The 72089-nt window shown below is 40.3% G+C and overlaps 3 protein-coding genes across 6 annotated transcripts; 1 reads left to right on the top strand and 2 right to left on the bottom strand.

Moving 5' to 3' along the window:
- Positions 1–5752: 5752 nt before the first annotated feature.
- LOC133134843 (neuronal acetylcholine receptor subunit alpha-3) lies at positions 5753–13955 on the bottom strand. 4 transcript variants are annotated; one of them, XM_061251329.1, is made up of 7 exons: positions 13824–13955; positions 13053–13097; positions 9794–9903; positions 8167–8930; positions 8079–8098; positions 7856–8041; positions 5753–6109 (listed from the first exon to the last, which is right to left on the bottom strand). In XM_061251329.1, exons 2-7 carry the CDS (start codon positions 13077–13079, stop codon positions 5984–5986), a joined length of 1233 nt encoding a protein of 410 aa, XP_061107313.1. In that variant the 5' UTR covers positions 13080–13097; positions 13824–13955; the 3' UTR covers positions 5753–5983. The 4 variants fall into 4 exon arrangements, with proteins under 4 accessions (XP_061107313.1, XP_061107314.1, XP_061107312.1 ...); XM_061251330.1 differs by lacking the exon at positions 8079–8098 and having other exon boundaries at positions 7856–7924; positions 8171–8930; XM_061251328.1 differs by having other exon boundaries at positions 7856–8116; positions 8189–8930.
- A 24326-nt stretch (positions 13956–38281) lies between these two features.
- On the bottom strand, positions 38282–55201 carry LOC133134805 (neuronal acetylcholine receptor subunit beta-2-like). Its single transcript, XM_061251222.1, has 6 exons — positions 55150–55201; positions 45293–45438; positions 44225–44269; positions 43748–43857; positions 41036–42014; positions 38282–39602 (listed from the first exon to the last, which is right to left on the bottom strand). Exons 1-6 carry the CDS (start codon positions 55199–55201, stop codon positions 39456–39458), a joined length of 1479 nt encoding a protein of 492 aa, XP_061107206.1. The 3' UTR covers positions 38282–39455.
- Positions 55202–57942: 2741 nt separating this feature from the next.
- Positions 57943–63731, top strand: LOC133135689 (uncharacterized). The gene is made up of 3 exons (XM_061252885.1): positions 57943–58085; positions 60954–61265; positions 61849–63731. The coding sequence occupies exons 2-3, from the start codon at positions 60957–60959 to the stop codon at positions 63139–63141; spliced, it is 1602 nt and encodes a 533-aa protein (XP_061108869.1). The 5' UTR covers positions 57943–58085; positions 60954–60956; the 3' UTR covers positions 63142–63731.
- The last annotated feature ends 8358 nt before the right edge of the window (positions 63732–72089 follow it).

The raw sequence follows: 72089 nt of genomic DNA, 5'->3' as shown, positions 1-72089 counted from the left end.
GTCAGCTGGTAGTGAAATAAAAAGTCAGCAAATTGTGAAAAGGAATGTTCTGTATGCTAAGGTCATGATCATTTTGCATCATATAGAAACATGACAGACCATATTGGGACATACTGACCACATCGGCATATATGTTCATAACAACTAGTTTCACAACTGTTTATGCACTGTCTATGAGTATCGGAGTTAAATTCAACTAATACTCTACGGAGACTAGTTCTACGTGTATGTTTTTGCCATATAGATCAACAACTGTCAGGTTCCTTTCTAAGTGTTTCACTTTTTTCAGTGTAATTTGTCCCTGTTCCATTCCATAGTCCTGTCATCTTATTTGTTTCACCTGAGTCTCGTTACCTGTTCCCCGCTTTCACACCGTAATTTCAGTCATCACATCTGTGTATTTATACCTCCCTGTTTCCCATTGTTACCCGCCATAATGTTATGTGCCTTGTACCATTCTTTCCAGCATTTTCCTGCCTGTCTGCTCGGTTCAACCTTTTCTGTGTACCCCTACATCCGCCTCTTGCATTATCCATTCATATTTGACCCACTGTTACCGGACCCTGATTGGACTTTTGTTTCTTTGTTTCTCACCCCTGCCTGTTCTGATTGCCTTTCTGTGTGCAATTTTTTGCCTTTGATCTTGACTACTCTCTGGATTATCCCTGCCTGGGTATGAACTTTTGCCTGATCCTTTGACTATGAACATGTTGATCTCATGATCCCAACCAGTCCAGATTCAAGAGTGGCCACTCCACTGAGAGCGCCCTGCTCGTGGTCACCGAGGCACTCCACTCTGCTAGAGCAGAATCCCTCTCCTCTCTTCACATCTTCCTCGACCTGTCACCCATGAGATCCTGCTCTCATCGCTGACTGGGATGCGTGTCACAGGATCTGGACTCACATGGTTATCTTCCTATCTCTATGGTCATTCCTACCAGGTGACTTGGAGGGACTCAGTCTCTGACCCACACCCCGTACAAACTGGAGTCCCACAGGGCACAGTTCTTGGTCCTCTCCTCTATCCTCTATACACCATGCCTCTCGGTTCTGTTATCTCTTCCCATGGCTTTTCTTACCACTCTTATGCCGATGACACTCAACTATTTCTTTCCCTCCCCCCCAACACACAGGTCACCACACAGATCTAAAATATACCTTTCCCTTCTGATTTACCCCCCCCCTCCAAAATTCCTTTTGTGCACTCTATATTATTAAAAATGGATGTGATGCTTTTAACTTGTTGAAGAACCTTTACACTTGCAAGTCACTTTGGATTGAAAGCGTCTGCTAAATGTTTCATAAAGACCCTTGTTCAGTCTACTTCCTGGTTGCTATTGGTTCCTTGACAGACAACAGCAAACACATTCTTTTGAAATAATTTTTACAAAATTTTAAGAGACATCACAGCAAGAAGTAGCTTACACCTCAGTTGCGCCAACTTCATAAATCAAGATGACATGAAACTGCCTTTAGATGTGAATGATGTCATTTATATTGTGGATGTCGGCCTTTTAGCAGTCACATAATGTCATCAGTGGAGTCTGCTCAGTCTCTCTCAGATGAGACGCAGGTCTGTCAGAGCAAAAGGGCAGCCGTCTAGCATCGAGCCCGAGCCAGAGGGAAATCCAGGGGGGAAACGACCCTCGGCTTGCACGTCAGCGCATGCAGAAGAGGCTTAAAACTTTGATAACCTCCAACAAGGAGAGTACACACGTTTCAGAAAACGCTACCTTCTGAGGCCACGAGAGGTGCGATCAACATAGCGTTCACGGGAAGGGAAAGGCATTTAAAAATTCAGCATGGCTTTAAATAATGCAGTGCTGCTATTCATGTGCTGCCTCCATACAACCTTTTCTCGTTAACCCATGCCATTGCATTATGTGCCTTTGTGAAGTTTGCATAGCTTTCTCCACATTTTAATGAATCTCGGTGCGCTTACGGCACATGTTTGGTTGTGACCTATTGTGTTTCAGACTAGGGTGAAATAGGTACTTGTAATTGGATTTGGATTCCAAAATTACATATATGACCCAGGTCTGTTGTGTTTTTACATAATTTTGTGGTGTGATATTTTATGCCTTTCTTGGTACTGTGTTTGGGTAAGAATTTGCATTGACCCAGGAGTAAGGAAGGGGTGGAAACTGTAGGTGAAAACCGACAAGTCATGCTAAGTATCAACCAAAAAGGGGACTTCTTGTCACACTAACTTAATCTCTAATTTGCTCTCAAACCTCTGCACATACTCTCCAACATATCTCCTTTCCCTGACCTCCCCACGCTTCCTGCAAGTAAACAGTGATTTAAGTGGATCCTTTGTGACAAGAGCCATTTTGATTTTTAAAATAGGAGGGTCATGATTTCTTTCTCTCGCTCTCTCTCTTTCAACTCTGAGCTGTCTTCTGAATTTGGGATAGTGTTCCCAAGGACACAGGAAGGGGTGTGAGTGATGAAACGAAATCTAAAAATAACTACTCAGTTTAGCAACATTTGAACCAAATTACAGATGGAGATTTCATGTGGCACTGAGAATAAATGACATGTATCTTTCTGCATATTTCCATATTCATGAAAGTTTGTGTTGCTGTATGTTTATTTATGAGGTATTAATCCCTTATTTACATAAATGGCAATAATTGACATCTGTGTGTAAGGAGTGTAAGGAGGGCTGTGATGCCACAGCTGACTTAGAAGGAGTCTTTTTCAAAACCAAGTTTGTTTAGTATTAGGAGTGCTCTGGAAATATACAATTTAATGACATTAATCACAAAAATAAAATAAAATTAAAATGATATCAAGAATCTCAGTGTAAGCCATATAACCTTAGATATGACACTCTCGAGGGATCAGCCACGTGGCAGTTAACAACAGTATTTTTTCACCTTGTAACAGGCAAACATCACTTCTCAATGGTTCAGTGAAACAGCATAATGTACGTATTTAATGATGAGTCGTTTCATTGCACTGTACACAGTGGGGACATGGTAAGGCATCCCTGTTACTAACGTTACAGGCAACATGTTCATGGCAATATTTCAAACCCTGTTTTTATTTATATTACTTTGAAGACATACTATGTTGGGTATGATGTAAAATTCCCATACATGACCATGTGACCACATTTGTGTGATAGTATGTCCTGTGATTCATTCTTTCTCAAGTTTTTAGGTATTTCAAAGAAATACAAATAATTGTGCCAGACAATTGTGAACTGTGTCTATGAGGAACCTATCCCCTATAAATCATCTCTCAAGAGCAGGGGTGTCAAACTCTAGTACTGGAGGCCTGCAGTGTGTGCTGGTTTTTAGTATGTTTCACTAAAGTGATTAATTTAAATCAATGGTTGGCATTTATATACCGCTTTTCATCCATGCTTAGGAATGTACATTAGCTCAAGCGGTAAGAACAGTCTTCTGGCAGTCGGAGGGTTGCCGATTCGATCCCGCCCTGGATGTGTTGAAGTGTCCCTGAACAAGACACCTAACCCCCACATGTTCCTGACTTGGCGCCTTGCATGGGAGCGAACTGCCGTTTGTGTGTGTATGAATGGGTGAATGGAGAAGCACATCTTTTGTATATTTTATTTAGTTACCCAGAAAGGTATTGTACATGTACACTCCTCTTGAGAGATGGAAAGGGTCAACAGCCCAAAAAGAAGCCCATTGGGAGTCCACCAACTTGTTGCATATCATGACACACTGTATCAGCGATCATCAACTCTGGCCCTTGAATCAAAATCCAGCCATGGTTTTCTTTTCTCCCAACTAAGGCACTGATTGGCCAGACTGTCTTCACCCCTGACTCCCAGGTAAAGGGAGGGTGGACAACCAACAGTTCTCAAGACCGTGAGTGGATGATCCCTGGAGTATAAGTATGGGAAATAGGCTGCAATATAGTATCTTTCAATTTCTGTGGTGTTTGTTACTTTGAACAACAACATACGATAATGACTCATATGTGTGGTCTTTCCCATTGTCCATTGTGTGAGGTTCAGTGGCTAACACAATAGCTAATTGCTTCATTGGTCAGACTGTTTTGTCTGTGGATACAGATATGAGGACAGTATAACTGTTGGATAATGTGACAAAAAAAAAAAAAAAAAAAAAAAAAAAAAAGCATTTACCTGCTTCGCCAGGGTGGAAGAAACAGCAGTTAGAATGTGCCATTTCAGGACCTAATTCATGTGGCACATAATGTGGCTCCTATTTTGTATATTCCATACCCAGGTGGGGCACATTTCAGTACCACATTTCCTTAATTTGTTTCTATTTCACTGTAAGGAACAGTCAGTCTATTAAAGTGTTATGCTACATTATACAATGTGATATAATACAGGATTGTGGGTTGAATGTATCCAAATCAGAGGCATATTTTCAGTTCAGTCCCATGGACAGCTTCTAGTCAGTTCTGCTACAGCTTGAATGAGGCTTTCCCTGACATGTGCAGCTCAGTAGCAGATTACAGTCAGCGCTTCACTGTGTGTGTGTGCTTATGTGTGTGTGTGTGTGTGTGCAGTTCTATGTGCCCAGTTCTTTGACCACTTGTGCTATGAGGTTGTTCTGGGAAACCCAGGGTGCAATTTGCTTGATTGTAGTGGAGACAGAAGCTAATCTTAAAATGACTCACCATTGCAGGTCCACCTGCAAACCACATCTGGAATTGCTCACTCCCTCACACCCATATGCATCCTTCACAGCTAATGTTATCCAGAATCGCAGTAGCTATGGCAAAACAAATTGGTTGATGTGACCTCAGACCTCAACTGTATGCTTGAAACAAAGGCAAAGATGTTCCACCGTCACAGTAGAAATCACATTAAGTCAGCGCTGGGCCAATAGATATGGAAAATCCTAGAGCCAAATGTTTCATTTCACACTATTTGTAAACACTAACTACAGTCGTGCCGTGAGTTTTTCAGGTGTGACATTTAGCATGATTCTACAATATGATATACTAGGTGCTGCCACAGTTGATATTATGAGTATATTATATTCATAGGATAAAATTAGAAATGATACATCATTGGAATCCATATTGTTGACTTTAGGATATGACATATGAAGCACTACCTTTTTCTGGCTAATTAGAACAATGCATGTAAATGTACTCATATGTTACGTAGAAATTGACAAGTGATGAATGTGAATTGGACAATGGTGTAAATGTTGAGTCAACTGAAAAACATGCCAACATTGCAGAACCTGTAGACAGCTCCAGGCTATTTTTATCTAAAAAGAAGTGTAGGACTCTCGACAACCAGCTTGTTTACAGCCCTCCATGTAAAACTGTATCCAATTTGCCCATTGGTTTGCATTCACCCATGTTTACCACACCTTTCTCTTCAACATAATTTGAGTCTTCAATAGATAGTCTAGTACCAATGGAAAGTAATGCAATGGAATAGTATTAATGCTGAAATGTACTTTGTGAATTGTAGTGTGAGTGTGTGCATGTTTCTTCAAATATAGTTTAAAAAAATGTTCCTTTTAGAGAATATAATAATTCACATTTGCTGACAAATATGTTGACATAAACAAAGCATCAAAACACAAAAATAATCAGCAGAAAACAGTGCAGCATGAAATGTTACAACAAAAAAAATATTTAATTCAAAACAACTTAATGTATTGAAATGATACTCATGAAAATTCATGCAGCTACATGTTTAATATTACGCATCAATGGGTTGCAGCCTTTATATGAAAAGCCATTTATCGATCAATGGACTTGTGCAGTACACATGGTTGGAGATTCCAAAATTATCACCACTTGTTTTAACCTTTCTTAATTTTGCTGGAATCAACATTTGGAGGATACATCAATAATATACATTTAGTAATACAAGTATATAGTATAACATATAAAATATTTAGGAGTAGGAAATTATTGTCCGCTTGTGCCACTGTATTTTTGTTTTGTTTTATTTCTCCAGAGAGCGGGGTGGGGCATCAAATGCTGGGGGGTGTAGAAGTGGGAGGGCCCACTATGTGAAGAAGCCAATGAGTGGCTGGAGGAACAGGCCAAGTGTCCCGAGCACACAGACCAGCACGAATACCCAGAGGAAGATCCTGTCAATGACCATGGCCACATACTTCCAGTCATCCTCCACCTAAAAGGGCATATCACATGACCCATAGGTCAAGAGTCACAGCAAGAGATTGGGATGGAAAGAAGATACAAGAGAGAGAAAGAAGGAGGTATGGACAGGGGGAAGGAAAAAGTGGTATGTAACAAGGGAGGTAAATGAGTGAATTCCAATGTATTTTTAATGGATGGGAGACAGAGGGAAGAATAGAGAGGAAGGTCAGTCATTAATCCTTCTACTTCCTGTTTATATAATTTCTTTAGATAAGAACTTTTATTCAGGTGCTGGATGAAGAGGGTTCTTGAATTCTTGACTGAACAACATTCATAAAAACACTCATTATCTTCTTCAAAGCTAACCAATTTTCAAAATCTCAGTTGCTAACTGTTTGGAAGATGGAGAAGTGGAAAATCATTTTTCCCTCCATTTTCCATTCATATAATTCACAATACAAGCAACTCACTGGACATTTTCTGTGCGACCAGATGTTTATTTCTTTTGCCAAATGAAGTGGAACATTTTCTCTTGTAATTATCGAAAGTCAATTCGACACTGACATTTGTTGCACCACCTGGCCCAGTTAGAAAGCGGACAATGTCTGGAAGAAACAGTCATTTCAGAGTATCGACACTCAAAAATGAATAAAATACAATTATGTTCCAAGGGAGTTCAGGGATGATTCTGTAAAATATTGTACTGTCCTTTTTTTTACAAGCACTGCCCATTCTTTTAATTGACAGATCAAACTTTTTTCTTCTGTTTATGTTCGAGGCTCTTGTCGATATTTCTTCATTTTTTATTAGGAGTTTGGGACATACTCCCTATTTACTTGGGTATGCAGTAGTACAGCTGAACTAGAAAATCACATTTAAAACTGTCCACACAACTTTTCTTAAGGGATCTGTCCCTATAAAGTGCCTAATTTTGTTAGGCGTACACCCACTGAGATTTCAGGAAATAGAGTTTGTTTGGCTAAATTGAACAGAATATATTTGTATCTTTCTTGAACATAACATTAACTGATCATAAAAGTTAGAAGTGGCACAAGAGAGCACTTAACATTAAAACTACTGCTAATAGCTTTGGCATTTTATTTCTTAGAAGCAAGTAAGCCTCAGCATTTGTGGGAGACCGGCTGTTGTTGCAGACTGGTGTCATGAGCTTTTCTTGCTTATCAGTCACCTCATTCTACTAGTACCAGTGCTGGTACATAGACTGTGAGACAATATTTTCAGTTGGGTAATCAGTATATCATTTGTGTCTAAAATATACAACATCTGCCTACATGTTTTGTTTTGCACTTTTCTAAATACAGTATATGTTCTTTTTTTCCCCCTTCCATCTGGCACACACATTTTGGCCATATGCTTGCTGCTGCTTAACCTGTACTTTCCTCAGCCTAGCCTACTTGATACTTTCCTGGTTTTAATTTGACATCAGAATGCTTCAATGATACCATACTGGTGGTATTGACTGTAAACTGGTAATAGCTACAACATGTTTGCTGTGTTAGCATAGGAAATCAGCCAACTGCTTCAGTACCACAGTGATTCACTTTAATTTCCTGACTATTACTTTAGAGCAGCTTTTCAACTTTCATTTTTTATGATTTTGTTACCAGATTAAAATGGAACGGCTATTGTTAGAAACAATCAAAAAAACAAACTTTTCAAGCAATTTAAAGCAACTTCCATAGCAATGTAATATTTCATTTTCCACAGCCACTGGGAATAGAGAGAGCAATTGGGAAAAGGACAGCCATGACCATACCTCTTTGGCTTTGTTGCGGCTCCGCATGTTTTCGGCGATGTACTTGACACTCTCGATGGCCTGCTTGATCTCAGGCGACACCACGGAGAACGCCACCACCGTGTTTATGGGCTGCGACGTCAACTGCCGGCTAAGCTTGCTGGAGGCCGGGAGCTCGGGGGTCTCCTTGCCCTGTTGGCAGGGGCACTTCTTGAGGTCGGCGGCCATCTTGTTCTCCCCGTACTCCAGGCAGTTCACTCCGTCCTGTTGTCGGGCTGCGCTCTTCCAGTTTTTGCCTCCCTCCCCGCAACTCCGTCCCCCACATCCCCCACCCACGCAGTCCCCGGCCCCGGCCCTGCCCCCGCTCAAACGCTTGGGCGACTGCTGCTGGTCGATGGGCCGACGCATCAGCATTACTCTGGGCAAGACGCAGAGAAAGACAGAGCGCACCCAGGAGGGCATGGTGTGGGTGGTCGGCGTGCGGTAGTGGACGTTGAGCACGAAGACGGTGATGACGATGGAGAGCGTGACAAAGATCATGGTGAAGAGGAGGTACTCGCCGATGAGCGGGATTACCAGCGAGGTGGAGGGGATGGTCTCGGTGATGACAAGAAGGAACACGGTCAGGGAGAGAAGGACCGAGATGCAGAGGGTGACCTTCTCGCCACAGTCGGAGGGCAGGTAGAAGACCAGCACAGTCAGGAAGGAGATGAGCAGGCAGGGGATGATCAGGTTGATGGTGTAGAAGAGAGGGAGGCGGCGGATGTAGAAGGAGTAGGTGATGTCGGGGTAGATCTCCTCGCAGCAGTTGTATTTGATATCATGCTTGTAGCCGGGGGCATCGATAATTTCCCACTCGCCGCTCTCCCAGAAGTCTTTAAGGTTCACCTTTGACCCGATGAGCACGAGGTCGATCTTGGCCTTGTCGTAGGTCCAGGAGCCGAACTTCATGGAGCAGTTCTGGTAGTCGAAGGGGAAGTAGGTTATGTCCATTGGGCAAGAGCTTTTAAAGATAGCCGGAGGGACCCAGGTGATTGTACCATCAAACTTCAACAACGCCTTGGTTTTGTCTTCTACCAAGAAATCTCCCACAGCACTGACAGAGACAAAGACGGGAAGTCCTAGCATTAGCATGAACAGTGTTTCATCACCTAACTCAGGAAGAAATCACAATAAAACATTCTGACTGCTTGTCCAATCCTGGGCTCCGAGGTCATCCATTTGAAAAAGCAGGACAATGACTCCAAACATACATGAAGATCCACACAGAAATGGTTAAGTAAAAACAACAACCATGTTCTGCAATGGCCAACTCGGTCTCCAGACTTAAAACCCATCTACAACCCGTGGTCTTGAGTGAAGAGGAGGTATCCCAAGGATATAAATGTTTCTGTGAAGTTCTGCAATAGTCAAATATCCCTCCAAATGTGCTCTCTAACCTTATCATAAATTATAGGAAAAGACTCATGGCTGTCATATTTGCATGGGGTGTTTGCCAAAGTATTAAACTTTGAATCATTAATAAAGCCGACTACGCATGTTGGAAAGCTTATGTCAATAACTGTATTATCTTTTAGATTACAGGATTATTTGTGCATATTTATCAAGGGTGCCAATAATTCTGGAGCCCACTATACATGCATTTAAATGATTGCATATCTTGCTATCTTGAATATTTGGTATATCTTCAATTACCATGTAATGTGACATCACTGGAAGATATTTCAATGGGGAATTTTAATTCAGACAAACACAGTTTCAACAGATCATTGATTTACAGTCTTATGAGGTATATGTGCATCTTAAACAAATGTGAGACGATTGTCAACTTGTATAGTAAAGGAAAAAAGTTAGGATGGGGTCACATGAAACCATTCTATGAAGTCTGATGTATAGTATAGTACATCATTATTCCAATCATTATATGAACTATAATACTGTGGTTTTCTAAATACTTACTTGTTGTACAACACAATGTCAGGTCTCCATATTTTATTTGATGGCACACGTATAAATTCAATACCATCATATTCCTCTGGAGCCCATTTCAACTTGTAGTCATTCCAAATCTGGAACATAGAACAGAAAAGTATTTTCAATGTCCTCTAAACTAGTGTTCTTAATATCATGATTCTTTGTGTTTACAGTGGACTTCCATTATCCCAGTAAAATAACAATATTTAACAACTGTTTGTTTTGATTAATTTCTATTTTTCTCCACTGACATCTTATTATTCATGTGTGTCAGTAAGATCTTACCTGGGGCATGTTGTTATAAATTAATTTGAGATGGCAGGTACACAGGCTCATTTGGATCACTTACTTACTTTGAGCTCAACTTGAGGCAAAATGTATAATATGTAACTCTAAGAAAATATAAATTGTATTATACTTATACAGTCTCCTCCTGGAGCAGCAGGTCCAATTCCTTTGTTTTTGCAATACACAGAATACATTTGGGGTTGAGATGAAAAAAATGAACACAAGACAAGAGTTCAGAATTTCAGCATTTTTCAGCCTGGTATTTTATTTCCCTTCAATCTCCTTTTCAGGAGGGGAAATGCAAGCTCAATAAGATCTGGTGATTGACTTGGCCAGTCTAAAACCTTTCACTTTTTCTCCCTAATGAAGTCCTTTGTTGTGTTGGCAGTGTGTTTTGGGTCATTGTCTTGCAGCATGATGCTGCTACCATCATTAGTTACATCATCAATAAAGATTAGTGAGCCTACTCTAGAAGCAGCCATGCAACCCCAAGCCATGACACTTCCTCCACAGATGAGCTTGTTTGTTTTGGATCATGAGCAGATCCCTTCTTTCTCCACACTTTCCATCACTTTAGTAGAGGTTAATCTTGGTCTCATCAGTCCATAAAACTCTGTTCCAGAACTTCTGTGGCTCATCTCTGCACTTATTTGCAAATTGTAATCTCGCCTTCCGATTCTTACAATTGATGAGTGGTTTCTTGTGGTATAGTCCTGTTAGATTATTGTTTAACTAATTAATCTAACAGGACACATCTGGATAACAAGAAACCTATCACGTTCCAATACTTTTGCTCCCCTAAATATTGGGTGGTCTGATACAAAAGGGAATATGTTCTCAGTTGTTTAACAAATCTAGATAAAAATACCAGGAAATAAAAGCTGAACATCGGATCTGTCTCAGTACACTCATTTTGATGTTTTTGCAGGGGACCCCTGATGGACATGCACAAGGCTACTCATCTGGTTTTTAAGTATGTATAATAAGGCATTATTTATCAGGTATAAGGTATAACATCTAAGTAAGAGTCATAGCTGAGAATAAATCTCCATTTAAATCCAATAACTTTATATTTCTCATTCACTGCGTTGTACTGCTGAAGATTATTTCAGGTAAGGACAACATAAAGCTTGGGGCTAAACCTTCATAAATAACTGCAATGCGGGAGATGAGGGAATCTGACAATCCACATATCCATTTGTTCTCCCATCACTCATCCCCCTGTTCATCAGAGGTTGGTGCTGCTGGAGAAAACCTGCCAACTTATTTCTATAATACTTTCAGGCATGAAAAGCTATGGTATGTGTAAGCCTTTTGCTCGATCGCTCTGGAATTGTTACATAAATGATGGGCCAGGCAAGCGGGGCATTAGTCGCCCCACCACAATCACTGCTGTCACCTCAAACACGATGAGTTAAGCCCCAGCTCTTCTGGTTTTACTGATAAAAACGTTAAGACAATTACATGTGGTGCTGCAATGGGATCATGCACTGTTCTGTTATTCAATATGTGTTCTTAATGATATATTGCTTTAACTTTTGTGTAAACCAACACATAGATTTGTATATAATATATTAGTAAGTAAATAATGCATTGTTATGAATTCTGAAACTAAATGGATATTGATATGAATGTTAAATTGTACTAAATGCTCAAGTGTCAGATACATTTTTACATTTGCTGCATGTAACACAAGCACACATATTTGGGGGCGCGTGGCTCGCTATATTTTATGCGTAATGGAAATGAAATGAAAATGTATATTGAGCAAAAATGATGCAGTATGTCTTATATACAAATATATTAATTCAATTCATTGTCTGCGTTATGACACTTTACAAAGAAATGCATGCAATGCAGGTTAGCGGTACAGAACATCACAGGCTATTTCGGTTTGTTAACCCTAAAACGAAATCATTCATTGCCTTTTGATTGAACATTAAGTTCAGGTAAGCAAATAATTAAGGCAAAATTAAGAGGCAATAAAATAAAACTTTCAGAAAGGTTGACAGTTGATTACCAAGGGCAATATCCCTTCCTGCAGTGCAGTACTTAAGCAAAGCAGACCCTGTCATTAGCTGTGATACCAGTTCTTAATGACATGGGCCATAATCAAAAGGCGGTCATTAATCTCCTGAAAGAAGGTTGAGTATGGAAAGTGTTGCGTCACACACCAGCAGGGCATTAAGTAGCAGGAACGTTTGCCTTAAATGCACAATAATCCTGGAACAAATATTCCTGCCTGCAGCAAAGCACAGCATTTTCCCCATCCGGATGTTGTTTCGGCTATATTTCAGGAAGAATACTGTGCCACTAGATAAGGGAGAATTAAAATTCTGAACATCAAATATGTACAGTAAAATATTACTCTAGGATATATAGTATAGGTTTGTATACTGAGCATATGGTATGTATCCATATGCACATGTTTAAGTACATATTACACGCCTTTGTTTTTGTATATATTATGTCAAAAAATGTTTTAATTATTTCCTATATCCTGGCTGTTTTACTATATACCATAATTGTGACAGTATATCTTTAAAAAGCACTAATCAGACAATTTAATTGGACTTACAATTATGTAAGTTCAGGCGAAGTGATTAGACATCATAAACTGTGACATCATAGATTCAGTGTTCTGATTCCTGACACAATACTCTATATGAACTGACTTCATTCAGGAATATCTTATTGTCAGCATGTGTAACCATGTGTTGACCAAGCATCCTACCTTTTTGCTTAAGTTTCCCCATATGTATATGTTGCAACTACTACCAAAAACATTATTTTGTTACACTGGCGCAAACCAATGCCTGAGCATGTATTAGTTGCGCTAAAGGGCTTTGACATATTGGACCGTTTCTGGACCAACTTTTGTTTCTCAACCACACGCTCCATTGCCACCCTTAATAAGCTAAGGCATTATTAAGAGTGACAATGGAGGGGCACTTACATGTCGTAGCCAGAGATTAGTCTCCATGATCTGATTCACTTCATCCTGGACAAAAAACAAAACAAATCTATGAATGTGACATCCTGAACCTGTGTCCCACTATACAACATTAAAAGAGCTTTGTGTCTTTAGTTTGCACACTTGTTAGCGTAGTTACATTTAATTTGCATTCATTTATTAAAGGTTTTGAATTTCGAGGGAGTTATTAAAATATTATATTATTGCAGTTTAAGCTATATGGTGTTGATCAATATACGTCATGAACTGTGATGCACGCGATAGAGGATATTTTAGAGTTTTAATAATGTTTGTGATAGCATGCTGGCTTGACAATGGGAAATATAGGGTCAATTGTATACAAACTTTGTTTGTGAATAAAGTTGTTGAATTTTGAATTGAACTGTGTCATATAATTGTGACGACCAATAAGTCTAAAAAATATGTTTCATAAATACTGAATAAAGTCCTCATTGAGTGTATATTATGTCTTTTCATTTACGATTCTTGTTCAAAAACTTTTGAACTTTCATAATTTTTTTGGGCACACAGGATGAGTCTACTGTTACAATACACACACAGTGGCTTCAGAAAGTTTTCAGACCCCTTCACTTTTTACACTGTTGTACTCTAATCAATCAACACTCAATAAGCTATAATGATGAAGTGAAAACGTGTTTTTAGAAATGTTAAATATGAAAATGTAATATAAAAATTTATAAAAAATCTAAAACTGAAACTATGTTATTACTGCCTAGTAGAGAATAGACTTACGACTTTGACCAGCTGAGAAATGGAGACCTCGAACTCCACAGTGACAGGGTCGGACACGTTCTCCACAGGCCGGATGAACTGGTTATACCTGCGGAAGAGCCGACGGAATAGCCTGTCCTCCCCCTTGAATGAGAAGCAGTCTGTGTGGATTCAGATACAGGGTCTCTTTTAAATGAGATTTAAGCAGCAAAGATGACAGAATGAGAGAATATTTTAGTTTATACAGGGCATACATTATTCAGAACAACACAAAACCACTGTTTATACATTATTAAGGTAAAGTAGTGTGCAAAGATTTGGGCAACCCTGGTCAAAAAGCCTTTTACGATAAATATTTAAGTGAACAGACCTCTAAATGGTAAATGGTTGGCATTTATATAGTGCCTTAATCCATAATTCCTAATATAGGGAATATTTACTAAGATTAAATGTCAGGAATTGTGAAAAACTGGGTTTAAATAGATTTGGCTAAGGTGTATGTAAACCTCCAACTTCAACTGTATATAATAAACAATGTTCTATATTAATAAATACAACAATAAACCAAAAATAGCAATGTCTTCAGGAATGATAACACGCAGTGCCACTTCATCAAATGCTTTTAAGTCCTACTTTGTGAACACCTAACATAACACAGATTAATTCCACTTAAATAAATCACAAAACTGATTGCAGCTAACAATGGACATCAATTCAAGAAGGTCAGGGGCTCTTTCCGCCAACCTGTAATCATCTTTGCCATGCCTCTCTTGTTATGGACAGGAAGTCAATATTCTGGCTGGGACAGTGTGTCAACACTTTTTTCCCTAACATGGTACAACAGGGGTGCTAAGGATGACTAAAAGCTTTTAGCAGGTTCTTCTGAGTCATTGCTTTCAGCGGATGGTACTTTTATGGAGCACCTGAGTAGAGAGGGAGTGAAGGTCACCTCAGAGGAAGCCTGGGGCCACAATGAACACCAGAGTTATGTTTCTGTTTGAGACTGCATGGCCAGCATTTCTACTGGTCCCCTGAAATCCCCATGGTAATTTATCAAATCCCAAATCCCTAGGCACTGTTTTGTCCCCTCTCCCAACAAAACCAAAATAGACGTTATTAGACCTTGAATTCTGCATATATCCTATTGCATTCAGAAGCGTAATTATGAATAACCCAAAGTTGGACTGAGCTCTGGTACCCATTTGCAAAGTTCAGGGCAATGAGGAAAGGTGACGGAAATGGTTGCTTAGTCAGCAGTTGGTCATGTGAAGACCTATATTAAGCAAATGTACAATGACAAATGAGAAAACGATTATTTAATTTCATACATGGAAAAATATTAAAACAAATATGTGACATAGCATAAGGGGAAACACCTTATGTGAACAGCTTAGTTTACACAAGCCGCTCAGTTATTCAGCATCCTAGAAAATATTCTGTGTATGTATTTCTGCAAAGGCGGCATGGATGGTGCAGTGGGTAGCACTGCCGCCTCACAGCAAGGAGGTCCTGGGTTCGAATCCCCGTCGGCCGGGGCCTCTCTGTGTGGCGTTTGCATGTTCTCCCTGTGTTCATGTGGGTTTCCTCACACAGTCCAAAGACAGCAGGTTAGGCTGATTGGAGAGTCTAAATTGCCCGTAGGTATGAGTGTATGAGTGTGTGAGTGTATGAGTGTGTGTGTGCCCTGCGATGGACTGGCGACCTGTCCAGGGTCCTGCCTTTTGCCCAATGTATGCTGGGATAGGCTCCAGCCCCCCTGCGACCCTGTTCAGGATAAGCGGGTTAGGATAATGAATGAATGAATTAATGAATTTCTGCAGACACACTGATAATAGAGATCGAAACCAAATAAATTATTAAACCAATATTGTTAAACCATTGCTTTTAGGGCCGGTTTCACAGTGACAGATTAAGTTTAGTCCTGGATTAGAATGAGTTTTGTTTGGAGAATCTCCATTCAAAATTGAATTTTTAGCTTAATCTGTGTCTCCTTAAAGGAAACCTCTGTCATTTAGAGAACTCTTACTTAATTTACTTATCAGACTATTTCATTATATACACACTCAGTGAGCACTTTACTAGGTATTTATTAGACTTTTTTTTTTTCTTCTACTGCTGTAGCCAATCCACTTAGAGTTATGATTCGTTGTGTGTTCAGAGATGCTGTTCTGCATACCACTGTTGTAATGTATGGTTGTCTGTGTTACTGTCACCTTCCTGTCAGCTTTGACCGGCCGTTCTCCTATGAACTCTTTCATTAACAAGGCGTTTCTGTCAGCTTTTCATTTGTTTTTCGCACCATTCTCTGAAAACTCTAGAGACTAGTGTGCATGAAAATCCCAGGAGATCAGCAGTTTCTGAGATACTCAAACTTCCCTGTCTACCACCAACAATCATTCCATGGTCAAAGTCACTTAGATCACATTTTTTTCCCATTCTGATGGTTGATGTGATGAAATGGTCATTCAGTGTATTTCCTGGGTTTCTCATGAACATCCTACTTGCCTTCATTGCAATAATCACTGACATTGCTCCGTGAGCAGCTAGAGGAGGACGCTGAAGTGAAAAAATGGATGCAGTCACCAAGTTCTGATAAAATTTGTCCCTTGACTCTTTCCCGGATGAATTTCCCCTCCCCAGATCTATTTATATGCCTGCTTTACTTGGGTTACTTTACTCCTTTGATTCCATTACCTGAATGAAATTACTGGCTTTGCCACTCTAATTAGAAAGACCAATCTTTCCATGATTGAATGAGGGAAATTAAAGTCGTAATCTCTTAATTGGTTGGACCTTCACTCAAAAGGAAGTCAAGTGGAACTTGGCCAACTCTGCATTTCTATGGGGGCTTTATGGGATTTCAGTCATAAGCCCAACGATAACCTTTCAGAAGTGAACGTGGCACATGCGATTCTCATGAGACAAGATGTTAAGACAGTGGGACTGGCCTGGCCATTTTGCCTCTGGAAAGCAGTTACTTATTCGTCCACTAATTATCTTTTACTAAATGGAGGCCAGGAAGCTGTAGATTGAGTAAACAGCTGAGCACAGCTGCTATAACACAAAATGGGGTTGAATGAGCCAAAGCTAGTAAACATCTAGACCGCATATACAATTTCATCACACTGTTGACTGGTGCATGTGCAGTGGATTCCAGAATTATTGGAACCCTTGATAAATATGTAAACTAAGAAATAATACCATAATTTAAATTGAAACTACATGTCAAATACAAATAAAAAATGTATTTCCTCAAAAAACATTTCACACTTATTGGCACCCCTGGTTTAATACTTTGTGAAACCACCCCTGGCAAAGGTGACATCCTATAGTTTCTGATCTGCAAAATGATCTGTTTGAAACATATGAAGAATAAAGAGAAAAAGAGACCACTGGTGAGCTCAGTAATCGCATAGAGATTGGTTAAGGACGACCTCTCACCAGAATGAAGAAAAAAACTCAAACACCTGCTCAACAGATCAGATACACTCTCTAGGAGGCAGGCGTGGATGTGATGACCAGGATGACCAGGTTGCAGTTTGCTAAGTCATACATAAAAGAGTTCTCGAGACTTGTAGACAGATGAGATTTACAGGTTCTTTGTAACTTGTCTTTGCGAACATTAAAACGTACATTAAAACTTGGTCTTCCAAACCATGATGTTTTCTTATAATACATTTTAATTTGAACTTGTTACTATTGTTCGTTATTTATTCTGTTTTGTTGTGGTTAGGCCTGATCTTAAAAATGACATCGAAATTCCAGCATTCATAAAACGCAGTGTATCCCCACGGCCTCCTCATTTTGGCGACTTTTTCTGTCCTACCTTTGATTACCTTGTGAATATCACACATTTATCATCTTGAATGATTATGCATCTCCAAACACACCTTTTCTAAATAAATTATTTTACCAATTACTTATGCCGACCAGTTTTTGTGCAGGTGGGGAAACGTGAACCAGGGATATAACTTATAAAGTTAAAGGATAAGAAGATACTTCTGATCATTGGAAAGGTAATGTTACATTTCTGTATTTTCCGGTTAGCAGAGCACTACTAAGACTTAGCTGGCAATGGCTTCGTAGATCATTGAGTTAGCAGTAATGCTAGCTAACAGAGTTACAGTTATAACAGAAGGAGTTGGTGTCTGAAGTGAGTGTTGCTGAATGGAATTAACTTATAGTAAATGTTACATATTTCATGGTTTAATTCACAGCTACTTCAGCTAATTTACTACCAGAGCTAGCTATTCAACTTAAAATATGTTATATTAATATGATAGACAAACTGTAACAAGAGCTAGCTAAGTTAGCCGATTTGTTATTTTACCTTGATGTGCCACTAAAAATGGATAAAATGTTTTCTGGATTTCTGGATAGTTCATGATACACCACCATATTTGTACACCGGATATGCAGTTCTGTTCTGCGTGCACTGTATATCCTTCTTTTGATGCCAAAACTCACATGTACAGTATGTATGGCCAAATAGCTCTATTTTCACCTTATTTAACCAAATAACCCAATTCCAATTGCCACTTAGCAAGCTCCAGGTGTTTTGCTGATTGCCCTTTTTTAATGATCGCCCTTGCTGTGCATGGGGGAGAGTTCCATCTTGCATATACTAGGCAATTTTAGCACTGTTCCAGTCAGTGGTTTTAAACCACTTATTTTCTGCCCTAAGAATAGTACGTCATATATTTTGTTTTGAGTTTATTTTTGTACTCATTGCCTGATTTGTATTCATTTTTTGTACCCATTGCCTGATTTATGTAGGTCAACTACCATTTGCCTCTTCTCATTTGTACATTTGTGAGTTCTCTGCCTTTCCGCATGGAGATGAAAAATGATTTTTACTTTTTCATTACATTGTTATAACTCCGTGAAACAGGAACCCATGCAGAGCCAGAATATAAATACTTTGGACTGAGTTTGACTTCATAACGTAGAAGTGGAAGTGATGCATATTTTTATAAGAATATTTTTGGTTGTGAATTATTGTTTTTGACACTTTTCAGGAAGTAAAACTATTACTGGTAAAAAAAAGGTTCTCATATGACTTTTTCATAGTTCATAGTCATCTCATATTTTGTGTATAAAATATAATTTTGTCCCTTTTTTAATATATACAGCTTTTTTCTCACTTTGGGAAGAAACAGCACCTTATAATTATGTGAAATTGAAGATGTATCAAGTTTAAGTGAATGAAGACTCCATATATTTTACTTATTGAGTAAGAACATTAACTAACATGAGCTGACAAGCTTATATAGGCTTATAGTGGAATGAATAGTAACAAGAAATGAGCAGATTAAATTCTAGTACATTTTTTTTACATTTCTACAGACGTAGGTGTCCTTGGAGATGATGTTAAAGTTCAGTTTGTGATGTTGTGATGGGGTATCTTGTGTCAGTCTCACAGTACATATTTCTACCGAGAATTATAAAAATCTCTGCCTTTCTCTATAATTGCAATTAATTAGAATGTGATGGGCACTGAACTTGAACAAGGTTGACTGCGGTTATGGAGGCTCACGTGATTGGACCTTCAAGCACAAAGGAGCAGTTCAATTTTCTAAATTGTCATCAGCAAGGGACACTAGTTTGCCTTCTCCAATCAGTGTTAGCTCCTGTGGCCTGTACCCCAAAAAATAAATATTCTGGCCTATAGCTGTGCGAATCAGAAGAGTGGATAAGCCACAGCTGCTGTGCAGGTAGTACTGAAACAAAGACTCACAAGGCACGGCTGGAGATGTCAAATTGGTGCGAAATGTGAAAAGGTATTAGAAGATATCTGAGGGGTGACTGTCAATGATTGTGCATGAGCTGAGTCAACAGAGGGCTCTTGAGAAGCCAAGGACGCTCAGTCAGAGAGCATGTCGATGAAAATAGCAGGAGCCACCGTGTGTGATGCAGTTTGTTTCTCAGTTCTAGTAGACGGGGTGGCAAAGGACACACAATTTATTCCTGCATCACCTTGTGGCTTGTACACTGAATGGTTGAAGGCTGTATCATTTATATAAGGCATTTAGATAATGTTACACATCATTACCTGTACATGTGTGCGATGTAAGTGATGGTAAAAGAGAACCTGGCATAGGTCAATTAGAAGGTAGTGAAATGTTCAACTTTACATCTTGCAAGAAGTGAAATTGCTACACCACATTAGAGGTTTTGATTGACTGCTTCCTAAAAATGCTTTGATTATGAGAAGTCCAAGCTATGTAATGTTTTGATCTGCACGCAATCACCAGAAATGCAATTTAGTGTATGCTTTCATTCTAAATTCATTAATATGTGAACAAGTTTTTGACACCCTTCATTGACAATATCAGTTCCCCTCATTACTGTACGCAAGTGTCTGCAAACAGCCATTCATGTGAGTGGAGGTAACATAGTGGACTATTTCATATACACTTTATTAGGAACACCTACTTATTCATGCAATTATCTAATCAGTCAATCATGTGGCAGCAGTGTAATGTATAAAATACACAGATACGGGGCAGGAGCTTCAATTGATGTTCACATCACATCAGAATGGGGGAAAAATTGTATCTCAATGATTTCGACCATGGCATGACTGTTGGTACCAGTTTTATTTATGTAACTGCCGATCTCCTGAGATTTTTACACACGACAGTCTCTAGAGTTTACTCAGAATGGTGTGAAAAACAAAAAACATCTAGTGAGCAGCAGTTCTGCCGACAGAAATGCCTTGATGAGAGAGGTCAATGAAGAAGGGCCAGAGTGGTCAAAGCTGACAGGAAGGTGACAGTAAAGCACCACATATTACAACAGTGTTATGCAGAAGAGAATCTCTGAATTAAAATTTTCTTCTACTCCTGAGCAGAGCTTCCCAGAAAACAATGCATATTAATTAACAATGAGTATAACAATGACAAGTTTATAATAAGCTGCTTTATTTATGAAAGAAATGAGACATACATATTGATAAACTGTGAAATTAGTATACCATTGAGCACATAGATGGCTGTCTGCATTTATTTCCATGTTGGCCACTTTGGTGAAGCATATCATCATCACACGTTAGCATATGCCGCGTGTGCTGATTTTCATCACATTACATTACAAGGCATTTCGCAGATGCTCTATCCAGAGTGACGTACAACAAAGTGCAGTTCAAACACAGGAACAAGTGTGAAGAGGCCAGACCCTAGAGGACAGTATGGTTCCAAGTCCTAGCGTGACCATACAGATACAATTGGAACCCTTGAAGGATACATGAACTTACGAAAATAGCATACCACGGTTGGCAGCTAGAATACCTTGAGTACAACAATACAATACAACAATATAACTATATATAGATATACAAGACTAATCATGGTCATGAGATAGGGGGGAAAGGTGCAGCCTGAAGAGATGAGTCTTCAGTCTGCGTTTGAAAGTGGTCAGAGACTCTGCTGTTCTGACATGCACAGGGAGGTCATCCCACCACTGTGGGGCCAGAACAGACAGCAATCGTGACCGAGAAGTGCAGGTGCAGCTAGGGGGAGGTGCCAGGCATCCCAAAGTCATCAAATCATCTACCATCAACTGGAAGGTACAACATCCATGAGAACAGATTCTCATCCATGGGAATAAAATAAGGTGAAGATATACGTATAGTAAATAGCGTACACATCGTACTCTGTGCTGTTTCAAAGGATCAAACAGCTGAACAGATAGAGAAGATGTGTGTTTTAGTACAGAGGAACTCTCCAAGTGGTGTACCTTAGCTGCACACCATGAATTATTTAAACCAGAACTGAAGAAAAGGACATGCTCATAAATATTGACATTCTGGGTAACGTAGAATAATATCATACAGTACATCAGATTAGAGTGGTAGATAAAGAAATACCTTGTGAAAGTAGCACTTTTACTTTCATTGGCTGCATACAATCATTCAATAGAGCATTACATTACATGTTATTTGGCTGACACTTTTATCCAAAACCACTTACAGTGGATTAGACTAAGCAGGAGACAATCCCCCTGGAACAATGTGGGTTAAGGGCCTTGCTCAAGAGCTGTGCGGATCCTATTGTGGCTACACCGGGGATCGAACCACCAAGCTTGCACCAAGCTTGCACTTTCATGTCAAGAAAAGAACCCGACACCAACCATGGTTGGAAGAACGTATGCGACTACATGACAGGTCATAGGACAAACCGCCATTTAGCGCAGCTCCCACACACGCAAGTAGATGGGTTTCCCATCTACTGTGCAGGGCGGGGCTAATGGAAGCCTCCCACAACTCGTATAACAATCACGAGCCTCCGCCTGGCATCCCTGACAACGTCAGAGCGTGGCTAAGCCTCGTGGCTCTTCCTGCAAAGTCGCCCAGCTGCAAACAACCCGAGGTGACATTAAGTGCAGCTTTCAGTTTGTTGGAGGAAACGGGCCGCTAATAGAAAGAGACAGCAGAGGGACCCGGCGCGTCAGTGCACCGTGTCTGCTCTGGAGCAAGGCATCCCGTCCCTGAAGCCACGCAAACACCGTGACTCATGTTGGAGATGCCACCCCTGCCACCCCCCTTCATGTATGACCGGTGACTGACTAACCGCCATGTGAGCTCCCTGCTGAAAAAAATAGCTCAAGCTACAGTAGGTCCTGTCACAGCTAATACCTGGTTGACCAGTTTATACAAGCTCCTAGCCTGAAGTGGTTTAGCTGGTTCACCAGTTCAGACCAGCTGCTAGCTTGACAAAGTTTGACCAGCTCAAGCTATGTTTTGAAATAGCTTGTTGACCATCTCATACTCAGCTATACCAGCCTGACCAGCTCAATTTTCAACCTGTTCAAGACGGCATAGATGGATTTTTCAGTTGGGCTAATAACCGAAAAAGACCAAAGACCTGTCTCCACAAGCTTCTGCTATTCGTACATTTTTAAATATCTTTTTTAACTTTACATGTTCTACCAGTTGAAACATTTAAAATTGTATTTGTATTTTGGAGGCCTGCCCCATTGCTCCGACTTCCCCAGTTGTTCCTGGAGGGCATCTGTTCTTCGAAACACATGCTTCCAGCCTCACCTTCTTTTCACTCTAAAGCTAAAACTGCAGGAGAAACAGTGGCTCACATCTGCTTAGCTGGCGCACAGTTTACTGGAGTAATTTCTCCTGGGAAAAACTCAAGCCAACTAAAGCTTCTCCTCCCTGTGGGATGCTAGCCAATCACCTACTACCCTGCGGGGCAGCCAGCCATAGTCGAGAGTGGCATGGTCAGGATGTGAATTACTGGGAGTGAGTCCTGCTGTCAGGATCTGAATCACTGGGAATGAGTCCTGCAGTCAGGATCTGAATCTCTGGGAATGGCCATCTATGTTTCTGTGTTTCCTGTTTTCTGTCCAAGTCCCTCGCATTTTCGCCTATTGTTTCCCTCTGTGGCCACCGTAGTCTGTTTTCTGTTTCATTCACTGTCATTCATTCATTTCACCTGTGCTCCATTTAGTGTCTCTGCCTCCCACTCCATATATGTACTTCCTTCTTGTATCTTGTCATTCATCTCACCTGTTTCTCGTTGTCTGTTAATCTGTGTTCTATTTATTCCTGTACTTTTCAGTTTCATGTTGCTAGTTTGTCTCTCCAAGTTTTCAGAGTCTGCCCTTGTATTTCTTTCCCCCGGTTCTACCTTTATTCTGTGACTTTTTCAACTCTCTCCTGTTTTTTTTTTTTTTATCTCTCCCTGTTTTTTTTCCTATTATGCTCTGTCTACCCTATATGTACCTGTCTGCCTGGATAACAACCATTGCCTGTTTCTGGATTACATATTGGATCTTCCCTCTGTCATTAAAGCCTGCCTTATTTACTTTATCCCTGAGTTTGCGATTGGTTCCCTCTGTCCCGAGTCCTGACAGTTCACCTGGGGGGTGTGTTCAAGTTGATTTCTTTTACAAAGTTACCTCGGCAACCTTGCACATACAGTAACAGTTCAAATCTGCCATGGAGAGAAAAACAATAATAACTCAAAAAAACCTAAAAAATAACCAGAAAATAACCTGAAAAAGATGCTGTAGATGTCAAAACAGCATGTGGAGAGTTCCCATGCCAACACATACTGTGATTCCTGACTGATAGATGATATCAAGAAAGAGTTAATGCCCTCACAAGGAATGACTCACAACTCCTAGCACTGTAGGTTGCAGATTGTTGGTCATCACTCGATGAGGAGAAAGAAGACTGACATGAGTCTACAAAGGTATCTCCGAAAAGGGCCCGGAGGAGGGGAATTTGGGAGCAACAAAACCAGGAAGACATTTTAGTTTGTCAGCTCATGGTACTTTTCTCTACCTTGGGCTCCTATCTAGGTCATTTCCTTCCTTGTAATCCTCCAGCATGACTCACTGCTTGCCTGTAGTGCGATATTCCTGCTATTTCAGGGCAGCTGAGCTTGAACCGCATGGAAGGAAGGAACTCAATGCTTGCAGCCACTGCCTAGCTTCGGTGAAAGCTTGGCCGCGCGTGCGAAACGCGCCTTTTATGCACCGTAATCGCTCGACAAGCGCATTAGGAGAATCCCGGAGCCACACACCATGAAAGCCAATGCCAAAGCCGTCTCCCTTTTTTAGCAGCCTGGAGATTGGTGGCGTGCAAGCCTGCCGAGAGAAAAATCTGCATGCAACCTAGCTCTCAGGGCATCATTGCATTTTTATTTCAGTTTTTTTTGCTCCACTGAAAAATATTTTTGAATTACTTTTTCCAAATCAGCATCTTGAGGCTTTTTGTTTCCAAGGTCGCAAGAAAATGCCACAATCACCAAACTGAGCAGGGAAAACTTAACCCAAAGTCAACCATGAAATGCTGTCAAATAAATAAACAAGAAATCAACAAGAGGAAGATGAAATTCATGTCTCTTGTTTGTGGTGCAGCTTGGGCTCCTGGTGGGTTAGCTGGTTAGCATTGTCTTACTTCTCTGAATCACATGTTATCAGCTGCGCAAGGACCTCACATTTAATAATCGGGTACCTTGTTTGAACTATTGGTTTCATTTGAAAGTTGTATATTGTGAGAACTTCTGTATGTTTGTGGGAAACCTTGGCTTGGTGGATTTCTTGCCTTGAGGTCCCAAAACATTGAGGATAACACATAAAACAAAATCTGTTTGTCAAATAAATAAATAAATAAGTCAAGTAAAATATTCTCAGCCCAATGTTCTGTTTTCTTGACAAGCTAAACTGCAAGTTCTCCAGCAGACTGTGTTGAACAATTATTTTGCATTTTTATGCGTTTGCAGCGGGTTTGCAGGCCATCTGTCTTCCCCAGTTTAATCTGCAAGAAACTTGCCTTGAGCCCAAGAAAACCTCAAACTAACCCTTTGAACCAGAATGAATCACAAAATCTGAGGAAACAGCAGGAATTCATTGACCATGCATTAAAACAGCTTGCAAACACAACAGGACCAGTGGGGGAGCACATGAATATACAAAGGAAGCCATTTTTATTCAATTCATTCAAACAAAAGTCCTCAAAGGACTTTGTCAATTTCAGTGTGTCAGAACATATAACTTTCACGGACACAGAAGTCCCATGCATTTCATGAAACAGAGTCCTTGACGTGGACTAACACAACCCTGGTGTATTTCATGTTCTGTACTAATGAGTTGACAGGCAACCTATGCTAATTTCCTGCAATGCCGATGTTTTTGCCTGGTAGCCTGCTTGTTAAGCAGTCAGTCAACTGCTGAAATTTCCACCTCAGGGAACTTCCATGTTGCCAGCTTTATGCTACTGTAGAGTTCCACAATTCGGAAGTTATAAAGACATTAGAAACAAACAACCAACATCTGCCTTCTGTCATGTCTAATTATGTCAATACAGCAATAATAACTCTTCAACGATACTAGGACTGATAGATGCCCTTACGCGTTCTAATTTTGGCCATAGCTGTGCACACGCGGCACACACACGCTATATGCATTAACCGTTCCGTGGTTTCAAATCACACGCATATGCTCAGTCGTGAAGAATCAGTTGTGTAGTGTAGCTGTAGTTGCCAGGGGCATGGATGTTTTGTATTATAATGAAGAAGGTATATCACGACCATTGCCATGAATTAACATATGGCATACACAGTGCTTTCATGTAAACGGCAATACCGTCTTTGCTTCCATTTTAAGAGTAACCCCTTATTGTGTCTACTGTTAGTTAAAAAAAACTCCCGTTCAGAATATAGCGCATGCCCCTTCTACAAAAACTTTATAATAAAATACGAGGTGCAAACAGATGTGAATATGCATCTGTTTATTCATCGCTGATTTGATAAAATGTAAATGAATTGTAAAATTAACTTTAAAAAGCACGCAAAGCAGATATTCCAAAAGCTAACCCGTTTTCCACACGGAACTGCGCCTTAATTGCACTACTATTGCTCATTACAAAAATAGCCTCAATCGTATCAGACTTCAGTGGAAACCTGTATTCGTCGATCCTAAATGGAGCACAAGACAGCAGCATAAGACGTTCTGTAACAGCGCAAATGCAGATTAAACAATGCATTTACCGCAACATATGTAGGCTGCATTTAACTTATTTCGATTAAGGCTGTCCGGTACGGGAAGAGTCCGGAGACATGCCTTTCCATCATGAAGTTCGGTCTTACCTTTTGTTATAAAAACCACGAAAAGGAGAAACAAAGTCTGCTTCCACGTCGAATTCATCACGTCGGTAGGAGTTCTCTTCCTGTGAAAAAGGGTGATGAAATTGATGGATAAGATAACACAAGTTTATAAATATTGGTCTTCTCGATAGTGGGTATCTTACGCAGAGGTTGCCAGCGTGTTTTCTGATTACGAGAAGTTCATGCTGTCCCACCCCCTGGACGCAACCTTCGTATTCTAACGGAGAGTGGCACTGCAAATTACGCGCGCGTGCAATTGAAAAACAAGTATGTTTACTACAGAATGGGCACTCATTCGCGACGCGCACCTTTGTCGTATTTACGTTGCAATAATTCCGGACAGATCGATTCCCAATAATTAAATCACTGCAACCATACAAAAAGGTGATTTCATCAAAAACAGAAAAGAAAACAAAAAATACTCCAGATTTCCAAATTATGTGTGCGAACAATTAAGTAGGCCTTATTGAACATGGTTTCAAAACCATTTTTATTTCATTAATCACTTCACATTCCAGGACCTCAATTTCAGCACCTTGGACAGCTGAACAGCAGAAAGAGAAAGGCTATGTTTTAATTTGTCTATTTTATTGTGCTTTTTTGGTTGGAATGAAAAGTCATGTACAGTGTTTAGATTTAATTTAATGTCATTTAATATCAGAATGGTTTTAATTTAATTTAATTTCATGTAATTTAATATCAGAATGTACAACCATAATGTCCAACATTCAAATCAAATTAGAATTTATGTTACTCGTACCAAAAACTTTAATTAAACATAATGACATCTACTAGCAAATCAAACCGCAGCCTCAAATGTGCATGCTTGTGGTGTTCTTAATTGTATTCCTGATGGACAATGCAGATGTAGTAATGTTCAGGTTGTGTGAAATAATTACCCTGGTCATGGAAGTACATCTGAACGTCAATATCATTGATCTATATACTGTAATTGCCCAGTCCTGTTCTAGGAGATCTACCATACTGTGGGTTTTCATTTCAACTCCAATTTCACACACATGATTCTACTAAATAGCTGCTCACCGAGATCCATCCAAAACCTACAGGGCAGTAGATCTCCAGGAGCAGGGTTGGGAGGCCCTGCTGTAGCATACTATGTAATTATGTTGTGCATAACACATTTGATGATCAGAAGTGGAAAATGCAGTTTCAGAAAGTAAAAGTCCTGTCCAGTATTTTGTTTCAATCCTCTGAATGTGCTGATTCATACAATTCTTCAGAAAGCAGGTAGAACCGATAGTAACATCAGCTTGAGTTCATGAGTGGAAGAGACACATGGCAGGACTTTTATTTTCTGACACCAGGACTTCCCACCTTATAGCTAATAGTTGTCTTGCAGTACATAGTCTAAAATATTTAATATATGAAAAATAGAAATAAGAAGAATACAAAATAGTATTACTATTACTAGTAATAGACAGCAGTAATAGTACTCAGGGAGTCTCCCACATAATTATTGTGGTCCCTGATCCAAGTTTGGGAATAGCTGACAATTTTCTCTGTCCATTTTCTTTCTTTCTAAATGAGTAAGAGCTGGGCCTGGGTCCACAGAGAAGTTGCAGCTAGAACATGGATTGCTCAAGAAATATTGATATCGCAGTGGCATTCACAAATTCCAATATGGAAACTATATATATATATATTATAATAAGGCCTGTGTACATAAAAAAGTGATGGACATTTATAAAATGTATGACCCAAAAACAATTTATTCCACTGCTCCCATGTGGAAAAAGTAAGGTACCAAGTGAGCTGTGGAATACACTTTGTTGATATTCTAAAAATGTCATACATTTTACTGTGTAGCAGACTTGGGCAGGAAGGGCACAAGAGATAAATAGATAACAGTAAATACTTCTGGGGTCGGCATCCTGGAAAATTAAGTGTTAAAATATTCAGTTTCTTAATTATATCCTCTAGTCAGTGCCCAGTACAGAAAGTAAAACATGATGCACACCAGCAATCATTAACTCAAATTTAAATCCAGCTCTGGTTTTCTTTCCTCCCGGGAAATTAACTGCACAATTTATGTTTGTGATTGGCCAGACTCTCATCTTACCTTGTTCCAAGGTAAAGGGAGGGTGGAAAAACCAGCAGTTTTTGGCCCTCGAGGATGATCCCTGATGTTTACCTTCCACTGTTTAGTTTTCTCCACAACCTGAAACTATTGACTGAGTCCGCTCTTCAGGATATAGTGTTAATAACATGAATCTGTTTACAATAATAATGTACTGTTTAGCTGACACTTTTATCCAAACTTAAAGTTGATTAGACAAAGCAGGGGGCAATCCCCCCTCGAGCAATGTGGGATTGAGGGCCTAACAGCAGTGTGGATCTTATAGTAACTACACCTGGGCTTGAACTACCAACTTTCCAGGTCCCAGTCACGTATCTTAGCCACTAGGCTACAGGCTTCCCCCTGTTTAAGAATCCAACTCTGCCTACAAGGGATTCCTGGCCACATCGAATGGGTGCATCAATTTGCAGTGGCATTTAGACTGTAATATGACATTGTTTTGTTAAAGACAGTGTTTTTGTTATGTAACCAGCAGCTGATCCAAACCCTTGCACTGTCTTGACTGGACCTCTGTCCACTTTGTCAAATGATGGTCATCCTCTCCGAATATTCCTACATGTTTATGTATTGTATTTCATTTATTTAATATTTATTTGAGTAGGTACAATGCTCAGAGACATAGCATCATTATTGCCAGTTTACACCAGGTTCATATAGCTGATGTTCTGCATACAGAGATTATAGCTATTGCTAGTTTCCAACTCCCATTCCTAGTTAGGCTTTTTATGTAACCTGCACCCCTTTTGGCTACCTAATGCAGCTCAAACCAGTTTTGAGACATTTCTTAATCTATCATCAGACCTTACAGCACTTACATTCAACTGCAATCAAAATACGACACGTTACAATATGTCTGAACAACACATATACAAATGACCCTGAGGCGAGCAGATAGTTGGCTGATCCCCAAGTGGTCGAATTAGCTGACTTGTTGTTACTGGGATGTACTCTTGATATTCAGCCAAGAAGTCAAAAGCTACCTATTGGGACGACTGCAGAATATTGATATGGATGCATACATTGTTTGTTTATGCAGTGACAGGTATCTTCATCATGTTCCACTGACATTTATTGTTATTCAATGCTGATTCCCTTGTTCTTGCAGTGCCTATGATATTGCCTATGGATTTTATGTCTTGCTATGATGTCAAGTGTGCTTAAATGCAAGCCCCAGTACAAAATTGGCTTTCCATTGAATTACCTACAATATGACAATATAATGCGATGCTGAATACTGGAGTCTGTGCAGCAATCCATGGGCTGATGTAGAAAACGGAATAAATGATTAAAACAGAAGAATCACTCGTTACTCTATGAGTTGAGTTGCCCAATGGCAGTGCTCTTTTTTATCTCCTGCTTTCATTTTGAAGGAAGCAACTTAACTAAACAACTTAAGTTATGCACATCCTTACTTTTAATAAAGATACATTTATTTGTGTATAGCTTCAGTAGGTTTGCATTTTCAGGAATAATTAGTATACATTGTAAATGAAAAATGTTCACACATTACTAAGGGGAAGGCATTTTGTTTAGTCTGGGAAATTAACTAATCAAATTGTACTTTGTGTGTGTGTGTGTCACAGTGACAGCATGAATCTTGCATATAGTTATGAATATATCACACCCTGGTTATGGTTGTTCAAGGATAACTTCATATTCTTCTTGCCAATACACACTTTCATCTGCATACTAGAGCTCTTGTTCATAAATGCTGCACTTCCTTAGTCCAGAACAATATGCACATTAATACTGCATGAGCATAAGATGAACAGATGTAAATCTTTTGAAATAAGTATTGCTATTATCTATCACCTTTCAAATGAAGAATCGTCATTAACTTTTCATTGTCATCTATGGTACATTATCACCATGCAAGGACACCAATGTATTGTTTGGTCATTTGTAGTCACATTTTGTATGAATATTAAATGTAAGCAGTACCTTACCTCATTGAGAATTTTGCTATCAAATGTTGGTGATAAAACTGTTTAATTTAAACATCTTTGTAATTTCTACAAATTTAGAACTTATTTGGTGACTACAATATTTATGAATGTTTAAAAATATATATTTTTACGTATGCTTAAATGTTTTCCAGGATTTCATCCATTTAGTGCGGTTTCTCCTTATTTCTCAAGTAAGTTATGGCTGAACATTGCGGCTGAAGAACCCAGTGCCACATCAGATGCTCTTCAGATTCAGAATGGCCTGAAAAGAACAGGTAAATGCTAATTTGTTTGTTTATCTTAGCTTATCTTCCCACAATTCTCAGTTTTCCAGTTTTCTTTTTTGAATTGTGAATACAGATTATTGCCACCTCCTGGTATGAAGAATTATTTCCATTCACACAGGCGAAGAATATGTGCATGTCGGCCGCCAGCTGTAGTCTTTGTGGTGTGTTGGAGCACAACTTTATAGGGGCGACGTTAGCCGACTCAAAGCGATCTGACAGTTGGCCTTTGGTCTTTGGCTGCTAGTTCTTCGATGTTGGCTTGCTGTGTCACAGCCTTAAAAAACGTTTTTTTTGTATTTACAGCAGGATGGCTTTGTAGGGCAGTGATATGCCAGTTGCATCAAAACCTCTTTGCTGAACAACACAAGGTATAGTTTAGTCATTAAAACTCCTTCCATTGATCATAATCAACTGAGACCAGACTGCTGACAACATTGGCTCAGGCGGTAAGAGCAGTTGTCTGGCAGTCGGAGGGTTGCCGGTTTGATCACCCGCCAGGGCTGTGTTAAAGTATCCGTGAGCAAGCTGTGTCAAAGTATCCATGAGCAAGACACCTAAAACCGAAATGCCCCTGACGAGCTGGTTGGTGTGTGAATGTGTGTATGAATGGGTGAATGAGAAGCATCAATTGTACAGTGCTTTGGATAAATGCCAACCACTTCTCGAATGATAAATCGTCAGGAGCATTTGAGCGTTAGGCATCTTGCTCAGAGACATCTTCGATACACCGAGGGTGGGATTGAACCGGCAACCCTCTGACCGCCCTTACCTCCTGAGCCAATGTCGCCTGAGCCAGTTCTCAAGGATCACTCTTGGACACAGTCGTGTGCAGCTCACACTGACTTAGCCGTGACCTTAACCTCACATCCCCTCTTCTGTCAGTGATCTGCAATAAACCCCATTTAATGAAAACTAATCTTTTCTGCCTTGGATGTCACAGTGGGACATCTTTTCAAATAGCTTCCAAATTAATTTTCCCCCAAAATTGTTAATTTTATGGATTTAGGTTTAACCTAGGCCATTCATTTTATATGATTTGCATTTGCATTTGCAACAGTTTTTCCCACTAAACCTATAATTATTAGTGTTATTAAACATACAATGGGCAATTTCGGATTTCTAAAGGTCAAGAGTGGAATTGCAGCAACAAACACCTTCAAACCACAACATTGTCTATTGTTTATCCCTCCCCCTTCACTGACCCCCCCAAGCCATTGGTTGTGGCAATTAGAATTAGAATTCAACCAATGAGCTTGAATTATTGTACAGCTACACAATGTTTTGGTACAGAGTGTCGGTCCGTCAACTGCATATTTTGAAACCCGAATTCAGGGACTCTAAACACAGGCAGAGAGTGAGTCAACATGTCAGTGAACCTTTTTCAATGATACGAAGGGATTTACAATGGTTTTGTAATAATGTTTTAACACAAAAATCTTACCTATTGCACCCATAAATAGGAAGAAAAGTACATACATATATACATTAATAATACTCAAAATACATTTATCTGGCTGCTGTTCGGCTTAAAGTGTGCCTATTCAATTTTATTGACTGCATGATACGGCTTATTGTATTTTAACTGTGATTTTATATTACTGCACTGTTTTGTACTTTACTTGTTTTATTGTTGCCTTTGTAAAGCACTTTGAGATCATCACTGTATGATGAAAAATGCTATATAAATATAGTGTATCATTATTATTGTTATTATTATTCATTATCTCAGGGTATGGACAGCAACTGGCAGTGGTGAGCAATCCTGCTGTTTGTTGAGTCTGAAAGAGGACCCGCAGCCCACATCAGCTCAGTATCTGAATGTATTTATAACTTTATTTTTTCTTTTGTTTCTTTTAAATAAGTACATCCCAGCAGGCTTCAAGTTCAGCCAAGTGTAATATACTGGAGTTGAAAGGAAACAATTTCAAGGTTTATTCTGTATTTTAACACCTTTGAAGCTGAGGATCTGTGCCCTTTTAATTGTGTCACCATATACTGTAGGTCTCTCGTCTTCAGAATCCCTCTCATCTGTGAGAAAAAAGGGAATGGACTCGGTTTAACAAATCTCGAAATGGACGTTTTGGAAAACGGCAAGCTCACCACCAGAAGCTCTGTCCAAAAAATGCAGAAGTTTTGCAGTAGAACTCAGACTGAAGCTGAAGTTTCCCTGAAGTATTCTTGTGGACATGAAGTTATAAAGATTTGGTAAGTCAGAATGGTAAAAAAAAAAAAAAACAGTGCAAGAAAAGAAATTGCTTTTGACTCCAGCGATGTCGTAACCAGTGATACATCATATAACACATGATCATGATATGTTTACGAAGGTGTTCTGCTTCAGAAAAGATGAAACAGGAAAGCAGCCTAAGCTCTGTGTGACATGCAACCTGCGAATACGATACACTCGAATCTCCTAGCAGGGAAAGAAACCTAGTGCTAAACCACTAATCACATTTCTATATTTAGAAAAAATATCGATCAGAAAAGATGAATGAAAGGTATTTTGTTCATCAAAGAAGCGATTTAGCGGTGCCTGTCGTATTCCCCTCTCCCTTTACATTTTTGTGTGGGGACGCTCAGGAGTGAATTTTAATCTTTAAAGCCAGACTCCGTCTGCAGGCAGTGCCCCGGTGAGGGGCTCCCCGAGGGAGCAGCTGACCTTACGAAGAGCTTTAATAAGTTATATCACAGGCTCACTGCAGGCACTGCAGAGAAGCCCTCCTCATCAACTGCAAAATCATTTTAATTTGGCAAGCTTAAAAGCTACAGTCAATAAAAAACCATCCTACTGTCAATTCCAGCTATGCTAGCTTGACCAGCTTAAATATTGAGCTAAACCATGTCAAGCTGGGAGTGGGTCTGAACTGGTCAGTCAGCTGCCAGCTGTTTCAAAACCTAGCTCGAACTGTTTCAGCAGGGTAGACATCAGTCAGGATAGACATTATTTCAGGGATCTTTCTGGAACACTGCAGAAGCTGAGAGCAGCAGCTAAATGAAGAGAATGTCATGCTGGAGGCAGAATGAGGAGTGCCGGCAGGCTCGTTCGTGGGTGAGTCTGAGGACACAAAAAACTCTGCGACCCCGGTGAGAAAGCAGTGAGTTTCTCCTCGAGCGTCATCCTCCATCCAGTCACAACTTGCCTGATTAAGAAATAAATAAATAAGGAAGTGACACTGCCGTTCTTTGTGCTGTTTCACTAAAAATAGCCATGGAAAACCCTCTGTGGGTACCATCAGTGCCTCTCCGCTCCCTGCGCACCCATCTGTCTCCCAACTTGACAGGCCCATGAAGAATGGAGAACAGTTGCTTGAATTTTAATGTTTTAGAACACATGCACAGTATGCATATGTCTAATTACTTTTGCTCCCTTAAAACAAGGGGGCTATGTAGATAAAGGGCTATAATTCCTAAATGGCTCACTCCATATGGATGGAAATGCCCTCAAACCTAAAATGACAGTCATATCTGTTGTCATAGACAGTAAAATGTTCAGTGTTATGTCCGAATTGGACAGTGCAGCCCATAAGTATCTGGGCGGAGGTACAATTTCTGTTATTTGGGCTCTGCACTCTAGCACATCAGATTTGAAACGAAACAATTAATATGATTGAAGATGTGTGCTCACACATTTGTCTGCAGTTTCTCTTGGCAGGATGATTAACTCCACTTTAAATTTGGCTTTAATCACTGTTAATTACAAATATAGATCACTACTAATTGCACATTTCCCTTAATTACAATTTATGTTTTATTTTTTAAAGAGCACCTTGAAATGGGAATATCTGTGCCCCTTCCAAATACAGCCACATTGCCAATGTTCCTCAAACCATGCTGTCAGTCAAGACTTTTCTCATTGGTATAACAGGGCCAGAGGTACATAAGCAGGCATAAATATTGGTAGATCGATGCAACACAGGCAGACAGGAAAGCAAACAGATGCATTCAGATGCATAAATATTGATCAAGTCCCCAGACCCACAGTGAAATTGCGTAAATTGCGTAACAATGCTGCAGGGCGATGTGTTATTAGGAAAGAGATTTGGAAAAGCGCCTCTCTGACAACATTATCACAGGACGGATGACATGGCAGTGAAAGGGGAACGTTCCATTGCACAGTGACTTCACTTTCACATAGTCTTCTAGTTCTTTCTCAAAGGGAGATACGTATAGTCCTCTGTTGACAGTCAGCAGAGGTGGAAAATCCAGGTTTAAAAAGTAAATAGCCCCGGGCGGGGGGTGGGTGACCAAAAAAAGAAACATTTCATAAAAACAAAATGGATCAAACACATGGCAGGATGTTTACTGTATTTTCTGGCCCCTGGACTTTCCTACTCTGACAGTCAGGACCATCAGATGATGAATGTGTTTTCGGAAGTTTCACCCCCATAAGCAAAATAATGGAATATGTATTGATCTTGACTAAATGCAAAATGTCCACAAGTGCTGCATCCTTCATTGTAGGTTCCCAGAACTTGGAAATATCCTACACCTAGAACATAGTATCTGATGACTCCAAGTGATAAGTGAAATTTGATACAGAGTTATGTAGCTCTTATTTGCCACAGTGTGGCTATTGGGGATGAGGCATGAGAATGTGATCAAGCTGGTGCATGACTAGAGATGAATTATGATGGGGGAAATATTTTAATGAGTATTAAATGCATTTTATGTAAGTGTAACCCTCTTAGGAAAAGGGATTATAAATTGTCCAGAGTGCAAGGGGTTATTTTCTTCTTTTTTTCTTTGCAAATGTGCTGCTCAACTTTATTTTACCCCTCTTGTCACCTCTTCGTGTGACCTTTGGTGCAATTCTACATTTCAATTTTTTACTTTGTTTTAAAAATGTCTGGGATTTCTATTTTTGGGGCCGACTCATATTATCCCTATCTTCCCAAGCTACCCAGCTGTATCCAGCATAACTTGCTATACAGCTAGCTATGTAGGTCCATACAGATCAGTGCATATGCTGCTATACAGTATATGATTAAGAATGTATTTAGGTTGTGAGCTAGGAGCTAGAGCATGTAGTGTTTGGTTGTATTGAAACATATAAAATTAGCTGCTGATTTAGGAATAGGCAACTGCTAATGCAATACCCAAGGTGACATGAAAGCACTCTAATTTAATTGATGGACAGTGGTTGCACACAATGTTATTAAGTAAATGTGACATCAACAGATTAAGTACTTGGTACAAGTACCATATACATAATAACACAATAATAATCTGTAAATACTGTGCAACCAGCTTTTCTGTTGTTCTTCATTTATAGTATCTGGGATTAATTAATGGGTTGTGAGACCAGGTTGATTATTCACCTGAGGTGGAAATGTACATTTATTCACAGAAAAAAAAAACTTCTACTATCTTGCTCATCCTCTGGAACCATTGAAACATTAAATACTTGCTTTCCAAATTTAAACAACTCCTGTTGATTTCTCCAGCACTCTTTTCTGTTTTTCCTGTGTTTGCTTTTGCTTTCGACCTTACAAGAATTGCGTAATACAATGATGTCACTAAGTGTCCAACTGAGCTCCAGTACATTGACCTGATACCATGAGACTAATGTATTTCTGCTTTCCAGCAAGTAAATCCAGGCTCAGATATATAGTCATATCAAAAATATAACCCTTTACAATGTTCCGAGGAAGCGTTTATGTCCCCATGTAAAATCCCATGATGGCCCATGAAAATCTTCTGGTAAGAGATTTTTGAAACTGGGATTATGTTATGTAAATTCAGAAAATGCACCATGTGTTATTCACATAAGGAACTGCATCCAGGAAAAGACAAGCAATCAAATACTAGCCGTCAGATGAGAAGAGCAGGACAATTCTCTTTCTAGTATATTCACAAGATGACATGCTAAATCCATAAGACAAAAATAGATTGTGGACAAAGTGGTAACCCAAAGAACCCATGATGCAATGCTCCATAGGCCTGTTGGTCCTACTGTGTTACTGTAGAAATTTCCCTCATCATACAGTTTGTCTCATTATTTATGTGAATGTTTTGTTTTGGTTTTACTTATTGATTGTAAGTATCAGACATTGGCGATATTGGCTCAGGCGGTAAGAGCAGTCATCTGGCAGTTGGAGGGTTGCTGGATCAATCCCGCCTTGGGTGTGTCGAAGTGTCTCTGAGCAGGACAACTAAACTCCAGACGATCTGGTTGGTGCCTTGCATGGCAGCCAATCACCGTTGGTGTGTGAGCGTGTGTGAATGAGATGCATCAAATGGATATAGGCACTATATAAATACCAATCATTTACCATTTACCATTTGTCTGGCCAGAATTTGAACTCAATCTTTAATGGTCACATGATTGCCCACAGTAGCAGATCCAGAGCACTGATTCCAGCCCTGTTTTCTAATTGGGTCAATGACCTAAAAAGCAAAGTTACAGTAGATCATGTGAGCAGGTGTGCTGACGCAACCAAAAATACCTTTTGAGTAAGGACACTTCATCCTGAAAAAATTTGCCATAGAATGCTTATTTTCAGTTTCAGGAAAAGATGCTGGATCACATCACCCAAATCCATGCTTTGGTCATGAACTTGTAAGACTCAGCAACTTCAAAGTCACCTATTTTGGTGACAATTTATGCGCAAATACACCTTGGCGCAAATTGAATAACTTTCTATTATTTTATTTTGTGCTATTTTTTGTCTTGCAAAAATGTAGTATGTGTAGCCTGCATGTACCAGGTTTGGTACTTTCCTGGTCTGCTGTAAATCCGTTTTCCAGTGGATGCGTCAATAGAAACATTCACTGCTGTATAGGTGGTGGTGGTGTTCGCATTTTAAACCAATCCAGACCAAGCACTGGTGAATTATGATATTTTGGTGTATGAATGTGCCATACATATTATGTATATGTACATATAAATATACAAATCAATACATTACACTGATGTGAGAAATATCGTGTATTTCATATAAGCTTTGTAACCTAGGTTCAATTCACACGTAGGATGCCACAATTGTATTTGTATGGCACTTACTGAACCTCTAATGAAATCAGGGCCAGGCGATATATCAATATTATATTGATATTGTGATATGAAACCAGATATTGGATATCCTAATATCGTGATATGGTATAAGTGTTGTCTTTTACTGGTTTTATAGGCTGTCATTTTCAGAACTAACCAGACTGTTCAAGCTGTTCCTTTAATTTGCCTTGATCTACTTAGTTATTATATCCACATTACTGGTGATTATTTATCAAACATTTTGTGAATTGCTGCTATACTTGAAATTGTTTTATGTTTACCTTTGATATTTTTGATATTTTCATATAGTAGGCTAGGTAAATATATATGAAAAAAAGAAATTCTATTATATAAATATAAATATATATTTATATATATATATATATATATATATATATATATATATATATATATATATATATAATTTCTTTTTTTTTCTCTATACTTTCACTTGAATGTTCTTAAGAAAATATTCAGTACTTTTCATTTCTCAAATAATCATTTCACACAAAAATGGGCTATAACAAGTGGTTATTTTATATAGACTATTCATTTATTGAATTACCAGAAAACATGCTCCAAAGTTCTAAATCATACATGCTTTTGGGGAAACATAATTACAATGACAAAGAGGTATGTTAAATGACTCAGCCACTCAACATTAAACATTTGTCCTTTTAACAATTTATGTATATTTCAAAATGACTCCAAAACTCCTGTTAACATCTAGCTTTAAGACAGACAAACAAAACCAGGATGTTCTGTGATGGGAGGGCAGACAGAGGACTATCATATTCTTTCAGAATAGCAAGAGCATAGGAAGAAAAGCTCATATATACTGTAAAAATAATTTATGTGCACCATAAATACAGGGTTCCCTGATTATAAGCACTGGTAATACTAAGTGTTCTTCAAACATATTTGCTGTGGTGGAACAGAACATTTCATCTGGAAGACGTGATATGCATACAGTATATGCAGTGTTTTTTCTTTCTTTCTTTCTTAAGCAGACAGTAAATCATGTTTTGACCCTGTGCGGAATCAATTAGACCGACCACAGGGCCTCAGAATGGCTGCATTGTCAATGCTTCACACATTCTTCCTCTGCTGTTAAGATACCTCCTTGGGCCTGGCACAATTTCACTTCAATGTGTGTTCCTGCAGCTACATTAGGAAACAAACATTTCGAGAATCACCCCAAACATCTGAAGTACTTTTCTTTCAAATGGTTATGCAGCATCATTCAAAAGCATTAACAGTTCTGGAATGCTTCATCTACAATATGAAATTGCAAGGCCACCTACTGCCGTGTCTGATTTACTTCATCCACTACCAGTTCCTCTCCCCTCCCTAAAACCTTCTGGAAGTTGTAATTTTGTTGTTGCAGCTGTATGCCAGCAATAATTTCAGCAGAAAGAAAATAAATTCATATTTTGTATTCGGTCAAAAAATGACCTTATTACCAAACATAACTGTTTGTTTCTGAAAACAAATCCATATAAAATGTATTGTACCATCCCTTGCTGCAATATGCATAGCTGTTTAAAACATAGCTTGAGCTGGTGAAACCATGTTGACCGTTTTGAACTGGTCAACCAGCTACCAGCTGTTTCTTGAGCATTTTATTTTCAGCAGGGTCAAACAAGAAGCACGTGTCATTCAGTGAGTTTGTGCTGGGAATCTGGACGTGTTGCTGCTGGTTTGTTTACTCGTTGTCCCTGTTGGGAATGAAGTAGCTCTGAAAGAGCGGCTGCATGAACAGTCCCGCAGTGCCTGCCACACACACCAGCACGAATATCCACAGGAAGAGCCGGTCGATCACCATGGCCACGTATTTCCAGTCCTCGATTATCTGAAGCAGAAAAGGGGGTTTCCTCATCAGCACAATCATCACAAAGTTGTCCTCATATTTTCTATAGGGCCAGGACTGTGACACTCAGCAAAAAATACTCCACAGATGAGTGGCAAAGGCTCTAAAACCAGGCTCTGGAAATAATTATAGCACTTAGATGTGCATTTGACTCAGCTCATATTTGTTAAATTAATCTACCTTTTATGCGACCTGCTCCCACTGTAGCAATGCTATATTGTTTAATGATTGGTGGTGAATAAATTGCTAGTTTGCCCATGTACAGTACTGTGATGCAATCATAAAATTATGAATTAGAACACACACACAAACACACACAGAACATAGATATCTTGCTGTTAAACAAGGTTCTACGGACAATGGCCTTGAACAATGGTATTTCATAACTGTTTTGGTAAGGATCACTTATCAGCAGGTAATACATGTGTGGAGTTTGCATGCCCGGGGCCTCTCTGTGAGGAGTTTGCATGTTCTCCCCTTGTTCGCGTGGGTTTCCTCCGGGTGCTCTGGTTTCCTCCCACAGTCCAAAGACATGCAGGTTAGGCTGATTGGAGAGTCTAAATTGCACGTGGGTATGAGTGTGTGAGTGAATAGTGTGTGTGCCCTGCGATGGACTGGCGACCTGTCCTGCCTTTCACCCAATGTATGCTGGGATAGGCTCCAGCCCCCTGCGACCCTGTTCAGGATAAGCGGATAATGGATGGATGGATGGATGTTTGTTTAATTGTGTGTAACACAGCTGCATTACCTTTCTGCACTGTTGTCACGATCTGATATTTTCAGGAGCTTTTTAGAAGGACCTAGCTCTTGGGGAAAAAACTGAACAGAAGCACCCAGTTGCACTTCTCGCATGTGTATTACAACATGCAAGAGCTGCTGGGCTTGGTCCTACCAAACTGATGCAGTGGCAGGACAGGCCTACATTTGTAAACAATGGGCCAAAACTGGGCTCCATTTTTGAGCCTCATTTCCTGGTGTGGTTGAGAGACGGTTACTGCTCCCTAGCGCCACTGCAATTGGCTCCAGTATGGATTTATCGCCCACCCCTTTCAATGTAAGCCAATGGTAACAATGTGGATAAGGACAATACAGTAATACTTTATGGATTAATCAATGACAGCTTAGTGGAGGAGCCGCACACGGCGGACTTCGTATCCATATAAGGGCGTCACATTTCCCTACTGCACAGTATCTGGTATGAAATTATACAACATGCCCAACATGCCCAGAAACTTTTTTCACAAGCCCATGGATAGTGACAGGCACTTTGTCCATATTTTTTTTTCTGCAGTTTATGTTAGCAATATGGCACTCCAGGACAATTATGAAATAACATGCACTCTCTGCCTCACTCACTTTATTGCTCTGCAACCACCACAGGTTCCAAAACATGCCCCACCCCACCCGCAACTCACGGCCTGATCCTCGTCCCGTTCCTTCATGTGCTCGGCCACGAAGCGGACACCGTCCACCGCCTCCTTTACGTCCTGGTTGCACTTGACCGTCACCCTCCTCCGGAACTCTCCGCCTCCACCGGCGTTCCTGGGCGCTTCGCCGACCCTCCAGACGTACCTTTTGGCCAATTCCTCGTTCGCGTAGAAGCAGTCACCCTCAGCCTTCCGTGAGCGCTTCAGGTCCGGCTGGGAGCCCTGCTGCTGCTCCTGCTGTTTCTCCTGGAAAGCCTCACGGACGTTGGAGCCACCAGGCCGGCGCATGGAGAGGTAGGTTGGGAGCTTGGCGAGGAAGACGGTCTTGACCCAGCCGGGCATCCGGTGGGTGTTGGGGCAACGGTGGTGCACGTTGAGCACGGACACGCTGGTGACGATGGAGAAGGTCACAAGGACCATGGTGAACATAAGGTACTTGCCGATGAGGGGCACGGCAAACGAGGTGGGTGGCACAATCTTGGAGATGAGGAGCAGGAAGACGGTAAGGGCCAGAAGAACCGACATGCAGAGGGTGATCTTCTCCCTGCAGTCGGACGGCAGGTAGAAGACCAGGATGGCCAGAGAAGTGATGAGGATGCAGGGAACAATGAGGGTGACAGTGTAGAACAGGGGCTTCCTCTTGATGATGAAGTCGTAGGTGATGTCCAGGTAGAACAGGTCCTCGGGGTCTTCGTTCTTTCGGCCGGGAAGGGACACGATGTCCCACTCGCCGCTGGGCGTGAAGTCGTCCCGGCTGGCAAAATCGCTGCTGAGGATCAGGTCGATCTCGGTGTGGTCGTAGGTCCACGAGCGGAACTTGAGGGTGCAGTTCTGCTGGTCGAAAGGGAAGTCTTTCACCTCGATCTTGCAGGCACTCTTGTAGATAGCTGGAGGTAGCCAGAATACGTCACCATTGCTGGACACCACTGCATTGCAGTAGAAGGACACCTCATAGGTTCCATCAGCGCTGATTTAAGAAAAAAGTAAATAAAATAACGTTAGTTTCTACTATAGTTTTCATTATGTTGTATTCTGACTCAACATTGTGGCAACACAAAAATCGGTGGTGGTTAATTTAATACACATGGCATTGCTGCTACTCATATGTTGACAAACCAAAATATTACTTGGCTCATCATTTTTTGTAACAATTTTTGTACCAGTCCCTCTCTTTACTTCACTCATGGTTATAATGGTTAAATTTACAAAGCTATTCAAATCCTCATATTGCTTTTAGAGCAATATAGCTACTGCAAGTAACATTTAATCAACATTAGATTCAAACAGATCATACATACTACATTAATACAGCTTTAACACATATGATACATTATTTAAAGTATTATTCAGTCTCAACTTGTAGCTTGGTTTTATTTATTTTTATTTGTCAAACAAAATAACAGAAGCGGTAGATAGTAGTAATAGTATAATAGCCCTCCCCATTGTTTTGTTCCAATGACCTGAATTTACTAATTGGCACAATTCTTCAGCCAGGAGGTCGAACTAAGGTAGAAGGTAGAATAGAACAGCTGGCTGAGTTAATGGGTGGAAGAAACACATGACAGGACTTGGGAGTGCCACTCCTAATCCTATAAAATTGAAAGTACAATTCTACATGAATGGAGCCACCTCTTTGACTTATCTGTGGCCAAAGTGTTTTGTCCCCTTGAAATATTCATGCAATATTCCAGTTCTAGTAATGCCAAAACAAAATGAAGAGATTATTTTCACGTAATTAATGCAGTTGTAATGTTAATGAGTATTACAAGTAATTACATGAGACAACCTTGCTGTTAGCCATGGCACATTATGTCATTATATTTTCATGACCAGCTGTTTCCCTCACATTATAAATATGCTCAGTTTTACTGATTTAGATGGGTTTTTTTTATCTGAATTGAACTTTCTGCATATTCACATTATCATATGATGTTATGTTATCATGGTAGTCTTTCAGGAATGTATTCTTACTCATAAATGTATGGATGAAACATAAACAGACATGGTGACGAGAGTGTTTGCACTCACCGACGCTTCTGTGATCATCGCTGATTATCTGGATGATCATATTTTAGATGTAGTTCCGCTAGTACATAGCGTGCTGCAACCTAACTTAACGTTAAGTTGACATTAGCTATGTTAGCTATCAATAGTTAGCTAAATTGTTTTTAAATTGTAGTGACAGCATTCACGTTGATGTTAGCTAACATTTATCATTAAGTTAGCGAGCTAGCTAGTTACATTAGCATTAGCATTCCCTCAGTCCAGCATCCATATTTGTTCACCCCAAGCTAGCTTTTCAGACCATTCGCTAAAATCACTGGCCTAGAAGGTGTTGACTCTGGCTTGTGTTGATAGGGAGGTGTCAACATTCAACTGTCACACTTCAAGGTAAATAAGTCATACCCCTACTAAGCAGGGTGAGAGGACTTGTTGCCTTTTTTTTAATTGTCTCACCAGAGGAGAGCTTTCATCTGGGAGTTTTTGATGTGTGACGTTTTTACTATTATTTTCTTGTACCTTCTTGTTTTAATGTTTGATTCCACTTGGACCAGGTCACGATTGCAAAAGAGATTTTGTTTGCCCTAAATAAGTAAAGGTTAAGTAAATAAAAGTAAATAAATAAAAATGACAAAGCTGGAGTTCTCCATGAAGAGGAGCTGAAGTGAACTGAGTGGAGTCAGCTGCAGAGGGCCTCACTTGTTGTAGAGGACAATGTCTGGCAACCAGATGTGCTGAGATGGGATTCTTAGCTTTTTAATGCCCTCATACTCCTGAGGGTCCCACTTCAGACGGTAGTCATTCCACTCCTGAGGCACAGACATAAGAAATTAGCACAAACATGAACAAACAAGCACACACACACACGCACAGATACAAACACAGTCACAGACACATACAAACACACACACACACAAATGGACATACTCAAATTCACACATACAGACACACACATACACACTCAAATACACACACACTCACACAAACACACTGCAAATTCTGAGAACAAAAACAGCAAAAACACCGGATACATGTGCAGTCGTCAGCAGGGGAGACTTTCTGATTCACACACCCCAGGCCACACAGCATCCCACAGATGTAACACACATATACAATGATGAGAGAGACTGAGGTTGAATGCAGGGCCAGAAATGGGAAGGGAGAAGCCGCACTTACCTGAGTGAGCCACACATTCGTTGTCATGATCTGCTCCCTCTCATTCTGCAGTGGAGAACACAGAATAGAGCACAACCCTCACAAAAGACTGCTGAACACTCGCTAAAGGGTGCTGGCCGGTGCCCATTTCAAAACACTGTCAAAGGCCACTTTCTTGGCTCTGATAGTTAATCTGATCAAGCACGGTTTGTATTCTCTTGAAATGTCACCTCATAGCCGTGCCGGAGTGACCGCCATACTTATTCAGCAAGACCTGTTCTACTGCCCTTACACATGCTGTCTGCAGGTAGTCGCTACTATTGTTCTCACTGAATGAATGCATACTGACTGGCAAACAATCTGGAGGTTGTAAGGGTCATCTGCAAAGATCTAAAACTAAAAAGAAGATGATGAAGAAGCGGTGTTACTGTATTTCTTGACAGCTGGCATCACTATTGTTGGCTTCCAGGAACTAGGAAAGATCACAGACTGTTTGCGGCAGACTGCTAATCTTTTCATCTTCCCATTTTATTAGCATAGTGGGGTTTTTTTAAGGAGGCACTGCCACAAAGGTGATTTACAGTGGAAATACAAGGCAAAAAAGCAGTACCAGACAGGCCCGAACCCCCAAAGAGCAAGCAATTGAAAAAAAAAAGATAGTGTCTGAATGCTCAAAATATTTCAGAAGCCAAGAGGGTTCAGGCCAAATGGAATTAAATTGCAAGTTAGTGATCTGATTGACAAAAGTTAGAACATATTGATGAACTTGCAAATATCTGACTAGAAACCTTCATTGGTGTATATATCACTGATTTCTTTTTATTTGCTGCATTTTACCGAGAGTATTTTCTTAGCCTTGTTTTCCAACAGTCTGTGCATACTGAACTGAACTTAAGTCAATTGATGGATTGACTTAAGTTACCCGGACTTGCTCTATTGAGCATATATATATGATACAGACCCTCACTAGGGTCTATGCAGGCAGTTTCACAGTAACAGCTGTGCCAGTCCTCCAGGAGAAGATATGGTGAAGAAAGAGCAAGAACACCAGTGCAGTGAGGTTGTGGGCCAGGAGGGGGGAGTACTGACCACGCTGATGAGCTGTGCAAGGGACACCTGGATGGCGATGGTGACCTGCTGGCTCTTGTTGACCGCAGGCCGGATCAACTTGTTGTAGCGCTCCAGGCCCAGGAGTTGGTTCACTAGCCGTTCCTCTACATCCGCGGCCAAGGCAGCTGCAGTGCGACACAGTGCGTCAATTCTTGACTGCGGGGGACCTAAGCAGAAAATCCCATGGGGCCCTTCTAACTGACTTCCACTGTTGTCGTGTTACCTACTGTTCAACTCCCAAAACTCGGGTCTGGCTGAAAATTCAGCATACGGGGGCCCCCAGTCAGTTGCCTGTTCATAAGATTCACCTTTGATCAACATCAAATTCTCCACATCAGGACCTGTACAATACTGACTGACAGACTTAGAGGCCTTCTGGGGTTGCTCACTGAAAACAAAACCATAAGTTATGCAGTGGGTAATCGTGAACAGTTCAAACAGTATTAAATGTAGCCCATCAAGGTAAAATATTCTGCAGTTGATATGTATGTCACTGTTAATTTATTAAAGAGCATTTGTTGTGTGCAATGTCTTAGTGATGTAACTTATCTAATCAGACCCTAATGTGCATTCTGAATTTGCATGACAAAGTCAATAAACCTTTGAAGACCCCTAGAGACAGTGGTTACTTGGATGTACTGTATCTTGTGAGTGAATGTACAGTAAATTGCTCTCATGAGGGGTGATTCATGAATGAAGTTTGAATAAAAACAATAATGAAACAATTAAGAAACTCTGTATTTATTTTTCTGAACACTGAGATTTATATTCCAGCCACACCCAACAACAGAATGACACGTCTGTTGTTGACAGCTGTTGGCAAAAAAAGCCTTCTATCCATCTTGCACTCTCTAAAATAAAATGTAAAAAATGACAAAAAGGTAAAAAATAAAATAAAATAAGAAATGTCAAAAGTAATGAATGTGCTGATTACAATTGAGATTATTCTTGCCATGACATCAGAGAGGGAACACTGAAATAGAGGAAGCAGTCTGGTGAGTGGGCAGCTTCTGTCTACCCAGCTCATCTTAAGCTACTTGCAGCACTATTAATTAATACATAGTAAATACATAGTATCTTGTATTGTGTGAAGCAACACAATAAGTATTCGTTTCATATTCCAGCTATAGCTATCGAATGGAATTTCTAATGGAATTTCAAATGGAATTTTGCATACGATAAAAAAGATTATTACAAAAATCTGTCACCTTGATGTGCAATAGGTCATAAACAGAGAGGTAGGACCGGATATTTTGATATTTTGTCAATCAAAGTCAAAAAGCATGTGACTGCAAGCACATTATGGAGCGGAGACGCCACATAATTGCAGAGGCGAGAGAAGTCATTAGAGCTCAGGGCCCAAACTCCAAATCCCCAGTCAGGCCGTTTGACTTATTTATATCTCCAGACTGTATGGTTTAGGTACAGGGGTGATACATAAGCATAAACTCCAACATGCAGGCTTTGAAGGGATCTGCTTGTTAGAGCCCTCTGCACTGCAAATAATGATGATGGGAATTAGACTGCTGACAGTTGAGCCCTCTGATGAAAAATCAGAGGGCTGAAACTGCCACAGATCTGTTTCTCTGGCTTATGCTATCGGTTTAGTTATGCACGCTGAGCTGACTAATCAGAGTGTGCATAGAGGCTGGATTATAGCAATGATTAAAATAATCATTTTAATAAGTTTGTGTTTTTCCCCGTGGAACAGATTGTTGGAGGCAGATTCCTTACTAGGAAGCAAGAAAGTGTTTTTAGTGCCAAATTAAAATATATCATAAAACGAAGTCAAACCCAGAATAAACAACGTGTTCCGCCTGTCTGAAATGTAATGTGTATTTAAATGTGAATTGTAATACAATTTAATCATTTTAATTTTAAAATAAATGTCTTCTACTTCTAAGAGATTATTCAAAGAAATCACAGAATTTTAAAATGTAATCATCACCAAACCACAACTCAAATAAACAGATTATTCCCAGAATGTCTGATTATTTGTCAAATGTGCTTTTACGATTCTGTATGGAAGGCTCTCCAGAAAACAACATGGAAGCAATATCAGCATACAGTCCCCCCCAAACGTATTGGAACAGCAAGGCCAATTTCTTAGTTTTTGTAATAAACTGAATACATTTGGGGTTGAGATTAAAATATGAACACGAGACAAGAGTTCATAATTTCAGTTTTTGTTTCCTGGTAGTTACACCTAGATATGTTACTACAAACTACTTAGAATATAGTACGTTCGGTATCAGACCACACAATTTTTAGGTGAGCAAAAGTATTGGAATAGAGAGTATTTAAGTAAATGAAAGTAAATAACACTTAATATTTGAATATTTGATAGCATATCCCTTACTTGCAATAACTGCATCAAGCCCGCGACTCAATGACATCACCAAACTGCATTATCTTTTTGTAATGTTTTTCCAGGCTTCGACTGCAGCCTCTTTTAGTTGTTGTTTGTTTTTTGGGTTTTTTTCCATTCAATCTCCTCTTCAGGGCGGCACGGAGGGTGCAGTGGGTAGCACTGCCGCCTCACAGCAAGGAGGTCCTGGGTTCGAATCCCTGTCGGCCGGGGCCTCTCTGTGCGGAGTTTGCATGTTCTCGCCGTGTCTGCGTGGGTTTCCTCCGGGTACTCTGGTTTCCTCCCACAGTCGAAAGACATGCACGTTAGGCTGATTGGAGAGTCTAAATTGCCCGTAGGTATGAGTGTGTGAGTGAATGGTGTGTGTGCCCTGAGATAGACTGGCGACCTGTCCAGGGTGTATTCCTGCCTTTCGCCCAATGTATGCTGGGATAGGCTCCAGCCCCCCTGCGACCCTGATCAGGATAAGCGGGTTCAGATAATGGATGGATGGATGGATCTCCTCTTCAGGAATTGAAATGCATGCTCAATTGGGTTAGGGTCTAGTGATTGACTTGGCCAGTCTAAAACCTTCCACTTTTTCTTTATAATTAATTCCTTTGTTGTGTTGGCAGTGTGTTTTGGGTCATTGTCTTGCTGAATGATGAAATTCCTCCCAAATAGTTTGGACGCATTTCCCCGTAAGTTGGCAGACAGAATGTTTTTGTAGACTTCTGAATTGATCCTGCTGCAACCATCATGAGTTACATCATCAATACATCAATAAAGATTAGTAAGCGCACTCCAGAAGCAGCCATGTAAGCCCAAGCCATGACACTGCGTATACCATGCAGTACAGATGACCTTGTATGTTTTGGATCATGAACAGTTCCTTTCTTTCTCCACACTTTGGTCTTTCCATCACTTTGGAGGAGGTTCATCTTGGTCTCATCAGTCCATAAATCTTGATGTCTGTTGCTCAGTATGCCGGCGGTTTATATCCCCAATGCTTATGCAATGTATGTCCCCTCTTTTCTAAGCTTCAAAATGGCTTGCTTTTCTCCCAAACAGCTCTCTGGTCTTCATGTTGGTTTATCTTTTCTTCACAGGCAAAACCCAAGGCTAAACAGGACACATCTGGGCAACAAGAAACACCTGTCTGTCACATGTTCTAATACTTTTGCTCACCCAAATCTAGATATAAAATACCAGGAAATAAAAGCTCATATACATCTTTTGATCTCAAACTCAATTGTCTTTAGTGTAGAGCAAAAACAAAGGAATTGACCTTGCTGTTCCAATACTTTTTGAAGGGACTGTATATTGTAGGTACTACTGGGTGGCTTATCGAGGGATTTAGTTAGACATTGGGGGGATATGGAAAATATGCCTCAGATAAACAGAAAATATACTGTATACACTGTTGTTCTGGCAGCACTACTGTGCACTGCATAAGGTTTGTGCCTCATCTATCAACTTCCCAGCCTGATCATGTGCAGACCATGTGAGTACTCCTTTGATACAATGACTGCAGAGTGGAGAACAGAGGCAGCTGACTGCCACACTTCAGTCGAGTGCACTTCCTTGCCTGTACTCTCCTAAATTGGCACTCCAGAAATAAGATGGGGCAACATGTATGACTGGACATTTGGATTCCAAGAAAGAAGCAAGAAAATTGGTCATTTGTCACTAAAGGGGTGACAAGATTCCCTTCCAGTGCTGCATTAATCTTTGGACATTGGAAAATGTCCTCCACAATTTACGACAGTGATGTGTTATAGATCATGCACACAAAATGGCTGAATATCCAATATGACAGACATTATAGGTTCTATATTTTTTTCAAGATGTGGAGATAGATGTAGGTAGGATGTGGAGGAAATTTCCAAAGGGGCAAACATTCAGCAAGAGGCAGAAGAAGAAAAAGAAAATGAACTGCTGTCAGATGAAGGGTTTCTTCATGGAAAAAATAGCACAATGGAATGATTCCCTAATTAATCAATGTTCACATAATTAATGGACAAATGTTAATTCCTCATGCCACAATCATTTTAATTGATGCTGGATTGGTGGTATTTAGTGCATATCAAGTCACATCTATACTATTCTCATAAAAACTGAAACTGTAAACTGTATGCAACATCATAACCATGAAACAGAATATTGATCAATATATTCATACAGTATGTGTTAATAAGGGGGACGTGTGGTATTATAGGCAGTCATTACTTCATTACTTCACCACAGGTAACATGTACATAAAGATTTATTCTTGTTGAATTGCAAGTCTCCAGTTCTATTCACTTCCAGTAGATCAATTATAATGGGCCTTCTTTGCATTGCAAATAACACTTTGTCTCCTAAGTGCATGTGTGGCACTACCGGGTGGTTATTTGGTATTAATTCAATGCAGGAAGATCAATACAGCAGGTGGTTCTTGAATGTGACATCATGCATTACCAGAGCTTCCAGTAGCGGTAAGCAGTGGGGCCGACGTAATGGAACAGTTAGCCAAGTCGGGCATGGTCAGCTGCAACTGGCTCATGGATGGCGAGAAGCATGGCTGTGAACGTCAGTCATGATCACTGGCTCACTGACCTGGCAACATCGGGGCGATGTTTCAGTGTGAGATCGCAATCGCAGGACACATCTGGGAGATGACCGACAGGAGAGGGGAAGCAACTTTGTGGTCGTTGCGCTATGAATATTTCATCTGTTCACATATTCAGCCATGAATATTCACTGAGATCGAAGAGCGGAAAAGAACTGTGTGCACAGAGGCAGACAAAGAAAGAGATAAGAAAGATGACATTTATTCAATATTTAGAATGCGATTGTATATAACACGCTCCGCACTCCATGACAAGAAAGGGCTTGTGCCGGTAATGAGGGGAACATTGCGTATTTTGAACCCTAGTTTTCTACAGGCATTACTGTTGAATAGTCCTGATGAGTCTGGAGAAGACATAATCACCAATCCTGATACGGTTGAATATTCCTGATGAGTGTGTAGTTGACATAAGACATAATCACCGATCCTGATACGGCAATATAGCCGTTCAGGTTTGAGCCAAAGGTACATCGAGAGCTCAATTTAAAGGACTATTTAGACTGCTTTTTAGCTATAGCTATGTTACATAGAGTCATACGAGAAGGTTAGTGTGTGGGGGGGGGATCAGTCAAAATATGCTTAGGTTTCTGGGAGTTAGACTTTGACCCTTGGATTCATCATGGCCGCCCTCCCCATCTTCCTCACTGTCCATGGGGATAACATGCCCATGCATCCTCTTCCTGGCAACCATTCCATACATTTGACATTTTTAATACAAGATGCTAAGATTGTGTCGACAGGTATGGATGCCAAGGTGTGTTGCAACGCACTGTTTTTAAACTTTTTTTGCTTTAACAATATTTTTGTGAACCGACATGGATCACCTTCACAAGGGAGGAGATCATAAACATCATGGATTCTCCTGGTGCGTGGATTTATAAGACATTCCTGTTAAAGTTGCTCTGGTCCTTGATCATGCCAATTGAAAGGAAGGCACACAGAAACGCTAATACGCTTTTGAAGATGAGGATTACGCACGGCATTACCTGCAATATTCCTCTCCAATGTCCTCTCACTGTGCAACAAAATGGATGTGAACTCTTTTTTTCTGGTGAAGAATAACAGACTTTTCTCTCTCTTCTGTTTTGTGCTTCAGGGAGTTGTGGCTGTGTCGATCTACACCAGACTCAGCCATGCAGCTAAAACTAGAGGTGGAGGGATTTGTTTTTTTTCTATTAATGGTAGCTGGTGCAAGTGGTTTTTCAATCCTGTTCCCCAGATGTGGAAACGTTTTTAACTGACTGAAAAACATTTTATTCACTTCAGGAATTCACATCATTTATTTTGGTTGGGTCTATATCCCCCAAAAATCTGATGTGCAGGAGCCTACAGCAAATCACTAACCAAACACTGAGAGTGAAGAGAGGGAACTCGGATTCAATGGATTGATCTGGGTGAGTTTAACAAACATAATTTATCCCATGATCTCCCCAAATACAAACAGTTTACTCAATGCCCAAACAGAGAGAACACCTTCGATAAGTGGTGCCTGCAATGCAGTCATCCGCGCTCCACTTGGACAATCTGACCACAATCAGCTATACATCTGATCCCTGGGAGTGAAGCTGAGGAGGAGCTGCCTGATAGTTTGGATTCCACTGGCTAGGACATTTTTAGGACTGCTACCAGTAGTCTAGATGAACACACAGATGCTGTGACATCAGGTTCTGTAAGGACTGCTGCATCCCAACATGCACCACGGTTACAATAATGACCAACATCCAACAACAACCAACCGACATTGGGGACAGTCCTGACTCCATCCCCCAGCACCAACCCCCTGATATCAGGACCATCAACACCCCACTTCACACATCTGGATTAAACAGGCCCACTATTACATTCTCTCTCTCCATCCTGGAGGGAGACGTTAACAGGCTATTCAAGAGACAGAAACCCCAGCAAGGCATCTGTACTGGTTGTAATGCCACTGTTGTAATGTGTGAATAATTTGGAGATGTTTACACCCTGCTTGCCCTCTACGCTGTATTTGCCCAAGCCACATTTGTGGCATCAAACTGCTGAATATCAGGCCCCTGTGAGCACATATCCACTCAGTGAGCAATTTATTAGGTTGTTTTCTAGACTTATTAAGTCTTCTGCTGCTGTAGCCTATCCACTTGGAGGTTTGACATGTTGTTCATTCAGAGATGCTCTTCTGCATACCACAGTTGTAATGTGAGGTTATTTCCCTGTCACCTTCCTGTCAGGTTTGACCAGTCTGGCCCTTCTTCTCTGACCTCTCTCATTAACAAGGCGTTTTTACCCACAGAACTGCTGCTCACTGGATTTTTTTTGTTTTTCGCACCATTCTCTGAAAGACTCTAGGGACTGTTCCCTGTGAAAATCATAAGAGATCAACAGCTTCTGGGATATTCAAACCACCCTGTCTGGCACCAACAAACATTCCATGGTCAAAGTCACTTAGATCACATTTCTTCCCCAATCTGATATTTGGTCTGATAAACAGCTGAACCTCTTGACCATGTCTGCAGGCTTTTATGCATTTCGTTGCTGCCACAGCTGATTAAATATTTGCACTAACACACTGGTGTACAGGTCTATGTAATAAAGTGCTCAGTGAGTGTATCCTCTGTAAATTATTTAAATGACTCCTATCTGCAGGGCGGATGCTTTGAAGTCAGTGTCCTGCATTAACTGTGTGCTACTCGCTTTACTCAGTCCGAGCATAAGCACATTCACAGTCCCCTCCAAAAGTATCCTTACATTGTTTTAGGGCAATTTCCCTAAATAAATCTAAAATGTAATACATAGATTATTTCTTTACAGTTCAGTATAAATATAATTTTAAAACTCCAAATTCTTCAAATTCTCAATTCTCAATTTCCCTTTAACAATATCATCTCTCGTTAACGTCAGAATGTAACAATGTCCACAGGCTGACACAATTCTGGAGGGCACTATATGTATTATTTTATCAATATGAGACATAGAGAGATATGAGGGAATATGTTGAAGTCTTAAGCAAATAGTGATGGGGAGCCATCAATTTCATCTCTCTAGCTCAGCTTCAGGATGCAGTGAACTCATTCAGATTCAGATTACTCTAGCACATATCATAATTGAAGTTGAAGTGCAGACTGTCAGCTTTAATGTGAGAGTATTTTCATCCATATTGGATCCACCGTTTAGTAATTATAGAACCTTTTGTACACATCCCCCCATTTTTGGGCATCAAAAATATTGGACATAATGTAGAATAAAGTAATCCTTTTTAATATTTGGTTGCATATCCTATGCATGCAATGAGTCCTCTTTAAAGTCTGTGACACATACACATCACCATAGACCATACGCAAAGTGTCATCCAATAAGTTTGGAGGCGTTTCTGAGCAGATGAAATATTTCTGGAGACTTCAGAATTCATTGTTTTACTTCTGTCTGCAGCCACATCATCTATGAAGACAAGTGAGCCTGTTCCACTGGCAGCCATACAGACCCAAGCCATTACACCACCTCCACCATGTTTCACAGATGAGGTTGTATGCTTTGGATCATGGGCATTTCCTTTTTTTCTCCACAATTTCCTCTTTCCATCGCTCTAGTACTCTAGTATGTTAATATTTGTCTCATCTGTCCATTTTGTTCCAGAACTCTTGGGGCTACTTTAGGTGCTTTCTTGACAATGCTTTTCATCAGTGGTTTGCATCTAGTATGCTTTTCATCAGTGGTTTGCATCTAGTATTGCACCCTCTTTAGTCCTGCTGGTGTAGTCTTCTATGTATGGTAGATTTTGTCACATCTCCAACAGCATTCAGTAGAGTGTTTTTTTTGTTAGGGGGGTTTCTTTACCATAAAGTATTCTCCAGTCATCTACTACAGTGGTCTTCCACGGTCTACCGGGTCTTTTGACATAACTGAGTTCACCAGTTGTTTTATTGTTAATAATGAACTGTTGACTTGGGCATGCCCAAGGTTCTTGCAATGTTCCTGGTTGATTGCTTTTCATTTCTGAGCCTTATGACGGCCAGCCTATTTTGCATAGACACTGCTGTCTTCCTCATTTTGTGACTGTACACCCCAACAACAATCTCCAAAGGCAATTGCACAAAATTGTCACAAATCAAGACTAGTCATCAACAGCACTCTTCTGTATTCACTAATGACACAAATGAATACTGTGACACCAATTCAAGAAATACTTGTAGTACCTTAAAATGGGGGGATCATGTGCTGTCATTTGTAAATGGTTCATCTAATATGGATGAAAATACCTAATTCAATCTGACAGCCTGCACTTCAATCTCATTTCCATTGTATCCTTTCAAACTCAAAGTGCTAGAGTACAGAACCAAAATAACAAAAGGAATTGTCACTGTCCAATGAATTATGGGTCTCACAGTATGATAAGCAATATGTTTAGGCTACCAGTACATTATGTAGTTAATATTAATTGCATAATCACCTCTTTATTGTTTAATTGACGATATTTTATAATCCAACCCTAAAATGCATGCTAGTCAACGCTGAGGTTTTGTTAGACTGATCTACGACATAGGGTATTGAAAATGCGCTTCACAATCATCCAGTCGTTTGTCATATTCTGTCGCATCACTTTAAAATAAAGTCCCGGGAAATAGTCCCGGAGTCTTAATCGCAAATGTTGGCCAATAATGACCCTCTCAAGTGAATGCAACGCCACACAACGCCAGTCTATCACAGGAGCCGCCCTGTACAAAAGTTTAAACTTAAATAAGATGCTGTCAGAAGTCATTACTTGAATATTATGTTCCGCTCAAATTGTTCGGATCTGAACTATGCCGAAACATTGAAACAATAATTAAAGCATTGCTGTTTGCTTCACAACCAATTAGGCTACTCACTGTGATATGGCTGTCATTTCGATGTTTTACTTACAAGCAAGGATAAGAGCAAGGAGTGAGAGCGACAAAGCCACACGCACTGCCATCACCTATTCCCTCCTGTCTGGCTTGTGGAGTGCTCGGTCAAATGTTCGGCAGTCGTCGATTCATTTCTTCATCTTCAATCTCTCAAAATTCACTTCAGAATACACTGCCGTAGGGGGAAACAATGGTGGTGATTTAGCTCCCCATTTTCCAAGTGATGAAAAATAGCTGGCTATAAAACAAAGATGCGGCGAGATTTCTCTCCGCAAGACGAAAATGCCCTATGCTATTTATCTTGACAAACTCAACCTAAACGCATCCAAGTTTGCGTCTGTCCCCAACAAAAACATGGTCTGTAAACGAAGAGGATGAGGCACGGGATAGCAAGAGAACCGCACATTATACATATGGCTATAAGTCGCCCTTTTGTGCTGTTCTATGGGCAGCAGGATCACAAGCATTTAGCGTAGGCTATTCCAGTGCTGACTGTCAATAAATGCGTAGAAAAAAATCTATCTCCAGATTTACTCCAGATAGGCTAGTGCGGCTCCAACCATTATGCTCTTGGCCGAAAAGCATGATCAGTCAGTTGCATATCATCAATTAGCCGAACTCCGAACTGACATTTGTGGAGGCAAGAAAATATATATATATATTCCGTAATCCCTATTTTTTGAAAATATTGTGGAACTTTGGATACTATCTTATTTTGACTTTCTTTATTTCTTAAGCAGTAATGAAAACATGACACAACAAAACACAACAAAACACGTCTGAACTCAGTTTAAACAAATTTTGTCGTAGGTAGTTACTTTGAGAATTTACTTGGTTTTGTTGGAGAGGTTTTGAAAACGGTGATCTAAAGATATTAGCCTAGTTGCGGGTAGCCTACCATTTTAGTTCGTGTAATATGTAGCTTACTCACTACTAAGTGTATTAAAAAAATTATTAGGATTGGATTTGGTACAGTGTATGTTAATCATTTCAGAATAAAGCATATGTTTGAATTGCGTCCAACCATGCTGTATACTGTGCTCCGGACCACGTGAGTGTGGCAATGCTGTTAACCGATTAATCCTTTATTAAAACTCTGTCATGGAATATCATACGCATATACTTTTTCGTTGTGTTGGGTTGAAATCTACAACTCTGAAGTCCAGATTTCCAGACCTCTTAGGCAACTAGAAAAGCTAGGGGAGACTGGGGTTGATTGGCCCCGGGAAGATTGGCGCAAAGGTATTTTCTGGTGCTTTGAAGGTCATAGACACAAAAATGTAACATCAAAATGTTTTGTAGTATCAAAAGTAAAAACAAGTTCTTGAAATAAACGTATCGTAAAACTGATTTAGAGATATTAGAAATGGCTTAGTTAGCGATAGTAATCAGCAATACGATTTCATCATATTTTCAAAGATGTGGGTCCCAATGTGAGTGGGGTTGGTTGGCACACTAATTTTGGAGTTGGTTGGCACACTGCCTGTAACATCATCCAGCATGACCGGTTTGGCGGAGGGTCAGTGATGGTCTGGGGAGGCATATCCCTGGAGGGTCGTACAGACCTCCATGTCATAGCCAACGGTACTGGGATGAAATCCTCAGACCGATGGAAAGACCTTAAGCTGGTGCAATGGGCCCTGGGTTCCTCCTGGTGCAGGACAATGCCCGGCCTCATGTGGCCAGAGTGTGTAGGCAATTCCTGGATAAGGAAGGCATTGATGCCATTGACTGGGCCTCATGTTCCCCTGATCTAAATCCAATTGAGGTTATGTATCGGTGCATCCAACACCGCCAAGTACTGCCACAGACTGTCCAGGTCTGGCAGGAGATCCCCCAGGACACCATCTGCCGACGCATCAGGAGCATGCCCAGATGTTGTCGGGAATGCGAACAGGCACGCGGGGGCCATACACACTACTGAGTCACATTATGAGTTGCCATGATGAAATTCACAAGTTGGATCAGCCTGTGATTTCAATTTTTTACTTAGATTTTTGGTGTCATTTTGAATCCAGCCCTCAATGGGTTGATGATTTTGGTTTCCTTTGAACGTTGTTACGTCATTTTGTTCTCAAGAAATTATACAATGTACATCAGTATAGATTTTCAACTTGAATAAATCGTTCATCAAGATCTGATGTGTCCCTTAAGTGTTCCCTGGATTTGTTGAGCGGTGTATATAGTAAAACCTGTTTTGCATGTTCTGTAAAAGTATTGTGCCAATGTTTAAAAAAAGTTACATTGTCAGCATGAAAAAGGTAGCTTCAGCAAAAGTGGGACAGATTGGTAGATTGTTGATAACACGTCAGAAAAAAAACTTCACACACTCTCAAATGTTTTGATAAATTATTAGTATTTTTTTTTTTCCTCATTAAAAAAATTATAGATCTTTAAAGACAGTTGGTCAAGTGGGACTTCATTTTCAGTATGCCTATGCATTAAATGTTTTAAATGAAACAATAATTTAACCATGAATGTAATATACATAATTATTATGACATTTTTATATGTGTGCATGTTTCAAACAATAAAAATAATTGGAATAATATTGGTTTACAATTGCAATAAAGTTAATAACAATAACAATGTTCCTTTGTTTAGCCAGCTCATTCATTTAATGTATTCAGCACTGCTGTAAAAACTAAAACCATCATGGATAGACTTGTCTGAACACGACAGAGAACAGTCCAAAAAGTTGGACATTTCAACTGGGAAATTTTGACCTCCGACTTTGAATGGGACGCTGCATTTGGTATTGTCGGCGAGAGCGGGGCCAAATCTAACGTGGGGCTAATTTTAACACGGACTTTTTAGGTGGTTGCACAGGAGCTTGAACGACGTATTTCAGTGAAAACTTTGGGTGTGTTTGTGACCAACGAACGGCTGGATATTTCGAGAAATAGGCTACTTCGAGAGATATTAATCGCTTAAAGACTATTTTGGGAACATGTAAGTGATCCCTTTTTTGCCGAAAGTGTTTTCCGGCGCCTGGGTTTGCGGGTGAATTCGAGGAATCAAAATGTATTAACGTTAACCGTAATCAGTAATTTCGTGACGAACAGATAGCATCGGTTGCTTGACGGGATTGCCAGCAAGGCAAAAGTACAGACAACCCCCACCGTGTCATAAGCCTACATTTTTTGTACCATCAATTACACAGCTAATATGGTAGTAAGAGAACCTCTACAATTGTAATGCGGCACAATTGTAACAAACACATTTTCTCGCACAATGCTGTAAACACGGATACGGAAATGCGTTAAGATAATGCGCTGTGCTGTCTCAGGTCAAGCTCTCTCCGTTACAAAAAAATCTTATATCTCGTATGTCAAAACTTTTTTTCTTGATCAGAATTATTCGTATTTTGCTATCCCAGGTTAAATTGATCTTGTTGGTTTTGTCCCGGTTTTTCAAAGAATTTTAAAATAACTCGTGTCATTCTGATCCGGGTACCACAAGATTAAGATGACAAAATCTTTCAGTCTTTGGCTATGTCTCTGTCTGTTGGTCAAAATAATGCACCGTTTCATTAAAACAAACAGATGTGAGCTGGACACTTAACGTGAAACAATTTGCATATTATTGTGTGTTCCCTGTCGGATGGTTGGAACTCAGATAAAAGGGTGACAGGAGAGAGGTGTGTCACCTGTGTAAATTCCCCCAACACTAGTGTCAATACATCAAAAATTAAATAGCTATTTTGTGTAACTATTTTTGAGGTCAACTTTTTGTTTACATGTTAAAGTCACACTAATCAGGACAGTTTTATTTTTTCATCTTTCAAAGTAAAACAAATGACTGTTCACATTTAATATTCAAAAACTCTTATGATCGTTGCAGAGATTATTCACGGGGGGTGGGGGTGGGGGTGGGGTAAAAGGGGTCCTTGACGCGGAGGTTTACCGCTTACATTACCAGGGGTAGCCTACTAGCAATTGCGTTTGGGGGGTAAAGCAGATTTAATTTCTCCCGCACCCCTCACATCTGTGGCCCGTCTGGTCCTTTGATTAACTTAAATTTAATATTGAGTTTTAAATGAAAAAAATATTCCCAATGACTTGGTTGTGTTCTTATTTGTTGAATGACGACATTCATAGCCGTTCAATAGCCTAGGACATTTCCTACTCAGAAACTGCCGACTTCCGAGATGTCCTGAATGCACCATGAGTCCTATTCATCTGCATTACGGCCGATGTAGGCACCGTCACTTTCCGTCTTGGAGGTAGTTTCCCCATTAAGAAGATGTAGCCCCAACGTCGCATACCGCTGCTCTGCTATATAATCAGATTTGTGTCAAATTATGTTTTGTTTAACTATCAAACAAAACAGATAATTTGCACAGGCATTGTGAAACTCAAACTTTTTAAATCAATATTTTTCTTTGTAACATTAACTTCTTTGCCCTCAATCATAAATGTCTTGCTTATTAATGATCACACACATCTGCATCAACATTATGATGTTTCCTTTGATAATTTTCACACAAATCTGTGGTATGTGTTGTTGGGAGTAATATGAGCTATATCGGAGTGACATGGCTCAGGCAGTAAGAGCAGTTGTCTGGCAGTCGGAGGGTTGCTGGTTTGAACCCCCGCCCGGGCTGTGTCGAAGTGTCCCTGAGCAAGACACCTAACCCCCAATTGCTCCTGATGAGCTGGTCGGTGCCTTGCATGGCAGCCAATCGCCGTTGGTGTGTGAGTGTGTGTATGAATGGGTGAATGAGAAGCATCAATTGTACAGCGCTTTGGATAAAGGCGCTATATAAATGCCAACCATTTTACCATTTATATTATATATATATATGTTCACCTCAATCCTTTTATGTTTCCACGACTCAACCTTTATTTCTAACCCTCATGTTGTCTAGATTTTGGTTTTTACTTACTGGCATAGTTTATATTGACTGTGCGGGACTGTTTGTCAAAAGCATTTGTCACTGACGTTTTGAGGTCGACAACATCTTTTGACTGATGAAGATGTAGTAAAGTCAGTTTCCCTCTTCATTGAACAGTGGGTATTGCTCTGAGCTCTGTGTGCTCCAGCGTACCTCATTTCGGGCTAGTTTCTGTTAAACGATCCTGGTTTATTAAAATGAATGTACATTCACTGAGCACTTTATTAGGAGCACCTGTACACCCACTTATTCATGCGATTATCTAATCAGCCAATCACGAGGCAGCAGTGTAATGCATAGAATCATGCATATAGGGGTCAGGAGCTTCAGTTAATGTTCACATTAACCATTAGAATGAGAAAAAATGTGATGTGAAAGTGGCAATGATTGTTGGTGGCAGACAGGGTGGTTTGACTTTCACGCACAACAGTCTCTAGAGTTTGCAGAGAATGGTGCAAAAAAACTAAAAACATCCAGTGAGCAGCAGTTCTGTGGGCAGAAATGCCATGTAAATGAGAGAGGTCAGAAGAGAAGGTCCAGACTGGTCAAAGCTCACAGGAAGGTGACCGTAATGAAAATAACCCCACATTACAACAGCGGTATGCAGAAGAGCATCTCTGAACGAACAACGTGACAAACCTCCAAGTGGATAGGCTACAGCAGCAGAAGACTTAATAAGTTTAGAAAATAAGGAATAAATGCCCTAATAAATTACATACACATGAAAGCCATGCATTTATTTTTATTTCTAGATGCTTTTAAAACAATTTCCAAACCGTTTAAATTTAGTTCGGGGCCGTGGATTTTCAGTTCACTTGTCCGACTGGGCGAGTTGGGGGAAGTTATGTTGAGGCCTGCAAAGAGGAGTAGGAGTGCAGAATAGATGGTTCAAACAATCAACTGTCGTCTGTCTTTGTTCACAGAAAATGAGAAATCGACAGAGAACCACTGCCAGGGGAGTCCCCAGGGAGGTCCTGGAAATGGCGTCGGTGGAAGTCCTGGACAAGGGCCATTCTGTGAGGGCCGTTGCCAAAACGTTTGAGATATGCCACGTCACTCTGCAAAGATACATCAGAAAAGTCAAGGAGCTGAAAGAGACGGGGAGCATGGACACTTCGTCTATTCATGTCGGATACAGAAGCCATAAGCAGGTGTTCCAGCCAATCCAGGAAGCGGAGCTCCTGGCGTACCTCACTGAAGTGTCTGGAGTGCACTGTGGGCTGTCTTCCATAGAGGTAGGCTACTGAAGGTTAGGCCTAAGATTAGTGGAAGGAAACCCTCCTGTTTACCTCTCAGTTTGACGTTTGGACACAAACCCCTACTCTCAGTTTAATATTTGTCCAAACTTTGTCTGCCTAGCGTGCATTAAATTGGTGAAGTTTATAATTTAAGGTTACAGTTTATAGTACAGATGTATGAACGGCTGATCGATATCGCTACATTGCCACCAACATTCCATTGCTGCACAAATTAGATGTTGATTGGTGTAACTTATAAAAACTATCCACACATTAGGGTCAGTGACAATCCTAAACAGGATTCTGTTAAGACTAAAATGGAAATGGAAAAATGCAAAATTAAAAAAAGAAGTTTTTTTTTTTACTTTACCCTATCGACCATCAAATGTGATGATCATTGGTGGCAACAATCATTCATTGCCTAACTATAAACTGGCCTTTAAGGTCATCAGTCACCGCAATAAGTTAAATGAATAAATTAGTTAAAATAATAATCATGTAGTAAGTAGCATTAATCAATTTATGTATGGAGTTAATATCATAAGTTAATGTTAAAAGTACTGATTAATTTCATTTCCAGGTACGGAGGTTTGCGTTCCAGCTTGCCAAGCATAACCAGCTGAAATATCCGGAAGCATGGGACGTGAAGGAGATGGCAGGGAAGGATTGGTTTACTTCGTTCATGAAGCGGAACCCCATGTTCCCCATCAAGAACTCCCCAGCTACCGGCCAAGCGATAGGCTTCAACAGGGAAAACGTCTCCAACTTCTTCAAGAACCTGGCGACGGTCCTTCAGTGCGAAAACCTGGAGGCCAAAGACGTGTGGAACGTGGACGAAACGGGCATCACCACGGGCCAGGCCCCCGAGGAGATGGCGTCGACGGAGGACGGCGAGCAGACGGAAGGCGCTGCCATGGGGAGCCGGGGCGCTCTGGTCACCATGGCCGTGGCGGTCAACGCGCTGGGCAACAGCGTCCCGCCCCACCTGGTGTTCCCCACCAAAACCTTCTACCGCCATTTCATCAGGGATGCGCCCACCGGGTCCATCGGCTCGGCCAACGGCTGCGGGCGGATGCAGGAGGCCGAGTTCCTGGTCTTCCTCCACCACTTCGTGAAGCACACCAGGGCCTCCGTTTCCGGAAAGGTCCTGCTGCTCCTGGACAACAACTCCACGCACATGTCCGCGGAAGCCATGGACTACTGCGACGCCAACGGAGTTGTTCTGCTCGCCTTCCCCCCGCACTGCTCTCACAAGCTGCAGCCCCTGGTGCGGGGCGTGTTCGGCCCGTTCCGGAAACATCTACACACCGCCATGGACTGCTGGATGAAGACCCACCCGGGAATGACCTCCAACATTTACGACCTCCCGGGACTGATCGCCCAAGCGTTGCCTATTTCCATTACCCCAAGGAACATCACCTCCGGCTTCCGCTGCACCGGGATATGGCCGTTCAACAGCAACATCTTCAGCGACGAAGACTTCGCTCCCAGCTCGGTCGCCGATTTGCCGGACCTGACCACCTACGACGCCGCTACCGCCAATTCCGATGCAGCAGACCCGGCCGTCACCACCTTGCAACTTCCGTCTCTCCCGTCGACCTCGACCGGAGCGTGCAGCCCTTTCCGAGTGGTGGAGTTGAGAACGGCCGCCGCCCGCTGCAGACACAGGGAATCCGCCGCCGCTCCCGTGGGCACCCCCGTCAACCCCGCCCGAGAGGAGGAAGCAGAGCGGGAAAAGGAGGGGCAGGCCGAGCCAAAAGCTAAAGGCCTGGCTCAAGTGAAGAGCGAGGCGGAGGAAGACACTGACCTGACGTCAGAAGGGGATTCCAACTGTCTGTTTTGCGATGACTATTACCTCACGACCGTCGTGTGAAATGAGACAGCGGTCTTTCATATCTTGGCAATAAAATTTAAATTAACAGCTTGTTGACTGTTGGTTGACAAATTGATTTGTTTTACACACATCTGACCTTCGTAATGATAGATTTAACCGAATTTAACATCGATTAAAAAATAGCGTGGGCTACCTTTCTTTATGTTCACATATGGCATTGATACGGCTCTGAAAAGATAAGGGATTCAAAGGGAACCTGAGAAAATAGATTTTCACCAATACGGATATGACAAATGTATAAATGTAAATAGATTAAAGATTGCATATCACGTAACATCAAATTGCACCAAATTACCTTATTTTGCCTGAACCTTTTTTAGATATTAAGGCTTAAATGTGTCCCCCACTGTTTTTTTGCCCTCCTGTAGGATTTCACTTGGCCACTACTTTTAGTCAAATTTCTAGCAAATGGTTTGGCCCAGAAAAATGGTAGGGTGTGTAATGCCAAGGGATGTAGATTGTTCATATTAAATGACAAATCTAGCCCCAATGTTGAAATTGATATGGCATGGCATTTGTATATTTACATTATTATTTTGGTGAAAATGCAATCAATATGCTTTATAGCACTGATTTATAGCATTTTTGTAATTATATAATTTAATATGGTACCAAGCCCCAAACATTTAATTTTTATGACCTTATTAACATTTTTAAGTGGCAGATACAATTAAACACTCAAAACTGTTTCAAAAATGTTTTAGTGGATTTCTTTTTTTGTTGTTAAATCACATAGGCTACTTATTCGTTATAGCCGACCAGCTCGTATCACGATAATAGTGAGGCCCAGGCTACAGGTTAATTAGTTCTCAAATCCACAATTTGGGAGACTCTTGAATGACCTGTTTGTATGAAGTACTTCTGTCCAACTTTAATCTTGACAAGCCTCCTGGGCTGTCCCACTCGTTTAACCCGTAAGCCTCATAATTGGAGATGGAAAATAAATGGCTTCCATGGAGAGACTGATTAATTTGATTAAAGTGCCGAGCTTGATTGTAAGCCTGGCGCCCCTCCACCACCAGGGTTTAACAGGCCATTCAATTTAACCCTCATATTATGTTCAAATTTTATGACGGCTTTTATGTTGTAATAGAAGTATGTGTACACTTTGTGTGTCTCCTGCCAAATGACGGGCCATTTACCCATGAATATAAAAATCTGTGAGAAACGTCTAATTTTAGAGGCTGAGGTAAGTGAAAGTTTGACGCCTGTATGAGAAAGTGCCTCCAGTATCATCCACAAAAAATAGAGATAAAAAATGATAATAAATAGAGATAAAAATATAAATTCTACAGAGGGTAAAGTAACCATACACAACACCTCTGTATGCAAATATTGTACAGGGATTATGTTTATTTCGTATTTATGCTTTAATTAGAAACACCAAATTTGAAAATGAGAAAAATCATACAGTATGAAAATTTAAAAAAGGCTAACGCATCATTCAGTGATGTGAAACACTGTATTGGGTCAAATAGATCCCAAACATAATATGACAGTTAAACAGAAACAGACTTGGGTCAAATACATGTGATTTAAAAAAATAAACAATACCTGATTTAGTCAAGCTTCATACAAGTGACAACTGATTGGCTTTTGGAATTGAAATGCATTCCTGTTAGTAATTCTAAATTACCAAGCGGACCCTGCATACCCTGTCTCTGCTTGCTGTGACTGGAAGTCCTGTCTTACAAGAGCTTCACTAAAGGAAGGGCACTTGGATCAGGTTATTCCTGACTTCATTGCTGAAATGGCACGCTCTGATTGGTCCTCCAATGGCAGCCATACTGTGCTTCTACAGAGTGAAAACGGTTGAGGATGTACATGCTAACGTGCTCCCTCCCATAGTAGATGTTGCAGCATTGAGACTGATCAGTAACTTGGAGCTCTAAATTGTTGTAGGAAATTGTGAATAAAAAGACATTTTAATAAATGAAGCTGGTTTTGTAGCATTTTGGGTAGTTAGTGTAGTACCTGCTATCTGAAACATTAGCCTCAAAGGATTATTGTGATAGATGTTCGTATGTTTTCTCTCAGACCGTGTAATCACAGATTGCAGGTAGTATTACATGCTAATGGGAAATGGATATGATATTGTTTAACCACAATTCAAAAACAAGGAATTGATGGAAGATATTTGGGCCTGTGTGAAGCTGGATCCATATTGGTTTCCATCAGGGGCTGTGAGCTGTGCTCAAATTGATGCATCAGGTCCATTCATGAAGTATGTCAGCACAGTCCAAAGTGAGGCTTAATTGAATCAAGCTAATCTTCTGCTGCTTAGATGCCCTAGCTTTTAAGAGCCAGAAGTTCTATTCCGGTGGGAGACTGATATTTAACCCAAGGCATTGTTGTGCTGATGCATTGATTACATTTTATCTGCAAGAGGTACTCCGTTGAATGCAGTTCTAGAATATTTGTCAACAGAATGAAAACACAATTTCATATGGAACTTTTATATGGAACAATATAAACATTGCTGTTTTTTTTCTCTTTACCTGTAAAATTACCTAAAATATTCATAAATATGTTGACACATGATAATATTAAATGGTACAATGTTGTCTGCTAAGTACTTGAAGGCCTAATTTGTCCCTCCTTTCTACTAAAAATACTGTAATGTGTTAAATAATTGGTAGAAAAAAGAATGTGATTATGAAGTATTTTATGTTTTTTATATTGCATCATTATTGCAAGATTACATTATTTAAGTGCATACATAATCATACACACATCCTGTGACATGGTACTGGGCTGAGATAATTTGTAAATAATAACCAAAAGAATGCCCTCTTTTAAACTCTGACCTGATCTAAGGAAGATCCAGACCGGATCGAAACATAGGTTTTTTTTTGTTTTTTTTTACTTCTGCGTATCACAAAGGTATGTTGGAGTTTGAGTGTGGACTTTCTTTTGATTAATACTTCCACTTTGAGACAGCCTTCTCAATATCTAGGCTCTGCAACAACACTAACACTATGATATGACACTAAATTACTTGTTTAGCCCCGGTTCAATGTTGGGGGATTGTCTTATTCTTCCTCAAGGTGTGAAAATTAACTGCATCTAAGAATGTCTTTCCTCCAAACCAACAGTGGGGGAGGCTATGTCAGAGGTTCCCTCAAAGACCCAAGAGCCCAAAGAGAAGAGCCAGAGCTACATTTAGCCAAAAATCCATAAAGATCTAATGAACCCCTCCAGGCGTTGGGGTGTTGGGGCTTCACTAAGACAAACTCCAGCTTCTCATCAAACAACGCCTTCCTCCATTGACTCCAGATACCCTACCTTGTACCCTAGACAGTGAAGCTTTGTACATTATCATTTCCCAAGGTTTGGATACTTTCAGTACTTCCTGAATACAAAACAACTAATGTCCAAGTGATTTATTTGTAATTTGACTACATTTCCATTCGATAACTACCTTTTTAACATGCTGTCCATTTCCTGCAGTTTCAGATACAGCCATGGGAACAAAATGGCCCCCAGTTAGTCAAGTTAGCTCCTTTCATTCTGGCCATTACAAACATTCAACCCTCTTTAGTTCTGTCTATTCTTGGACACGGGTTTGTACTCCAAATGACATTTCAACCGAGTTACTCCCAGGTGTGGATATAGCCTGTCGGTGAAAAATATAAACGTGTTACCGAGGCACTGTTATGGCTGCTGTATTTACACACCAGCCGTCCTCTGGGGGTGCCCCTTAAATTAAAAAGGGGCAGAGACGGCCTAATTTGACAGCTCCCTTGTGCAGCACAGAGAGCATCAACAGAATTTCCCCCTCACTATTCTCTATGTGCCCTGCTTTCTGGCGCGTAAAGACAGAATCCTTTTACTGTACCCTAACTGATGTTTTATAGATGAAAATAAATGTTCTTCAGCACAAGGGGGGCTGTTCTGCAATGCAATGGGCGAATACAAAACCAGGAAATGGCATGCACTATGTACCTTCGTGGTTCTGATTTTTGGACCACATAATTGCTATATGTGCCCTGTGATAGACTGGCGACCTGTCCAGGGTGTATTCCTGCCTTTCGCCCAATGTATGCTGGGATAGGCTCCAGCCCCCCTGCAACCCTGATCAGGATAAGCGGGTTCAGATAATGGATGGATGGATGGATGGATAATTGCTATATGATTTTTTTAAACCTGGCCCCATAACATATGACATGGTACATATGACTATTATGTACAAGCACAAATTAGCAAATGTTTGTTTGAGTGCAAAACATTCTGACACCAACATCCTGTATAAACTCATCAGAGGATCTGTCCTATTGCGCTGAGTGCTCCTACTGATTGGTCTTGTGAAATGTCACCAATCAAAGAGTGTTCAAGTGAAGCTACCTGCGGAGACCCTTGGAGCAGGTGACCGGCTGCCTCTTAGTGTTGAGAGTTATGTCTTCAAAAAGTGCTTGTATTTCACAAAAAATACCCATTGCACATTTGATTAAAACCACCTGACTAACTCAATTCTGACTCAATTACACTTTATTAGGTATACCTTTCTAGCACTGGGTATGACCTACCTTTGCTCCCAGAACAGCCTGAATTCTTTGTGACATGGATTCGACCAAGTGCTGGAAACAGTCCATAGAGATACTGGTCCCTGTTGACATGACCATGCACTTGCTGCAGATTTTTTGACTGCACATTCATGTTGCAAATCTCCTGTTCCACCACATCCAAAAAGTGCTCTATTGGATTTAATTCTGGTGACTGTGGAGGTCACTGGAGCAGTGGCGTTTTTGGGATAGAAATTCTGCTTGGGGCACCAATCGGCTTGTCAAGCCTAGCATTTACTATTGTGAGCCTAAACCTTGCTAGTTTGACACAGTGATGAAACCCTTTTACACTCTATCACTAGCTTTTCACTTGCAAAATAGAGCTATAAGAAAATAACCTACCTGGGGAGTGCTCTTGGGCCTAGCATTTTAAACAAGTGGTTCACAATTTGTCTTGATCATTGCCAATTTAGTATTTGATCACACAAAGGTAATCAGGGGAGCTGGCATAATTATCAGTTAAAAGTCAGCTTATATTATGAGGAAACTGGTCTGCAACTGCACTATGCAGTGAGGAAAAGGTGAAATAAATGTCATTTCAGTATGCTTTATTCGTCAAATATTAGGCTACCACATAGAGTAAGAACAAAAAATGTATTGTTAAATAGGCTACAATCTCCCTTAAATTATGTGTATGCTATGCCAACTTAATTTTACAATAATGCAGCAAACTACTTTGCATTAATACAACAAGCTATATCACATAATTATTCAATGAAAATCAGTCCAGCAGAAGCTATCTTAATAAGCTATCTTAATTCATTTTTTTTCTTTTTCTAATTCTCTTAATTAATCTTACTTGAAATGTGAAATGTACAAAAGCACTGCATGTTGCTCGTCTAGCTTAAATGTGAAAATGGGTTGTTTCAAAGGATTTGGCCAAGTTAGCCTAGCTTACCACATCCCGATGGGAGATCTCTGGAACCATTCCAGTTTTTCAACCTCGTTCTTGGTGATATTTTCATAAGTTGATATTTATTAGGCTAAGCTATAAAGATCTCCTAGTCGTATCAAGACTGCTACCACAGCCGCAACAGCTACTATCTGGAGCTAGCTAGCCAATTGACACATTGCTACGATTCCTGGGTCCTGCACTTAAGCTCTATGTGGGCATTACCAGATGTGGCCAACATCGAAAATCTGCAATGGCATGTGCAGAAGGGGTTCCCTGCCATACTGCCAGGGCTATGGGTTGTTGGGCTGGCCCCACTGACAGATAATTGCCAGCATCAATTTCTATGCGCTACAGTACAGATTTCAACAATTTGTATTACTTTGTGTGGATTTTAAAAGAGGAATTACAGAAAATATCAATCAAAGTTTGAGCGATTGAAAACAAATTTTCTTAATTGAACAGCAGTGCTTCAGAGATAAAGTCAATGAGAGATAAGAACACAATACCACCAACTTGTGTAACTGGCTTCAGGGGCCAGTTACACAAAGCTGGATAATCTTAATACATTAAATACATTTCACCCTACTCCTCAACCCTTCCTCCCACCCCCCACCACCAAAGGGGATTTCCCTCTGGCAAATCATATCCCACGATTTCATGGTTCATAGTATTTTTCTGGTTCCATCTACTAGGAAGTAATGAAACGGTTTATTAAAAATAGAAAAGAAAAACATTTGCTACCAAAATAAGGAGGGGAAAAGCTAATTGAATTTATTCCCAACAGTATTTTGATATTAGAACTTTTAAATTGAGTGAATAGCATGAGATGACTTCCACACCACTGAGACAAATGTCATGTTGTGTTTCCTTACTATCAACTAGCTTACACAAGAACAGAGCAGCCACCACCATTTAAAATCACAGAAGCAAACCATATTTAATATAATCAATTCAATTCTTTCAGAAAATGTTATAAACTGATAAATACAGAATACAGTAATCACTGATAAAATGCCAAGAATGAAATCTGTCTGAAAGCTGGTCAATAAGCAACTATATCCCTAAAGCTTTTCCTCCCATTTGTATCAGAGAAATAGGATTTGATTTGTTTCAGCATGAAAAATGATGGCAGAAATATCAGCATGCCAAAAATGTGTCACTGTTTCTGAATTTATTGATAGTACACACTGCTGTATAAAATGAGTCAGTGGTATCCTAATAATTTGCCTCTGTGGTAAGAAGGTTTGTTTACCATTCACTGCCTGGTAGAACAGATGAGGAAATCTCACAGCCAAATGAAAAACAGCAATATACAGTCTCCAGAGAGCAGTATGCAATTCAGTTCTCTTCAGCAGCAGGGTCCCTGAGCTTGGGGAGTTGCAGAGATCAAAACCCACACAATAATCATAAATCACATGGTTGGATTGAAGAGGTAGTAAAGGAGACATAAAAAGATGTGCACATCTCAAGAGCTTTACTGGCCTGAGCTCTTTATAAAAGTATAGCATTCACCCCGTCGGCAGCAATTAGTCTCTACCAATAATAATGCCAATAATTCTGGAGCCTATGGTCTGTAAGTGCAATACTTTTACATAATGCTTTCCCTGCTGTAAAATCCAGCTATAACCAGCTTGAAATTACCAGCTTCCAGCTGTTTCAAAACATAGCTTGAGCTGATCAAACCATGTTGAGTACGGAGCTGGTCTGAACTGGTCAACCAGCTACCAGCTGTTTCAAAACCTAGCTTGAGCTGTTTCTTTTTCCACAGCAAATGTGCTTAATGCTTTAATACTTAATACTTTCATTCACAGGAATAGATAAAATGAGCTTGAATTGTTTTTGCGTTTAATGTGTTAACTATAAATGTAACTGCTTGAATTGAATCAAAAAGCTGAAGGGCAATGTTGATTGAATGCAGACCATAGGTGTTAGAATCACAAAAATGCTAAAGCTCAGCTGTGTCACATTTGCAAAAGCATTGGAGTTCAAGGGGCTGCAGAAGTACCATTGCAGTCTCCGAAAATAAGCACAGATGGCTCCTCATTCAGTCTAGTGAAAACATACAGTAAATGGGCCTTTGTGGAATCTTGGGTCTGCGAAGTCTGCTATTTAAATGCAAAGCAATGTGATTAGGCATTAAAAAGCTTTTAATTTGTTTACAACTTGTTCGCAAATGTCAGACCAGCTGCCATTTTGTAGCACATAACATGGGAGTCAATCATTGCTGGATACACTGCAGCAAGATCAATTACACTCCATTAATGGATTGCCATGCCAAAAGCAAATCCCCCTACTTACCCCACTAAGATTTGCATTCAGTCAATGTTTTTGGTGCAGACAAATCCAAGGCTGGATTGTAAGAAATACTCAGGTGACTTGAATGTGAAATGCTCCTTCATTTAAATGCAGAGTAAAATGGGCTCTAGTAGAGATCTTATTTAAGGATTTTTGAGCAACAGGAAAAAACCCAACCACAACATAAAAAAGTGTGGCTGTGCTGCTTTGCATCTTGCCTCCTTAGCTCTGTTTATGTCCAACACAGAGTCAGAGGCTAACCTACAGGAGTTTCTCCACATTCCCTTCTGGAAGTAATTACATCCTTCTGTATAAATTAAGCGCTTATTGCAGGTAGGGTGGTTGCATTTGATCTTGAGAAATGTATTTCAGCTTGAACATTTGGAATTCAGAATATCTTTGTCTCCAGTAAATTATGGGAGATTTCAATAAATATTTTTGTTTTTTTTGGCTACTGCATTGTGTGTATGCTAAGGATTTGAAATGTATGTAATGACTTTCAGTGACTAAGGCACTGCACAGCTTTGATATAGCATGCTTGGTTGCTGGGATTGCTAGCCAATGAAAAGTGCAGACTCACCCCAGGCGGGTTAAACCTAACTGGATGTTTGTTTATGCCGGCAGTGATAGAAAGTAGCCTAACAGTAGCTATGGGCTGCTACTTATACCACCAATGACAGCAGTTGTAAGCTTGAATGTAATCGACTCCATAATGACATTTCTTCAGGCTACACATATGAAATATGCAATAATGCAAATAATGTAGGCTACAGTCTTGTAGTCTTAATGTAAATAGATTTTCACTGCTATAGGTAGGATATAAAAAACATAAAAACAAATAAATAAAAACATTAAAGACTGTGTTTCTATCCTATATCATAAATATGTATTGCATTATATTATTTTTTGTGAACGTTTAAAGCTATTAAGACTGGAATGTGTATCCCCAGCATGTTAGTTTTTACCTCACCTTGGGATTAAATCTAACATTTCACTCCCGGCATTTAAGGTCAAATTGCAAACGGTATGTCCCAGAAATAGGCATAAGCATGAGTTGAATGTTGTTCATATAAAAAAATGATTAATCTAGCTCTGGTAATATTTTCCCCAACTGAGCCAAATACGAAAGCCATTATTTTCCCACTCTCCCCTACTGCCCGTCTTTTCCTGAGCCA

Source organism: Conger conger, chromosome 8, assembly GCF_963514075.1.
Source record: "Conger conger chromosome 8, fConCon1.1, whole genome shotgun sequence".
Lineage (NCBI taxonomy): Eukaryota > Metazoa > Chordata > Actinopteri > Anguilliformes > Congridae > Conger > Conger conger.
Note: the sequence above shows the minus strand (reverse complement) of the source record. Positions and strands in the feature narration are given on the sequence as shown.

What these genes read in the sequence shown, in the direction of transcription:
- LOC133134843 (XM_061251327.1), bottom strand. Translation starts at nt 13,079, where the DNA reads ATGGAGACTAATCTCTGGCTACGACAT. An exon ending in GACATTGTGTTGTACAACAA is followed by an intron (nt 8,931 to 9,793) that starts GTAAGTATTTAG and finishes TGTCTCTGTCAG; the next exon opens with TGCTGTGGGAGATTTCTTGG. An exon ending in GCCGCAACAAAGCCAAAGAG is followed by an intron (nt 6,110 to 7,855) that starts GTATGGTCATGG and finishes ATGCCCTTTTAG; the next exon opens with GTGGAGGATGACTGGAAGTA.
- LOC133135689 (XM_061252885.1), top strand. Translation starts at nt 60,957, where the DNA reads ATGAGAAATCGACAGAGAACCACTGCCAGGGGAGTCCCCAGGGAGGTC. An exon ending in GTGGGCTGTCTTCCATAGAG is followed by an intron (nt 61,266 to 61,848) that starts GTAGGCTACTGA and finishes TTTCATTTCCAG; the next exon opens with GTACGGAGGTTTGCGTTCCA.
- LOC133134805 (XM_061251222.1), bottom strand. Translation starts at nt 55,201, where the DNA reads ATGGCAGTGCGTGTGGCTTTGTCGCTCTCACTCCTTGCTCTTATCCTT. An exon ending in TTGCACAGCTCATCAGCGTG is followed by an intron (nt 44,270 to 45,292) that starts GTCAGTACTCCC and finishes TCTCCACTGCAG; the next exon opens with AATGAGAGGGAGCAGATCAT. An exon ending in GACATTGTCCTCTACAACAA is followed by an intron (nt 42,015 to 43,747) that starts GTGAGGCCCTCT and finishes TTCTTAAATCAG; the next exon opens with CGCTGATGGAACCTATGAGG.